The sequence below is a fragment of the Panicum virgatum genome, chromosome 3N (genome assembly GCF_016808335.1).
Source record: "Panicum virgatum strain AP13 chromosome 3N, P.virgatum_v5, whole genome shotgun sequence".
Taxonomy (NCBI): Eukaryota; Viridiplantae; Streptophyta; class Magnoliopsida; order Poales; family Poaceae; genus Panicum; species Panicum virgatum.
The window spans coordinates 50,438,549-50,510,637 of NC_053147.1; the positions used below are offsets into that span (position 1 = coordinate 50,438,549).

The 72,089-nt window shown below is 45.8% G+C and overlaps 1 protein-coding gene and 1 pseudogene across 1 annotated transcript; one reads left to right on the forward strand and one right to left on the reverse strand.

Moving 5' to 3' along the window:
• Nucleotides 1-14,026: 14,026 nt before the first annotated feature.
• On the forward strand, nucleotides 14,027-16,291 carry LOC120666117. Its single transcript, XM_039945909.1, has 6 exons — nucleotides 14,027-14,177; nucleotides 14,464-14,782; nucleotides 14,876-15,088; nucleotides 15,177-15,788; nucleotides 15,861-15,935; nucleotides 16,054-16,291. Exons 2-6 carry the CDS (start codon nucleotides 14,482-14,484, stop codon nucleotides 16,128-16,130), a joined length of 1,278 nt encoding a protein of 425 aa, XP_039801843.1. The 5' UTR covers nucleotides 14,027-14,177; nucleotides 14,464-14,481; the 3' UTR covers nucleotides 16,131-16,291.
• Nucleotides 16,292-16,383: 92 nt separating this feature from the next.
• Nucleotides 16,384-37,853, reverse strand: LOC120667859 (annotated as a pseudogene).
• Nucleotides 37,854-72,089: the final 34,236 nt, after the last annotated feature.

The window sequence follows — 72,089 nt, forward strand, 5'->3', positions numbered from 1 at the left end:
GCTGAATTCCACTTTATCCAAAACCCATCAAAAATCAAATAAAAACCAAAGCCCTTTAGTGCAAATTTGAAAATTTAAAATAGTTCAAAATGTGGGCTTCAAATGAAAATTTGCCTAAAACAAAAGTTGTAGATCTCGAAATGTAACACAAGTTTGGTATTCAACACTTTTTCATTTAAGCCCTGGAAAATAGAGAAAATTTTAGATTACCGAGAGGCCCCTGGGATTTCAGAAATTGCAAATAAGTCCTTACCTTCATCTCCCTCTCTGTTTCCACCGCCGCTCGCCGTATGCCGCCAGTGGACCTCGTCCACAGTGTGTCCGCGACCATCTGGGCCCAGGAAGGTCTCAGGGGACACTTGGATGTCTGCTTGGCCTCTCCTCACGCCTACACACGTCCCTGACCCCCTTGACAAGGCGCCACGCCGCCCGCCCTGCACCGCGCCACCTCCTCCGGTCGCCACCTCGCCGTCGAGTGCGCCCAGGCCAGTTCAACCCCCCTGGAGCCTCAAACCTTCACCCTTAAGCGTCCTCGCCAATAAATCGAAGCCCCAGGCCGAGCCGCGCGCGTTCTCCCCCTCCTTCCCACTCCGCCCCCACCATTAGCTCCGGCCCGCTAGAGCTCACCATGGAGCCGCCTCCCCCGACCCACATTGGCCCCTCTGCCCGCACCAGCAGCCTCACCAGACCCCAGTGAAGCTCACACGCGCTGTATCCCACTAGAACCCACTCAATCGCCGCTGCCCAATCGCGCCGCCGCCGGTGAGCTCAAGGCTCACCATGGACCGGCCGATTCCGGCGAAGACCGAGCATGACAACCACCCCAGAAGCTTCCTCACGCTCTCGCAGTGCTCGTGTACTCGATGTTCGACCACCCCGAGCTCTTCTTCCTCCACACCACCGGCTACCCGAGCTCCGCCGCCGCCTTCGACGCCGGCGACCTCGATTCCGGCCACCACCGACCCGAACACCGGCATTGGTAGGTAGCTCTCGAACTCCTCTACCCAACGTGCCTCCCTGTTGCAGCCCCAATAAGCCCTGCCTAGCAGAAAACTACCGGCAAGATGCAACGGCGGAGAAGGCCGGTGAAGGACCCAGTTGTAATTTTTCTTTTTCGTTTAAGGGCCTGGCTGCAAGTTTTATAGAGGTTGACAGTGAACTTCAAAAATGCATAATAAATTACAAAAAAATTGTAAAAATACAAACTCAACTGATCTGGAATCCTTATAATAAAATCTACAAGTTTGGTTACACCCAAATCTGCAGAAACTCTATCTATTTTAATCTATGAAAAAGAATAGGAAAACCACCTAATGTTTGTTTTGGAAGTTCTGCTCACGGAATGACCTTGATACTTGGATATGTTGATTTTGGTAGAATGTTAGGCTTATGATAAAAAGATGACACCCAGCTGAATCTGTTAACTTGCTTGAACAATCAAGATTTTCGAATCTATTAAAACACTTCATGATTTAATACTGGAAAACATAGACCTAATCTATCTCTAGAATTTTTCCGAGATGCATATGTAACTAAAATCTTGCTGTTCTTTAATTTTCAGACATGTTAGAGTTAGTTAGCTATATACCATGTTTAATGCTTGTTTAATCAACATAATTCATCTTATATAATTAATATGCCTAGAAAAATTTATATTTATTTCTGGAGTGTTACTTTAGCTCTGTGATCATTCCTGCAAAGTTTGAGTCATAGTTACTGAGTTTTGTTTCAGTTATAAATCATGCTTAGAATATCATGGCTAGGTTTGATATTTTTGTTCTGAATAAAATAGACCAGATCTGATCATGTATTTTGGACATGTTCTTAGTCAGACTAGATTCTTACTAGGATAAAAAGTTCATCTGCAGTACTGATTATGTTGAACCTTGAATTAATATACTAGCCCATGTAGAGTTAAATGCATAATTAATTTTTCTTGTAGAAATAATGCTTTATAATTTTTCTGGAACATGTTTAGGTCATATCTAGGTTCTGGTAAAATTTTGAGATGTATAGCCCAGGTAAAACTTTCTGTGGAAATAATCATGATCAATAGCTTGATGATTTTGTTAATTTTATAACCCCTAATGCTTAAAGAAATAAAACCTGAAAATTTTACAGTACTGAGTAGATGATATGTAGATGCTTATGTAAATTTCATAGCATTAGAACCCATGTCAATCATTCCGTGCAAATTTGTGAAGTAATTAGAGTAATCTGTTTGCATGAATTTTTATGACTAAATGCTCTATGGTTAGATGCTGAAATTTACATAGTAAATACCAGATTATCTGAACTATTCTACATTAAATTTTCATCACTAGCTTATGAGTAGAATTGCTGTTATGAAATTGTGAAAACATGCCATGCTCTATTGCTAAAAATGAAAACCAACACACCTACTCATTCATGAAGAAACATAGTGATAAATACTACTCCATAAATGACTGCCCAGTAAAGAAATTCACAAAGATCATTATTAAGTTAATTTGTTGGGCTACAACTTCATCGTGAAGGAAAGAATCACTTATCATTTTGTAACCATGTTAATCTTGCATTGTATATAGAAACGGTAAATCTTGATGACGGATAATACGAGCTGGTTCCCGCGGACTCATGTGTTGCTCATGAGGTTAATTTGAATTGCACTAACTTAGCTCAAGACCTGGGTCAGTGCCCAAGAAGGCAAGCCCCGGTGCATAATCCCGTTATTTTCAGAGTTATTATTCATCTAACTATTCATAATGTGTTGTAATATTTTTTATTTGTGCTTTTAAGTTTTCTAGGCGTTGATCGAAAAACCTTAGATGCATGATCCCTAGGTACTATTTTTGATATCCAGATCTTTTTATCAACTAGTTGCCCTGCTAACTAGGAACGGTAGAAGTCGAGTGGTTTTCTGCCTCTCGCGAGCATATAAGAATTGACTGACTTTAAATTCCTGCTGAAATATAAGGACAACGGGTGGGGTTGTGTAGTTGTGATACCCCGCTGGTGTAGTCAAAATGGCTAAGGTCGCAGTGTGTGGCTCATTTCATTAAGCATTTGAAAGTACTAGCCACATACCGAGAAATATGGTAATCGTTAAGCTTAAGTAATTGATTGGACTAGCAAGTGAAACGATGTAGCACCCTCTTGGTAGAAGTAGGTTTTATTTTTATCCGGACGTACGGGTGTAGGGTGGTCGGACTCTGTAGTCGGGGAGGGTGTCCCGGATCCACGACCTGGAAAGAAAGGGGAACAGTAGCATGGGCGGGAGCGAAGTCGATCCCCATGCGTGTGGTTCTGGTTCCCCTGGCCAGGTTGAAATTCGATTCAGAATCATCCGCCTCTCACGGAATGAGATTGCTTAATATTTTCGGCCACATAGAGTAACAAGTGGAACAAATGTTGATAATACTACTGGATGATTAAATGGTTGCTCTATCATGTTTGAGTAGAGATAGTTGCAAACTTAGAATGGTTAATCCAACTAGAAAGTGGCTAAAATAAAATTTGAAAGTAAGGATCAACTGTTAGTGGCATTTTTGGCAAGACAAACCCCACAAACCAAAAAGCCTTGCATGTCTAGTTATCGGACTATGTTATATCCGGTGACGGATAAGTCTTGCTGAGTATTAGTATACTCAGCCTTGCTTGTGGCACTGTTTTCAGGTACTAACTTTGAAGATATGATTACGAGTCTGACTTGGCCTTGTACTCTGCCTCCGGGCTGGTCTATCGAGTGGGATGGTCCTTCAGCTGGTGCTGACCACCCTCCCGCTGAGTGACGTGTTTCGTATGGGCTTTATCGATGCGTCACATCCTTTCGCTAGTTGTCTTTTACTGCTTTCGCTGAAATAATGAGACTTGAATAATTTGAGTAGTTGAACACTGTAGTACTTTACTACTCTGAACTTGGTTTGTAATAAATTTATCTTCTGCTGCAATCACTCTGAGATGTATGAGATGTTCTGTGTTGTAATCTCTGGGCTCACCTTCGTGTGGGTGTTGTCTGTGTGATCTTGGAATAGCGTGGCTTTTATCGAGGCTTCACTCGAGGAACTACCGGTGCGTGCCGATTTGGGTCCGAGTTGATGGTAAGCCTGTTACAAAGATGCTTGTAGATGGAGGAGCAGCAGTGAACATAATGTCGTATGCCATGTTACGCAAGCTTGGGAGAAGTAATGAAGATCTGACTAAGACAGACATGATGCTCAAAGATTTCGAAGGGGTCGTATCTCCAGCGGTTGGAGCACTGTGTGTGGATTTGACCATCGGTAGTAAGACTCTACCTACTACTTTCTTTGTTATTAACGGGAAAGGGTCATACAGTTTGCTGTTAGGGAGAGATTGGATTTATGCCAATTGCTGCATACCATCCACCATGCATCAATGTCTTATACAGTGGATCGGTGATGTTGTTGAAGTCGTTGCTGCCGATTCATCATATAGTATTGCATCGGCAGAAGCCTGTGAAGAAAGCTATAAGAGTGTAAAATGTTTTTTGCCCAAGCATGGGAGACAGAATTCTTAAAGATTGCCGATTATGAGATATCATCAGATCAAAGAGTTGGATCTGTAGATGAGTCTTGAGTGGCATTGTAAAAGCTGATGATTTGAGCATCGGCTGAGTTTGAGCATCGGCTGAGTTTTGTATAGCGGACATGATATATGTCGCCTTTAGGGTAAAAAATATAAAAGAAAGCCAATGATGTTTTGATGACATTGGCTACTGATGGCCGATATAATTTTGTATCGACCTTAAGGCAATAAAATCCAAAAGGAAAAGGATGTATTGGTTGAAGGCAGAAGTTATGAATTAAACATTGTTTGCAACATATCAGTTGAAGTTTTTCCACCACGACAAGGACAAGTAGCAGTTTACAAAGATCCAAGAACATTCTGGATCACAGAGATTGCACATAGGCGAATATCATCAGCATCTTGAATCTCCTTGATGTCAGCCTCGGCAGAACCTAGTACTGCTTTGATGCTTTTATGGAGTTGGTAGGACTGGCGAGCTTGTTCTTGTATTTTTGCCTCAAGTTGCTGAAGAGCCGATGGAAGCTGGGATAGTCTGTTGTCCACATCGGCAATTTCTTGATTTACTTGCTCCAGTTCTTTGATGAGGCGCTCTCGCTTGATTTCCAAGTCTCTTTTGAACTGTTCCATGTCTGCTTTAGACTGAGTTAAGGAGACAATCTTCCCGCGAGTTATTTCCACAAGATTCTTCAGATCATCTCTCTGTTTGATCGCTTGCTCTTGGTGGAGCCGATCAGAAAGATGTTTCTAAGCTTTGAGGACTGAGATCTAATGGCTCTCAATGTAAGCAGCAGGATGCAGTGCTTCCTCAAGAGGTTCGAGAAGAATGCCCTTCAGAGACTTCAAGATGGTGCGAATCGGCTCAGCATCTCGAACCATTTGGCCAATATCTTAGTTCAACAACTACAGAATTTCCTGGAGTTTGGCCTTGGTTTCTTCAGATAGTGGAGCCGATTCTGCTGATGACATAGCTTCATCTTCTGCACTAATTGTCCCAAGTTGAAAAGAGAACAAACTGTTGTCTGGACTATCCTGTGCCTGATTAAGAAGAAGGGAATGTTAATTGAGTGTTGCCCTTCTGGATTTTTAGAAAGATGAAATGTCTTACTTGTATCAGAGGGACTTCATCAGCAACCAGTGCAGAAGAAGATGCAGGTAGCGATGCTGGAACATCAGAAACAGGGAGAGCATCTTGTGAGATGATTGGTGGTTCTTGTACGACCACTGATGTTTGCTGAATGATGAAATTGATGTCAAATGCAAGATCGGATCAAAAGGAAAAGATGGTTATGTTACCTGAACTGGCGAAACAGTTGTTCTGGCCCTTTTGGAGGGTAAGCGTTGGATCTGGTTCAAAATACAAAGTATCAGATAAATACTGGAAAAAGGTAAATAGACAAGTGAAATATCTGAACTATTGGAGATGTTTGGGGAACAATTTCTTGGACGTCCTCTTCATCTGTGTCTTCGGCAGCTGTTGTTTTGAGAGAAAAATCACACAAGATTTTCTCTATGTGGAAAATAAAGAAAATACAGTGTATATAAAAAATACACAACAAACAAAAGATAGGGAACACAAGCTTTATTCATATTTTTATAAAATACAAATACAGGTTCCCATACACGTGTGCGCTCCATGGTCTGCCGTTGGGCAGATCTGACTTGGGCGATGTGGTCTTCTGGATCCCGGGGCCTCGGAAAGTTCCCGGTTAATTATCTCCGCAAGTCTAGCTTGCTAGAGTACCTCCGATTAAGCTGTTGTGGTCGTCGTCTTCAGTGTTTGCTTTGCGTTCTCCATGCATGATGGTGGTGGTGGTGTAGAGGTGGACGTTGGTGTCATCCATGGCCTCATCGGTGTCCACGAGCCGGTGTAGCGCAGCTGGAGCATCAGCAGCGCCCGCCCGCGTCGTTCGGCCTTGTTGGTCTCGAACGGCGTTGTAGTCGTAGGAGTAGGATGTCGATGCTTGGAGAAGACTTGAAGCTGGACCAAGTCGATGTCGCAACAGCTAGCTTGATCGTGGTCGAGGTAGTCGCTATTGTCTTGTTGGAGAAGGGGGTGTCGAGTTGCAGAGGCGTAGCCGCGAGGAAGACTCCATGGAAGCCTTCAACTAGCTTAGCTGGCTAGCTTGTTTGGGCTCGTAACAGCAGTGCACGGCCGTGTGCATGGCTTCACATCTTGTACTCGGCGCATACATAGTGACACCCAGCACACACTTGCATGTTGACGTGGATCAGTTTAGCGCCTTCTGCCGGCCAGCATCATGGCGGTGGCGTCTCCTCGCCTCTGCGGCAGCTTGGAACAGCACGTCGTGGTCGTTGGCGTCTCCGTAGCCCTATGGCAGCCTCGCTGTTGCGCCGTCGGCGGTAGCATCCCCGTTGGCGTCTCTGTGCCTCTCCGGCAGCTTGCAACAGTAGTAGTGTAGTTGTCGTTGTTGCCTCTCCAACAGCCTCACAATTAGGCTGTCAGTGGTGGCGGCGAGGTGTGTCGGTGATGCATGGCAGCGAGTCGGATCGATGAGACGTCACGGTAGCTGCTTGTAGATGGACGAAGTGAAGGCAAGGCATCCGCATGCATATAAGTACAACTTGCTTCTCTGGTGGCGCACGTATACGTGCATGCCCCTGTAGCTAGCTAGCTTGCTAGCCATCAACAGCACACGTGCACTTGGCAAAGCACGTATGGATTTTACATGCAAGCAAATGCTCAGGCGCTGGCCGGCGAACAGACCTCCAGGTCGGCGCAGCTCGGCGCAGCTCTTTGACGTCGGTGTGACGGCGTCTTGCGGCAGTCTGTCTTCACAGCATCAGCGCCGGCTTGGATGCGCTGTGCCACCTCGGCGTGCTCGTGCCTCAACATCGGCGTCGGTGCGGCGCCGGACTTCAGCAACTTCATGGCGGCGCCGTTGTCGCCGGACCTCGACGTGCAGCGCGGGTCTCGTCGCCGGCGTGGTGCAGCGCCGTCGTCGTCGGCCGGCAGCCAGGCTCGATGGTGCAGCGGGATGTCGTCACGGCGCCGTCGTCGTCGGCAGGCAGCCAGGCTCTATGGTGCAGCGGGGTGTCGTCGCGGGCCGATGATGCCTCCATCCAGTCATCCACCATCAACGTGCATGCATACAGTACCACGGCGACATGGGTGGGCGACGGATCGACGAGCGCCAGTGGTCGTGTACATGCAATCTGTAGATGAAGATTAAGAGAAGAGAACTCAACCTGTTGCACCCCCAAAGACGAACAGGGGCGCCATGGCTTGGTTCTCCGCTCCTTCGACTTGTTCCTCTCGGCCTCTGTTCAACGCCGAGACTCTGGCTCCGCGACGAAGAAGGCCAAGATGGTGGCAAGGTCGCCGCCGGCGTGGTGCAGGCGAGCGGGCCTGATGAGGGAGCGGACGGAGGCGATGTCGAGGTCGTCGCCGGCGTGGTGCAGGCGAGTGAACTTGACGAGGAAGCAGACGGAGTCGCAGGCGAGGTCGTCGTCGTTGGCGCCGGCTCTCCTTGTCTCTCTCTGCTTTGCCACTCGGCCGATCGAAAAAACTGAACCTTTTGCACTGAGGCGTACAGGGCTTTATATAGACTGGGTTAGGGTAGCACTCTGTTGCTGGCTCTCCTCCTCGACGCCGCCGGGCTGTAGTTTTTGTTGAGAAAAACAAGGAAGGCTTATCCCCCAGCTCCCGCCGTGCAAGTCGCAACAACAAGGGCATCTGGTGCGTTTTTTTTATATTTTTCAAAATCGTTTTTTACAAAAATATATTTTCGGTTTCATAATTTACAGTTTTGTACCCCAACCGCCCTGCTGCGGGGCGGCCGGCCCCCTGCCGCCCTGCTGCCGGGCGGTAGGGACCTGAATGTAAATAAAATTTATTTTTATTCGCATTTTGGGCTTTGGGGGAGGCTGCCGCCCGGCAGCCGGGCAGCCGGTACCCGCCGCCCCGGTGGCGGGGCGGTAGGCCTACCCGCCGACCGGCAGGGGGGGTGGCAGGCCCCCCCTCTACGTAAAAGGCTGAGCTCCCCCCTCCTCCCTCATTTGCTTCCCACGACATCCAGAGAGGGGGAGGGAGAGAGGAGGGGTGAGGGAGGGAGTTGCAGCGGCGAAGTCCTGCCGGATTTTGGATACGTACCGCAAGTAATAAATATTTCTCTACTTTCTTATTCTAAATTTTTTGTATATTTAATTCTATAATTAGTGTATGCAGCAGTAATGGTATTTTAGCGATTCAGGTACTGTTTTTATTATAATTTATGTAGAATTAGGATTAGTTTTTAGAAAAACCATTTAGGTTTATTGATTAGTTGTTTAATTAGGATCGGTCATGATTTGGTGCCGATCAGGCGTCTCAGCGTTTATAAGCAAGTTTTGGTACGAGACGGTCTCGGTTTGGAAGGTGGTGTTTTTTTATTAAAATAGGTTTCTTAAGATAGGATCGTGCTTTGCCGTAATTGGCTAGGATTGTGTTAGCGTGGGGTATAAATATGAGCCCCCGGCTATTGTAAAGATTGATACACATCCAAACAAACAAACTTTACTACTTGCAATTTACTTTCTCATCGGCGACTTCGCCACCCCTTTTCTTTTCTGCGAGTTCTTTCAAGCTGATCAAGGACGCCTCACATTCGAGCAACTTAGTTTGCTGGTAAGTGTTCGTTTTACCGAGTAAATCTGAGCTTTAGCTTCCGGACGTATCGCTGTGGCTTCATTCAGATCTATTCAAATTTTACTGAATTTATCTAAGCTTTGATCTCGGGCGTATCGCTGTTTTCTCGTTTAGATATATTCACAATTTACCCAGCTTAGCGATCTGTCTAATCGGCTGTAAGCTTCTTGTTTATCATGATAAACCTTGTAAAGCTGATTAGATCGATTGTAAGCTTGCTTTGTCCAGATCCACACATTCGTGGGTTTGTACACTGTTACCTGGCATGTGTCGGCTCTAGATCTAGCCGTCTAGTTGCATATTGGTATCGGCAGCTCATTACCGATTCTCTGTAGATCGCCTTTATTACACGCTCTTCATACCCGATCTGTTGTCGCTTTCTGTATCGGCAGGGCTTTGTCGATACGCTGCGTAAGAGTGATTCGATAATCCAGCCGATACACTTTTGAATTTGACTATTTGCTGTTTCTTTGTCAATTTATAGGTTAAATTGACTGGCACGCCTTGATTTGAATCAAGTGCAGTCCGACCTTGGCGTACGGGGCGCTCGGGCTTGGTGTGTGATTGTTTCGCATCAACAGATACCAAATAGAGCCTTAGGCACCAGTTCTTTTACCCGGTGCCGATGATCGAGACTTTTAGTCTCGATTTCCGGGTATCGGTTATAGAACCGATGCCTATATCCCTTTTTGTAGTAGTGATTGTTAGGATTAGACTGACTCCAACAACACAACACAAAATGGGAGAGGCATTCGACGTTTTGCCTCGTATATAGTGTTTGCATCGCGCGATAAAAAAATCTTGTCTCCAACAGAGCAGATGCAAATCCAGCTGCCGCCGGCGCCGCCCCTTCCCTCTCCTGCAGCTAACACCGGCGTAGCCCTTCCCCTCCTCTTCCGCCGCTGCCCTTCCCTCCAATCCATCTGCTGCTGGCTCCAACCCCTCCCCTCCTCCCGTCGGTGGCCACGGCCGCGCATCCGAGCTCGCCGTGGAGCCCCTACCCTGGAGCTCGCGGCCGCCCGGCCCCCTGGAGCTCGCGGCTGCCGGCCCTGGAGCAGTGGCGTGGCGTGCGGTGGCCCGGAGGCGCGGACGGTGGCGGATAAGTGGCCCTCGCCGGCTGCGGTGGAGCTCTACTCCAGCTCGCGCCAGCCCTCCGCCCCTCCATCGCGGCGGCCATGGCGCGCATGCGGGCTCGGAGCCGCAGCGAGCTCCGCCTCGCCCCTTCTCCCCTTCCTGCTCCGCCCCGCCCCCTTCCTCTCCCTTTCCCCTTCCTGCTCTAGCCCGCCACTTCCTCCCCCACCGCGCTGCCCTCCTCCTGCGTCGCTCTGTCGGCGCCGGCGGCCGGCTCCGCGGTCCTCCTCCCTCGCGGTGGCGGCGGCGAAGAAGGCCTGCGCGGCCACTGCGAGCCACGGCGTGCACGGTGGCGGAGGCACGCGCGGCGCGGCGTCGGAGGCGGAGGGGCGGCCGCGGGCACGGTGTTCGGCGGCCGGCGTGAGGCTGCAGCTGCGGCGTTCGGCGGCGGTGGTGGCGCACGGCAGTAGCTGCGGCACTCGGAACGCCGCAGCCATCGCCCGCCGGCGACTGGAGCGAGCTCGGCCGCCGCTCTTGGCGCGCGGCGGAGGCCATGGCCTAGCTCGGCCTCAGATCTGCGAGGGGCGTCGGCGGAGGGAGGAGCGAGGAGGAAGGAGCTCCTACGCGCCGTCCCCTCCCCTCCTCCCGCCGGTGGCCGCGAGGACGAGGGGCATCGGCAGAGGGAGGAGCGAGGAGGAGGAGCTCCTACACGCCACCAGCCCGGGGAGGGGTGCCGAACCGTGGGGGGGGGGGTGGGCAGGCACCAGTGCGTGGGCTAGCACGAGGAGGGGAACTGGAGGCCTGGAGCTCGTCGTCGGCATGGGAGAGCAAGGGAGGGACGAGGGAGAAGGGGCGGCGGCGCTGGATCGTCGCCTCCTCCGCCGGCTGGCCGTGCCCCGCGCTGGCCTCGCGCCGCGCCGCCGCCATCGCCAAATGCATTCGAGGAGAGAGGGGATGTATTTTTGCATCCCCTCTCTCCTCCATTGGCAAAGTGCATCGCGCGGTGCCTCTTCTGTTGGAGGAGGTACCGAGCGTGCAAAGTGGCGAGCACGAGGCAAAAATGCTTTTGCCTCGCACTGTTGGGGTCCGTCTTAGCTTGAACTGAATTAATTTATGGAGTGTGAGCCTCAACATTGTTTGTGTTGTCATCGTTATTAGCATCATTGTCTGCCTGAGGAGTTTGATCTTGTGTACTTGTTTGAAATTCTTTAACAACATATCTATCAAGAGCACCCTCTGAGTCTGAGCAAACTGTTCAAGTCTTATTTTCCTCTTGCACTTTTCATTACAGCATTTATATTTTCTACTTCTAGAAGACATGACAAATTGATAGACCCCCTATTTCATGAATTACAAACAGAATAAATCTAAATTAGAAACAGCCTAAACTCTCTGATCGGATCATCTGATCAGTATTCAGTAGGAAAAATTGACAACACAAAGTGCAGACGTACAGTTTAGTATTGTAGATAAATAGAATTAAATCATCAATCATATTGATGTGTACTGCTACAAGCCAATCATGGAGCAAACTGCAAACTCGCCCACGTATACCTGGTAACCTGCACTAGCTAGCGTCCGGCGTGGCGGCGTCCCTGCAAACCTGAGACCTGCTTTGGTGCTCCCTGGCTCCCTGCGATATTGCAGTGAGCCGGCGGCCGGCACTCAACGGCGGCGCCTCGGCCTGCTCCGCTGCTTGGCAAGTCAACGACGGTGTGCTTCAAGACGGCATATTCGCGTATATTTTTGGCGTATCGGCTAGCCAGGCGGCGTATGGAGCTAGCATCAGTTCGACTTCACAATTCAGATTCATCAGGAAGGAAATCAATAGGCAGCTAGCAGCTCCAATCAGTTTTGGGCCATTTGGGCCTGTAGTGGACCTTATATTTGGGGGTCCCAAAATTTTGGGGGCCTGGTGCGGTCGGCCTAGTTGCGCTGGGCCTTATACGGCGTATTCTACTTAGGATAGGGTCTCCAGTAGCAATTAAAATTTAGATCTTTTGTGTAGGATCACTCCTGCTCTTTCGTAACTACTACCTTTTATGGTAATAAATTATTTTACAAAAATTAAATGATTAGACAGACCTTACATGTGTATGAAAGATAGCTTTATGGAAAATGAAACCGGCGGCAAGGTGCATAGGTAGCCGCGGCAGCGCTGGGACGGGTGAGACCGGCGGCGCACGGCCTGGAAGCACGGCAAGCTGATTTTTTTAAAAAAATTATCTGGACTGGTTCCTAGGGAAACTTTTCCTAGAGTCTTCCATCAAAACCGTAGACCAATCCTTATTTTTGTTTTCGCAGGATTTTTTTATTATTTTCCTAGGGTTTTGGCTCTAAGGAGGTACGTTCCACTAGTGTTGATCCAGAAGCACTACTACAGAATTGGCTTGTTGTCCTGGTTCCCAACCTCTGGATTATTAGTCCTGGTTCCCACATCAGGGTTTGTGCAAGTTATAGTATTTTTACCACTCAATATACACAGCACATATGGCTTCAAATGAGATGTTTTTCTCTTAAACTAACTCATTAATGACCCTTTAATCTTGGTATGCTGTACAACCCGAGACTAAATGTTCAAAACTTTTAGTCCTAGTTTGAACCACCAACCAGAACTAAAAAGCGACTTTAATTTTAGTCCCCATTGGTGCCTCTAACAGGACTAAAACTTCCTGCTGCCCCTAGTCGTTGGACCAGGGACTAAAGCTTTCATTAGTCCCGGATCCAACAACAGCGAGGACTAATGTAAAAAATTAAAGACCATTTCTGTACTATTGGAGAGGTTCACTTAACGCTTTGCACCAAAATCATATGGAGCGAATTATGAACTTATATATCAGAAGTGTATCACACGAGCAGCAAAGAACATCACAACTTATATTGACGCGGCGGCAGCCGGGGAGTCGATCTTCCCTCCTCGCCGCCAGAAGAGCAGCTCGTGCACCACCGCGTTCGCCGCGTGCATCGTCTCCCTGGTCGACGCGAAGCCGTCCTTCTCCCTGCACGTCTTGTGGGCAACCTTGCAAACGTTCCAGAACTGCTGCCGCACCAGCCGGGGCACCATGCCGCCATCCCTAACCACCAGCCTCAGCCATGGTTTTTTTTCTCGGCGATAAATTTCCGATAAAACCGAAATTCACGTTTTTCGGTTGGGCCCGGTTTTTTTTTACCGGTCAAAATTTTTGTTTGTTTTGAATATGGCCCGGCCCAAAACCAAAAGCAGGCCGCTCCCCGCTTTGCTCCTGCGGTCCTTCCTGCCAAGCGCCCAAGCCCCCCCCCCCAACCCTAGCGAAGAGCCGAAGACTGCGAAGTGGCGGCGCAGAAGCGAACCAGCGATTCCCTCGACTGCGCCGGACCGGCGGCCGCCCGGCGCCCGCTCGAGTTCCCTCGCCGGCCTCGCCTAGCTCCAGCCTCCAGGAGCTCTGGTCCCTCGCCCTCACCGGCCTCCAGGAGAAATCGAGCTCCTGCCTCCTGGGCCACTGCCGGCACCGCGCCACCAGGCCATTTGGCGCTGGAGGGAGGCGCCGCCGCTGGCGGGAGTCCGGGACCCGATTCCCCAACGCCGCACCGGCGCTGCGCCTTCCCCGACGCATCTCGGAGTTCAGCAGTGCTTGCCGATTGTAGCAAGGTAAGCTGAGCCTTCCCCGACGCATCTCGGAGTTCAGCAGTGCCTTCCCCGGCGCTGGAGAAGGTGAGCCTCTTAAATTTCAGCAGTGCTTGCCGATTGTAGCAAGGTAAGCTGAGCCTTTTCAATTTCAGCATCTCGGAGTGGTGATGGCAATGGATGGGGGAAGGGAAGATGATGCGCCTGCGCATCCCACGCGAGGCATCGCTGGTGCATCCTCCAGTGGTGCCGCCGGCGCATCATACAGTGATGCCATTCCTAGGGGAACAACGGACAATAACGGTGGAGTGGAGGTGACTGCAAAAGATGGTAAATCAGCAAACTAGTTGCTTATTAGACTGTCATTGTGAAATGTTGGTTATTTATCTTGTTTTGAAGTGCTGATTTGAGTAGCTCCCTTAGTAGTATTGTGAGATTTATATTTTAGAGTTTAGATTGGCAAGTGTGTAGCATAAATTTAATTGGCAAGTGTTGATCTGTACTATTGAACAATTCTTGATCTGTACTATTGAACAAGTTCAATCCGTGGTATACAATGATTTAATTGTCAAGTGTGCTGCATAAATTAATGTTGAGTTTATATGTGTTCCTGCAGGGAGAGTGGTGAAGTTAAATGGACCAATTGAGGTCACATGGAGCCATGGCGAGCCTTACCCCAAACCTAATGGGGCTGGATTTCTGTGCTACTATTGTTTTAAAAGCTGTCTCCCCAATCTATTCTGTACTTCGTTTAGCTGATCAGCAACAGAAGTTCTATTCTCTATCTGCATTCGTTCCAAAAATGATGGAATCTATGGCAGAAATACGTGGCAATTTAAGTGATAATACCATCCAAAAAAATCTACAGAATAGGGTGTTGGAAAAAGTCCAAGGAAGACTTGATTATCTTGTCAATGATACACTTATGCTTGCAGGTGAGGGCTTAATTGATAAATTGTTCAATTCATGTTATTGTTTCATGCATCACTAATTATTAAGATTGCTGATTTTATTTTATTTTTTGTTAGCTGCCGCACTTGATCCTAAAGCACTGTACACTTCCAAGCTTGCAAGGAAACCAAACTGCAGACATGCTGTCACATTGGCCATCAAGAAGCTTGCAGGCTCATCTTCAAAGGCTTCTGCTGCAATCGATCAATTTACTTTCTTCTCAAAACAGGGAGGGTTATTTGGAGGAGCGGAGGCTCGAAAATCGGCTATTAATGGCCGGTGTAGTGCAGGTAATTGCATGTTTAATTTTTTTAATGTGCATTATTTTGTTGCTTTCTTATGTTTGAATTCTTATTTCATTTACCATCATTTTCCTAGCTGATTGGTGGGATCAATATGGTGGAGACTGTAGTGAACTACAAGCGGTTGCAAGGCGTATTGTCTCACAATGCATGTCCTCTAGTGGGTGTGAGCGAAATTGGAGCACATTTGCCTTGGTGCACACCAAATTGAGGAACCGGTTAAGTTACGATAAGCTTCACAAGTTGGTTTTTGTACATTATAATTTGAAGTTGCGTATCCAACATTTCGTAACTGACATGCAAAACCTTCAAGAAATGCAAACCAACAAGGAGCATGAAAGAGATTCTGATCCTTGTAGCATCCTAATAGATGTGACTATGTATGATGAAAGGAACCCGATCATGGATTGGTTGTGCACCTCTAGGAGTGAGTCTGCGCCGACTCTAGATGAACGTGATGACCAGATGCCCGAATCCCCTAATCCTAGCAGACTTGTTATAGATGAGTTAGGGATGAGTGATGAAGAGGTGGCTGCATTTAAAAAGAAGATTGGTGGGAAACGGGGTAAGAAAAGGAAGGAAGAATTTGAAGATATTTTCTCTGATTATGAATCAGAATCAGGTCAGCAAGGTAGCCCTGTTTATGCTGAGTCAGGGGAGAGTAGTTCTGATGACAGTGAAGGCAATGGTAAGTTTAATTTTTTATGGGATTCTGCATATTATATACTGTAGCTTTGCTGAAATATTAATCTTTTTAAAGGTGATAGTGATGCTGTTCATGCTTCTGGTGATGCAAATGAACTTGGAGAGGGAGGCTCGACAACTCAGGAAGGAGGTAATGTTCCTTGTACTAGTACTTGAACAACTTGCTATGGAAAATCTTGGTCCACTATTGATCAACTTGCTATGGAAAATTTTGGTCCACTATTGATTAATTTGTATTCTCTTATCAGCTGGTAAGGATAAGGGAATCCCTCTCCGTCCGAGCTCAAAAAGGTTGAAGAAACGTTCTGTCAAGACCTTGTACTGAAGCCTGAAAGTCAGATTCGAGGGTCCATGCAAAATGAATTGCTATTTGCCTGGGTTTGAACTTGTCTTTTCATGTGCTTCTAATATTTAGGACCATGGACTATTCTATGTACTAACTGTTGGTACTTGGAATTGGAACTATGGATCGAGACTGTAATATTTGGGATTGAGCATCTTCGTGTGCAATATTTGAAACTCCATGTTGAACAGACTATCTGTTGCTTCGTGATAGCCATATTTCTCATTTCTATGCATTGTTATATCTTGTTTTTGCTTTTAGATTGTTTGAAAATAATCTATATTATTCTCCATACAAAATAAGGTATTTTTTGAAATTTCGTCCGAAAACAAAACGTCGAATCCGAGAATTTTCCGATAAATCCGATAAACGTGTTTATCGGTGACCTCCGGTTTTTTTTTTACCGGTAAAGAAAACCTTGGCCTCAGCAGCTCCCTCCTGGACGCCGCGACGACGCTCTGCACCTCTGCCCTGGCCGCCTCGATGGAGCCACCGTGGCGACGAGCCAGCAGCAGGACGCTGTTCGTCTTCCCTTGATCCTCCTGCCTCTCGTACGTCTGGAGGTCGTTCAGGAGGCGGGTGCGGGTGGCAACGTGCCAGAACATCTCGCCGTACTTCCGGCTCCGGACCACCTCCTCGGTGAGCTCCGGCTCGACGAGGTAGAGGGGCGTGAGGGCGATCGGGCCCAGCCCAGTGGATGGCACTCCGACCGCCATGTACTCCTCCATGGACGGCACGAGCCGTGTCCTCGTCCACTCCTCCTCGGCCATCACGGCCCTCGCCAAGTCTGCCCACTGCAAGCGTCGCCAGGCATCAGCTAGGTCGATCGACTACCATTAATCGCTCACTATAACAGTTGAACTGATCGATCGATAGAGACTTACGAGCTCGGCAATGTGATGGATGATGCTGCGGTTCTGCACCGCCGCGGCCTTGGCGCCGAGCAGGTTGCTCGTGTGGTAGATGGCGCGGAAAACAATCTCCACTCTCGGAGCAGAAGCCAACTTCTTCGTGCGCGTCCCACCTGCGACCACAGATCGATTTGTATATATAAATAATGTATATATATATATATAAATATAAATACGGTAATGCAGGAAATGGAACATCAAGTGCAGGTATGTTCTGAGGTGAGTTTAGGTACTTCTCGATCAGCGTGACAAGGTTCTCCATCTCTTCCTTTGATCCCCCGACGTCGAACAGGTCATCGACTGTGGTCACCAGGATGATCTCCATGGCGTACGCAAGGCGAGCATCGGATAGCTCAGCAGCGTACATGGTGGAAGCAGGTACCAATAGGCAGACCAGCGGCATCATCGCTCTCGCGAACTCCAGCTCATCCAGCCTCATCTCTTTCACCCAGTTGTTGACACGTTAAAGAGAGATAGATATGTAGAGGAAAAAAAAGATAAGTTTTAATTAGTTCTCTTCATAGTTTGGACGAATTAACGATGTTTTAAGGAGATTGTGTTACGGACCTCTTGAGCTTCTGAAGCTCTTGTTGGTACAAAGCCTGGGAGGAATGGAACCCATCAGCTGCCAGCGCGACCATTCCTTCATCTACCTGACAAGCGCTGATCGGACGGACGGATCAAAAAGTTCAGAGTTTTGATAGATCTAGCTACTGATCATGAAAAGCCGGGACATGTAGCATCTCTAAGGACCTCACCGGTATGCTGATTTTAGCATCTGGAAGCCCCCTATCTTAGACTGTTCAATGTTCCTCCTGTGTTCCAGTCAGTCCACGGTACCGTAGGAGGGAAATTTGAGCACGTGTTTCACCTGGAAGAGCTCAATTAATTATTGATTAAAAACAGAAAGGATTATGTTTTGTATAACAGACTATATCTACCTCTCCGGGGTCTACAGATCTTGAAAACTTGTTGGAACACAGCTGTTCGTCCAGAAGTTTAGCTGACCAAGAGCCAATGTTTTCCAGGATTGGCTCCTCCTCAAAGATCTGAACCTGTGATGCTTTGTACAGTTCTAGTAATGCTTCGCTATCATTTAGGTGCCCTTGGACCGAATCGTAAAAGCTGGATTCTTCGCTGAATTGGGTCAACCCATCTGCATCACAACACTAGCTTCAGGCTGCTGTTAAGTAAAAATGCTCCAAGTTTGTTGTGATCAACCACGCCGCCGCTTACCAGACGCGACATCGTATCCGTGCAAAGGCAGGAGGCGGAACGCCATGGCGCACGTCGCCATGTCCTGTGTTATCTCCTCATCGTTGGCCAGCCAGGAGCTGCAAGTTTTGATTGTATTGGAGCCAAAATATAACTAACAAGTACTTCTCCGTAGCAAATTAAACATGAATATACTCTTTATTGACCCCTCCATCGCTGCACCTCGACCTCGCGCAGCTAACCCACCCCTCCTCCTCGCCTAGAACTCACCGGAGCGCCGCCTCCGCCGTTCTCCTCCGCCGACGACCCGCCTGCTCTCGTCGCGCCGCCGCTACAGGCCACCCCGACCTCAATCCCGGGCATCTACAGGTGCGCACGGACTTAGTGAAGCTCCCACGCCCCTCCACCCTCGCCGCCGGCGATCACCGTCGCCGGATTTGGCCGGTCCAACCCGCGCCCTTCCTCTGACCACGGCCAGGGACCTCGGGTTGAAAGAAACAAAAACCCAGGGGGCTGTCTGCGAAGCCCGTGACTCAAGTGAATAGTGTCTTCAGGGACTTCTTTGTTATTTTTGTTGCAAACTTTGAAATTCCTTAGAAATTCATAGAAAAATCAGAAAAATGTAAATCTTAATGTTTTGTAATCCTCTTGAATAGATCTTTGCAGTAGAATCATAATATGTTGGGTGTTAGTTGAATGTTTTTTCTGTAAAAATAGATTTGTCTTACTAGTGTTTAAATGCTAGTTGTTTTTATCTTTTCCTTAACTGATAATTGAAACCATGTATTACTGTGAAATTTTTATGGTGAGATGTTCATGTGATCCTAGTGTTGCTATAAAAATTTCGTGGTCATTCCTTCTGTTTAGCTATTTCTTTGATTTAATACTTATTAAGTGAGCTTTAATCATTTTAAACAGTTTAATTGCTTAGAAAATCCTGGTAATTTTTGTAGAGTCTTTTTTTAGTCATATGTTACTGTCTGTAAAATTTGAGCACCAGTTCATGACTAGAACAGAAGCTACAATTGAATCTTGTTAGTTTGATGTCAGTTTTGTTTATTTTCTCAGAATAAATTCTGTGTAGATTAAATATTGAAACATTTACAGTAGCTAAGATAGCTTCGTGACGATCTCCTGTTAAATTTGTAGATTTTAGGTTGCTCTGGTCTAATCTGTATAATTCAATCTTGTTCTAGGAGTTGTCTGAATAAATGTTTTGTCCTGAATAAATGGCTACATGTTTTGGTATGAAATTTGCAGGGTAGATCACTCTGGTCACCTTCTATTTGATGTAATTTTTACTGATTTTACTACTGAATGTGTGCTGAGTGGTTGATTTATTAGCAAACCATATTTTACTTGCTATAGGAAACAACTACCACTTGTTTATGAAGTTAGTGAGCTTCTTTTGTGCTGTTGATCATGATGCCTTGTGTAGTTAGAAAAGTTAGTTATCTACTCTATAAACGGTTGTCCTTATACTAAGTTGTGTTGCTATTTGTAGACTACGAGTTTACCATGAAATGAGCGTGTTTGTCATTTCATCTATTGCATTACATATAGATACGACTGCTCTATCGGACGGAACATACGATCTGATCCCGGAGTCCGAAGGAGGTGATCACGAAGCTCAAGCGAACGCCGCCGTACTGACTGAAGACCCGGACCAAAGTCCAAAAGAGCCCAAGGCTAACCTAGCTAGCGACTACCGAGAAGGCAAGCCCCGGACATAACCTATATTTCAAATTAATACCATTTATTGTTATTACTTACTTGTGCATTTACATTTCTTAGGATTTGAATTGAAACTTTAGATGCATGATCCTAGGAACCTATGTACTGAACACTAGACCTAAGTTCGAATAATTGCTAAGCTTATAGGACCGGTAAAAGTCGAGTGATTGCCTGTTACTCGCGAACTCTATAGGAATTGCTTGTTTACTTTCTGTTATCAATATAAGGACGACGGACGGGGTTGTGTTCGATATAATGACCTTGTGTGAGACCCCGTCTGTGTTGATGAACTTGCTAAGGTCGCGGTGTGTGATAGTGCTGGTTAAGTTTTTGAACATACTAGCCACATGCCGTAAATATGGTACGTGGTAAGCCTAGTAGCCGATTGGACCGTTGAGTGGATATACCTTTCACTCTCTCTTAGGGATAGGTTTTATTTTTATGTTGCGCAACACTACGGCTACAAGGGACGAGGTTGGACCTTGGTGCCCTATATTCGGGGAGAGTGACCCTATCCACAAGCTGGAAAGAAAGGTAAACGGTTGTTTGGGAACGACCCGACGGTGTTCCAAATGTGTGTGTTAGGTTTGCCTGACCAGGTTAACAAATTCGATTTGAATCGTCCGCTTCTCACGGTGTGGGACTGCTTGATCTCTTTGCCACACAGAGTAATAAGAGCAATTTTATTATGATCAATCTTGATGTTTGCTTAAAGTTCTACCATGGTTGAATAGTAGTTGCTTACATAGAATGGTTAATCAACTAGAATCTTGGAAGCTAAAATTTAAAAGTAAGGACCTACTCTTTATTGCTTTTCAACAAAAGGAAAACCAGAGCCTCACAGAACCCTGCATAGTCTAGTTAGGTGGGCTACGTATACCCGTTGACGGTTAAGTTTTGCTGAGTATTAGAATACTCAGCCTTGCTGTTGAAACCCTTTTTCAGGTATGAGTCTTGTGGATCAGATCGCTAGTTTATCTTGGCCCTGCTCTTTGCCTCCTGGCTGGTCCGTAGAGTGGGATCCGTCTTCGGCCGGCAATGACCCTGACGTGTGATACCTTGCTTGGGCTAGCTTGGTATACTTTTGCGACGTGTTGTAGCCGTCGTGTTCTATTTCCGCTGCTTTTCAAACTCTGAACTTACAGTTATGGTTTGTACAACTATTTTACTAAGGTTGGTTTTGTAATAATGTCTTGAGCTGGTTTGTAATAACTTTTATACTTGTGTTGTAAAATATGTGGTTGTAATATCTCTGGACTCGCCTTCGTGCGGGGTATGCTTGTTCGATCCGAGAACCGGTCGTTGTATCGGGACGCTACCCGACAGACCAAGAATTGTTCCATTTGAAGTGCGTTTGTGTCGGTGTTGCCTTATTGGTGATGGCCAGCGCACTTGAGCCGGGATAATTCAGGTGGTTCTGCCAAAGCTGGCATCAGAGCTGCAAGCGTACACCAGAGGTGTTGGAATCTTAAAAATCGCTTTCCGTATAAAATTTGACCAACAAGGTATTTCTGAAACCAACGTAGTTTCGTTAAGGGTTATGCATAGAACGTAAAGTCCTAGGGAATTTACGGGAGTTGCTAGGTGGCTATCTATGTATGGTTTATTTTATCTGACTTCCAGCACTTTACATTTTTGTTAAACCATACTCACAAACAACCCTTGATTTTTGTAACGACGCATCTACGTTAAGGTAAGAAGGTAAGGATCCTCAGTCAGCTGAGGGATTCTGACCTTCCCGTCGGTGATGCGAGCCGAACGCTGCCCTCAAGCAGTGGCTTACTTGAGGTACACCCAATATACCAACTATTAGTTGACTATATTGGAAGTAAAGTGTACTCAGTCAGCTGAGGGAGTCTGAACTTCCCGTCGGCGATGCGAACCGAACGCTGCACTCAAGCAGTGGCCTACTTGAGCTACTGCCAATATACCGACCTCGGTCGACTATATTGGGAGTAAAGGAACTTGTGAATACGCTATCTCGGTGGCGTATGTTAACGTTGGCCATACGACGGAAATTGTATGGTTGCCGCTTCTATAGTGAGTGGTAATGTATGGGAATGCTTTCATGAGTGCTGGCATGAAAGGTTCAATGGATATATATGTTCTGTCAATTTTCTGCAGGTACACTAACCACGATTCGATAAGTTAAGAACGGTTAGAATTTATCGACTAGCTATATAGGGAGAGCCGTATCTATGTTATGCCACCATGCTAACCACGTAAGCCCAACCATAGTTGGCAATTGTTTATCTTGTGAGGAACGAACAGGACGTGCATGCATATTTGGTTGATGTTTGCTTTGATTCCTAGAATTGGAAAATGTTACATGAGTCTTCTTAAGGAATCTCTAGAGTTTGTTTTCATGAATATGTTTTAGTGTGGTTAAACAACGAGTTGAAAGAAAACTTGGTTTGGGGAGCATGTTATTAGAACCCTTAGATTAAACCCAAGAAAGTCTATGGTTTGAGAGAGGGAGTTTGAGTCATGTCTTTATCCATAGTTCCATCTTGATGTCTTGATGATCTTTTCGTTCCATAGAATCTCAAATGATGAACCAGTACCAATTGTGGTTTGTTTACTTCCTAAGCCTTGTAAACTTTTGAGTTAGAATCACATTTTTTTCCCGCAGTCTTCTTAAAGTTATATTTGAGAAGTCTTGAGATAATCAAATTGCTCACATTTGAATCCTTTTTGATTCAAATGGCGGACTGTCACAATGTCTTTGGGGATGAGGAGGGATGTGCTCATACTGATTGCTTATACTGGGAGGGCTTTCCGAGGATTTTGTGGGATACACTCCGTATTTTTCACTACCCAGACCCACCCCGGTACAAGGGACACCAGTTTTCTGAGGATGGAGTTCAGAAGAGTAGAGTTACCATGACCATTCCTCAGCACCCCACTTTGGAGTGGCCACCTATTGAGATTGAGGTGATTGGGTATCGTCTTGTGGATGCTTTTGAGACAGCAGCTCTCAAAGCTATCACTACTTTTTGTGAGCACCATCCCGAGGAAGTAGCTGCGTATCCTATTGGTTTGTTTCCAGCAGTCAATGCTGGCAACGCAGAGTAGCATTTCAGGACCACCCACTTCGGGCACTTAGTTGGAGATGTAGTGGAGGAGACTATTCAGGCTGTGACCGGTATATGAATGCTCAGTCCCACTATCAGATTCTCCAGCAGAGGCACATGGAGCAGGTGATGGACTTGGCCCAGACTTTTCAGCGAGGTCTTCGTTTGAGAGACACTCAGATTCAGGGGCTTAATGTGGCCGTTGCTGGGAGAGATCACGCCATTGCACAGTTTGAGCTTCAGGTTCTGGAGCATGGTGCTGAGATAGTGCAGCGTAATATAGTGATTGGTTTTCTTCAGGGGCAGGTGCATGATCTTCAAGCAGATCTGGATAATGCTATGGCCCATATTGGTATGCTCCATGAGCAGCCAATACCTCCAGTTGTTCCAGCCGAGCCTGCAGCAGTAGAAGACCCAAAGGAGATTGAGGGAGTTTTTGATATAGATTCAGAGCACGCGCTTGCCGAGCCTAACCCTCAGCCGGATGACTCTTCCTCCAGTAGTGCTTCCTCTGTGGGCAACCTCGACGACTTCTAGGCACCTTAGGCTTGTCCTAGATAGCATGTGCTTTTCTTGTTGTAGTATATGTACATAGGGAAGAAGATGTTGTAAAATAGCCCTAGGAAGGAGTACCACTTGTTATAGTATATGTGGTAAGGAGGCTTGATGCTAGGTGTGTACTATAAAGATTACCTTGGTTGTAATATGAATAATAGCTATCAGTTTGGAAATCTGGATCTTCTACTTGCCACATTCTTATCTCTTCATCGGTGCATTTTTTTAGTTGTTTGATGCATATCAAAATGAAAGAGTGTGAAGGCATCTAACAGCTGACCAATTCTGAGTTATGTTGGTTGAACAAATATGTGTTATGCATATTGTGTTACACCGCATCTAGCTAAATTCTGCTGATTTTGTTTTAATATCCAATGTATGATCATTGCACGTACCATTGATTTTGGGAGCAAGAAAAATGTATCTAATGGATGTCTTCCATAATTACATATGGTTGGTCATACTCGTGGATCGCCTGAAGGCTTTGGCCGTGAGACTGGCAGTGGATCTCAGCAGCCACCGCCACCACCGCCGAATCTGGTCGAGTTAATGGCCATGCAAACAGAATTACTTTGCCAGCTGGTCCAAGGGCAGCAGAATCAGCCACACCAGCAGCACGGAGGACGTGATGCACAGCCCGCGGGTTACCAGGAATTCTTTGGTACCCAACCTCTGTTGTTCAACCGAATTGATGAATCTTTGGACGCTGATGCTTGGCTCCGTACGATTGAATCCAAGTTTGCCTTGCTAGCAGTACCTTGTGCTGATGCGAACAAGGCACAATTTGCCGCCCAATAGCTTCGTGGAACCGGTCGTATTTGGTGGGATCACTATTGTGCTATGCAGCCTGTTGGACATGTTATCTCTTGGGAGGAATTCTGGAATGCTTTTCGGACACATCATATTCCAGAGGAATTGATTGAAAGAAAGTTAAATGAGTTCTTGGCTTTGAATCAAGGAACCCACACTGTTCTTCAGTATGCACAGGCCTTCAATCATCTGTGCCAGTATGCAGGCCATCATGCAGATACTGACGCCAAGAAGCGTGACCGTTTTTGTCGTGGCCTTAACACCAAGCTCAAGGAACGCCTGAACCTGGTTCAGCCAAATACTTATAATGAGCTGGTCAATAGGGCCATTACTCAAGAAGACTGTATTACAGCACATCGCGCCGAAAAGAAGCGAAAGGCACCAACAGGACCCTCGAGTGCTCAGCCACCGAGGTATCGTCTGGTGCAGAACACTCCATCCAGACCTCCACAGAGAAATGCCCCAACGGGCAGGTTTGTTTTTAGGCCGCCTCAGCAGCAAGGAGGATTCAGACCTCTAGTCATTCAGCAGCCACAGCAATTTGGTCCAAGGCCAAATGCCCCACAGTTCAATCGTGGGAATGGCAACAATCGGTGCTTTAACTGCGACAGTACTGATCATTTCGCCAGAAATTGCCCGCAACCCAAGAGGTCTGATCCAGGGCAGAACTCCAACCAAAGCAACAACAAGGGCAAGGGCAAAAGGCAAATGGTGCAAGTTCGGCAGGGGTGAGTTAACTTCACTACTCTTGCAGAGCTTCCCGAAGGAGCACCAGTCATGACGAGTACTTTCTCTATTCACAATAAACCCACAGTCATATTATTTGATTCTAGTGCAACTCATAGTTTTATAAGTGCCAAATTTGGAGCAAGAATAGGATTGGACTTTTGTCATACTAAGGGATCTTTTATGATAGCAACCCCTGGTGGGAAGATAGCTTCCAATCAAGTCATTAGACATGTGCCAATTAAGCTGGGTAGCAATTTGATAAAGACAGATTTGATCTTGTTGAATTTAGAAGGCATGGATGTTATTTTGGGCATGGATTGGATGACTAAATATAAAGTACTGTTAGATATCTCTTCCCGAGCTATCGAGATAGATTCACCATATCAAGGAGCCACCATACTCTATCTACCACAACGAGAGTGCTTCAACTCTTGTGCCTATGCTATAAACGAAGTTAAGATTGAAGATATTTCTGTTGTGTGTGAGTATGTGGATGTATTTCCAGATGATTTACCTGGAATGCCCCCTGATAGAGATATCGAGTTCGTTATCGAGCTTCAACCCGGTACCGCCCCTATTTCTAAGAGGTCATACCGAATGCCTCTAAATGAGTTGGCAGAATTGAAACTCCACTTCAAGACCTTCTTGACAAAGGTTTTATTCATCCAAATGCTTCACCATGGGGATGTCCAGCCCTGTTTGTGAAGAAGAAGGACAACAGTTTGAGGCTATGTGTAGATTATCGACCACTCAATGCGGTTACTATTAAAAATAAGTATCCTCTTCCCCGCATTGATATCCTGTTTGATCAGTTAGCTGGAGCCAAGGTTTTCTCTAAGATTGATCTTCGTTCTGGCTACCATCAAATAAAAATCAATCCCTGTGATATTCCAAAAATAGCTTTCTCGACCAAATATGGACTCTATGAGTATCTGGTTATGTCTTTTGGTCTTACCAACGCCCCAGCATATTTTATGTACTTGATGAATTCAGTGTTCATGCCAGAGCTGGATAAATTCGTCATGGTATTCATTGACGATATTTTGATCTACTCCAAGAATGAAGAAGAGCACGAGCAGCATTTACATATCGTTCTTCAGCGATTACGAGATCATCATCTTTATGCCAAATTCTCCAAGTGTGAATTTTGGCTGGATAGTGTGAAATTCTTAGGTCATACTATCTCCAGTGATGGTATATTAGTTGATCCAACCAAAGTAGAAGAAGTGATCGATTGGGAATCTCCTACTTCAGTTCATCAAATTCGCAGTTTTCTTGGTTTAGCTAGATACTATCGTCGATTCATTCCTGATCTCTCCAGAATAGCCAAGCCTATGACGGAGTTATTAAAGAAGGGAGTGAAGTTTGTTTGGAATGATAAATATGAACAAGCCTTTCAAACTCTCAAAGCACGATTGACTACTGCTCCAGTGTTGGCTACACCGGACAGTACCAAACCTTTTGATGTCTATTGTGATGTTTCTAGTACGGGACTTGGTTGTGTGCTTATGCAAGACAACCGGGTGATCGCGTATGCATCAAGAGCTCTCCGGAATCATGAGAAGAATTATCCAACACATGATCTGGAGTTAGCAGCTGTTATACACGCTCTTAAGCCTTGGAGACATCATCTTATGGGAACTCACTGTAACATTTACACTGACCATAAGAGTCTCAAATATATCTTCACCCAAACTGATCTCAACATGAGGCAGAGACGCTGGCTAGAGTTAATAAAGGATTATGATCTAGAAGTGCATTATCATCCAAGAAAGGCTAATGTGGTTGTGGATGCACTCAGCCGCAAATCACAATGCCATTGCCTATTTGTAGAGCCATTCAGCGAAACTCTATGCCAGGAAATGACGAAACTAAATCTAGAAATGGTACCTCAAGGAAGTCTGAACCATATAGCTGTCGTGCCTACACTTTATGATAGCATCATCATGTCACAATTACATGATGAAGGTATCAAAATTATCAAGGAAAGATTATCCTAAGGAGAAGCAAAATACAAGTGTTTCCATGTGGATCATAGAGGAGTTTTATGGTTTGAATCTCGACTTGTTGTACCCAAGGATCATCAGCTTAGAAAACAAATCCTTGACGAAGCACATCTATCGAAGTTTTCGATTCATCCGAGTAGTACAAAGATGTACCAAGATCTTAAACAAAATTTCTAGTGGACTCGAATGAAAAGAGAGATCGCCAGATATGTTTCTGAGTGTGATGTCTGTCAAAGAGTTAAAGCTAGTCACTTGAAAGTAGCTGGTACTCTCCAACCTTTACCCATTCCATCCTGGAAATGGGAGGACATCAGTATGGATTTTATTGTCGGTTTACCCAACACTTCGCAGAAGCATGATTCTATTTGGGTAATTGTTGATAGACTCACCAAGACCGCTCATTTTATTCCGGTGAATACAACTTATTCGGCCAAGAGGTATGCAGAGATATATCTCGATCAGATTATCCGTTTGCATGGAGTTCCAAAGACGATCATTTCTGATCGTGGGGCTCAGTTTATTGCACGTTTCTTGGAACAACTGCAAGAATCCCTTGGAACCAAATTGATTCGTAGTTCAGCTTATCATCCACAAACTGATGGGCAAATTGAATGAATCAATCAAATCCTTGAAGACATGTTGAGGGCATGTGCTATTCAATATGGCAAGAACTGGGATAAGTGCCTAGCACTGGCAGAGTTCTCATATAATAACAATTATCAATCCAGCTTGAAAATGGCACCATTTGTCGAAGGTGTCGAACTCCTTTGAATTGGTCACAATCTGGAGAACGCAAAGTATTTGGGCCAAATCTAGTTACTGAGGCAGAAGAGAAAGTCAAGGTTATCCAGGCTAATCTTAAAGTAGCCCAATCAAGACAGAAAAGTTATGCAGACAAAAAAAGAGATCCTTTACAGTTCATGGTAGGGGATTTCGTATATTTGCGAGTATCTCCTACTAGAGGTGTTCAACGCTTCGACATCAAAGGGAAATTAGCACCCCGATACATCGGACCTTTTGAAATCATCGAAACTTGTGGACCAGTTGCTTACCGGATTCGTCTTCCTTCTCAGTTGGCCGCCATTCATGATGTCTTTCATGTATCACAACTCAAGAAGTGCATCAAGGTACCCACTGAGATTCTTGAACCACAAGATATCGAGGTTGAATCCGATTTATCTTACACTGAGTACCCAATCAAAATTCTTGACACCAAGGAAAGAAGTACTAGAAGGGAGAAAGTTAAAATGTACAAAATCCAATGGAATCATCATACTGAGGAAGAAGCCACTTGGGAGACTGCAAATTTTCTCCAAAGAAACTTTCCCGACTTTCTTAGAACAAATTCAGGTATCAAACCTTTCCATTCCTTAGTCTTCCTGTAATCTCGGGGCGAGATTTCTTTTAGGGGGGAAGACTGTGACACCCTAGGTGTCTGCACAAGAAAACTACATTTATTTCCTATGCTCCATGTGTGAAATTGTTTGAGCAAGGGCCTATTTTAAAATTTTAAGGACCTTTGTGTAATTATGAATTGTTCCAAAGTCAACTTTATAGTTTTATTTGAATAGGATGTGAGTTTATAGCTTTTGTGGAGGGTTTATTTGCAAAATGTAGTGTAATCATTGCTTGGCAGGAAATCTTTTATTTCAACCAAGATTTAAAGTGATTTTGCATTGAAAAAGACAAAAGTCCTTTGAATTCAAATCCTCCTTATGTTTTCAAAAATAACTCTTTAACCTTTGATCAAATAAATTTTTGCACAACATCAAAGTTGTAGATCATGAAAAATTGAACAACTTTCATGTTGGGCACATTTTCATTTGAGCCCTAGATTAAAAGTTATTACTGGTTTACAGTTGGGTCCCTGAAATTTCTGAAATTGCAAATCAGTCCGTTTTCCCCTTCCTCCAGTCTGCCTGCCTGCTTCCTCTGCTCCACGCCGCCGGCAGAAAGCGGCGCTGCCGCCCGCCGCTGTGGAACGGCCGGGAGGCCACCTCCTGCCTGCTAGTTGCTCCACGCGTCGCGCCCAAGCTTCCACCGCCCTCTACCCTTCGCGCTGGAGTCCTTAAGCCATGCCACGCGCCCAGAAAACCCCCGCCGGCCGCCACCTCGCCGTCGCCGTGGCCCGGCCAAGACAGAGCTACAGAGCTCGTTTTCTCGCGCGCAGCAGCACTACAAGAACCCCCGCAACCCGTTCCCCTCGTCCTTTCGCCATTTCCCCAACCCCAGACCCCAGAACGCCGCCGCCGCTCCGCCCGAATGCCGGCGAGCTTGACGCCGCCGTCGACCCGCCTCTCCGCAGCCCATCCTCTCGCGCTGACCCCTCCATCAGCTGTGCCTCGACCTCGCGCAGCTCACCCACCCCTCCTCGCCCAGAACTCACCGGAGTGCCGCCTCCGCCGTTCTCCTCCGCCGCCGACCCGCCTGCTCTCATCGTGCCGCCGCTACAGGCCACCCTGACCTCAATCCCGGGCATCTACAGGTGCGCACGGACTTGGTGAAGCACCCACGCCCCTCCACCCTCGCCGCTGACGATCACCGTCGCCGGATTTCTTTGTTATTTTTGTTGCAAACTTTGAAATTCCATAGAAATTCATAGAAAAATCAGAAAAATGTAAATCTTGATGTTTTGGAATCCTCTTGAAGAGATATTTCCAGTAGAATCATAATATGTTGGGTGTTAGTTGAAAGTTTTTGCTGTAAAAATAAATTTGTGTTACTAGTGTTTAAATGCTAGTTGTTTTTATCTTTTCCTTAACTGATGATTGAAACCATGTATTGCTGTGAAATTTTTATGGTGAAATTTTCATATGACCCTAGTGTTGCTATAAAAATTTCGTTGTCATTTATTCTGTTTAGCTATTTCTTTGATTTAATACCTGTTAAGTGAGCTTTAATCATGTTAAATAGTTTCCTTGCTTAGAAAATCCTAGTAGTTTTTGTAGAGCCTTATTTTAGTCATATGTTACTCTCTGTAAAATTTGAGCACCATTTAATGAATAGAACAGAAGCTAAAAATGAATCTTCTTAGTTTTCTGTCAGTTTTGTTTATTTTCTCAGAATCAATTCTTTGTATATTAAATCTTGAAAAATTTATAGTAGCTAAGTTATCTCTGTGTAGACCTTCTTTTAAATTTATAGCTTCTAGGTTGCTCTGGTATAATCTGTATAATTCAATCTTGTTCTAGGAGTTGTCTGAATAAATGTTTTGTCCTGAATAAATGGCTGCATGTTTTAGTATGAAATTTGCAGGGTAGATCACTCTCGTTACCTTCTGTTTGATGTAATTTTTACTGATTTTACTACTAAATGTGTGCTGAGTGGTTGATTTATTAGCAAACCATGTTTTACTTGCTATTGGGAACAACTACCACTTGTTTATGAAGTTAGTGAGCTTCTTTTGTGCTGTTGATCATGATGCCTTGTGTAATTAGAAAAGTTAGTTATCTACTCTATAAATGATTGCCCATATACTAAGTTGTGTTGCTATTTGTAGACTACGACTTTACCATGAAATGAGCGTGTTTGTAATTTCATCTATTGCAATATATATAGATACGACTGCTCTATCGGACGGAAAATATGAGCTGATCCCGGAGTCCGAAGGAGGTGATCACGAAGCTCAAGTGAACGCCGCCGTACTGACTGAAGACCCGGACCAAAGTCCGGAAGAGCCCAAGGCTAACCTAGCTAGCGACTACCGAGAAGGCAAGCCCCGGACATAACCTATATTTCAAATTAATACCATTTATTGTTATTACTTATGCATTTACAGCTCTTAGGATTTGAATTGAAACCTTAGATGCATGATCCTAGGAACCTATGTACTGAACACTAGACCTGAGTTCGAATAATTGCTAAGCTTATAGGACTGGTAAAAGTTGAGTGATTGCCTGTCACTCGCGAGCTCTATAGGAATTGCTTGTTTACTTTCTGTTATCAATATAAGGACGACGGACGGGGTTGTGTTCGATATCATGACCTTGTGTAAGACCCCGTCTGTGTTGATGAACTTGCTAAGGTCGCTGTGTGTGGTAGTGCTGATTAAGTTTTTGAACGTACTAGCCACATGCCGTAAATATGGTACGCGGTAAGCCTAGTAGCCGATTGGACCGGGGAGTGGATATACCTTTCACTCTCTCTTAGGGATATGTTTTATTTTTATGTTGCGCAACACTGCGGCTACAAGGGACGAGGTTGGACCTTGGTGCCCTGTAGTCGGGGAGAGTGACCCTATCCACAAGCCGGAAAGAAAGGTAAACGGTTGTTTGGGAACGACCCGACGGTGTTCCAAATGTGTGTGTTAGGTCTGCCTGGCCAGGTTAACAAATTCGATTCGAATCGTCCGCTTCTCACGGTGTGGGACTGCATGATCTCTTTGCCACACAGAGTAATAAGAGCAACATTATTATGATCAATCTTGATGTTTGCTTAAAGTTCTACCATGTTTGAATAGTAGTTGCTTACATAGAATGGTTAATCCACTAGAATCTTGGAAGCTAAACTTTAAAAGTAAGGACCTACTCTTTATTGCTTTTCAAGAAAAGGAAAACTAGAGCCTCACAGAACCCTGCATAGTCTAGTTAGGTGGGCTACGTATACCCTTTGACGGTTAAATCTTGCTGAGTATTAGAATACTCAGCCTTACTGTTGAAACCCTTTTTTAGGTATGAGTCTTGAGGACCAGATTGCTAGTTTATCTTGGCCCTGCTCTTTGCCTCCTGGCTGGTCCGTAGAGTGGGATCCGTCTTCGGCCAGCAATGACCCTGATGAGTGATACCTTGCTTGGGCTAGCTTGGTATACTTTTGCGACGTGTTGTAGCCATCGTGTTCTATTTCCGCTGCTTTTCAAACTCTAAACTTACAGTTATGATTTGTACAACTGTTTTACTAAGGTTGGTTTTGTAATAATGTCTTGAGCTGGTTTGTAATAACTTTTATATTTGTGTTGTAAAATATGTGGTTGTAATATCTCTGGACTCGCCTTCGTGCGGGGTGTGATTGTTCGATCCGAGAACCGGTGGTTGTATCGGGACGTTACCCGACAGACCAAGAATTGTTCCGTTTGAAGTGCGTTTGTGTCGGTGTTGCCATATTGGTGATGGCCAGCGCACTTGAGCCGAGATAATTCAGGTGGTTCTGCCATAGACACCGAGGCACGATATTTTTTAACGAGGTTCGACGATGTGCCTGCATCGCCAGGGCATGACTACGGGCGCTCCTCCCCATAAACAGCAGCTACACCGGTATCCGGGCACCACCACGGCCACGACATCGCCCACACCAGCCACCATGTCGTCTCACGGTTGCACGTTAGTGCCCTCAAATTTATGGACCCAAGGGATACAAAGTACGACCCAAACTCTATCCCTAACCTACCAAACTTACAACTCAACTCTAGTTGTAACCGAACTGTACACATATTCAACACATATCTAACATTTCTCGGGCACACAGCAAAACATCTTGTTACCGAGTGTGCTAAAGAATACACACGGCGTGGGATGTATTTGCCGTGTGCTGCATGTTATGCATATGGCAAGAATGTGTTTGCCGTGTGCTGATGTATTTGTCGTGTGCCGCACATGGCAAATGGAGGCACACGACAAATATGACATTGCCGAGTGCTTTGTTGGGCACTTGGTAAATAAAATGTTTGCCGCGTGTATTATATTTTTGCCATTTGCCTCCTGTTATGCACATGGCTAAATATTTTTTTGCTTCTACCCTCCTAATTTTTTCTACTATTCACATACTGTATATGGTATTTCATATTAAGTTTTGGTATTTTTCTTGATCTTTTAGCTATATTTATTTCTTTTATTTCATTAAACGTATTTATTCCGGATCAGTCAAATTAGAACTGCAAGTGTTTTAAATAATGAAATATAATGAATCAAACAATGATATTTATGTTAATAAGTCCAATTTGAATCCGTATCCATGAAATGAAAGAAATTCCAAACATCCCGTTCATGAACCATGATCACGAACGTGTGGTCGAATCATTTTATAATTTTGTAAAAAGCAAATGAAGTCTGAAAATCATAAGATTTGTTATGATATCATGATTTCATACGCGGAGCTAAGGTAAACAAATGAGAAGATTTTGCACAAGTTATCACATATGCTCCTTACAAATCGAAACATCTCCAAAAAAGATCCATAATTGAGAAGAAATCGTTCAGATTTCAAGTCAAAGTGACGGTCAAATTGACGTTTTTGTGCAAAACTTTTTGTATATGCAAGACAACTTAGATTGTTTAATGACAAATGTTGGTTATTTTTTCGGAGCCAGTTGGTAATTTTATTTTTTTGTAATTAAACAATATCTTTTGATATACATTGAATCTTTACGGGATCAAGTTGTTAGCGAATGGTTCGCTATACACAGGCGGACCGTCCACCCTTCAAGATGTTCAGACATCCGAACACCTGCATACATGCAGGTGTTCGGATGTCTGAAGATCCGAACATCAAGGGCGGACGGTCCGCCCCCAAAAACCACGACTAGAACCGCAAGCGGACAGACTGTCTGCTCAACTAGGGTGAACAGTCAGCTCTTCAAAATGTTCGGACATCTGAACATCTTGAAGAGCTGACGGTTTGCTCGAGTCATTCTAGACACAGAAAAAGGAGAAGAAGGGAACAAAAAAATAAAAAAGGTTTTTCGTGTGCTCTTGCCTTGTGCTCTTGATCCGGCACACGGCAAAGTAAAATACAAATTTGTAAACGACCTCGGATGGGGAAACAGCCAAAACGAAAGTTGTAGATCTCGAAAAGTTACGAAACTTTATAGTTGACAACTTTTTAATTTGAATTCGTTTAGGGTCTCAAACAACTAATTTACACTCGGTTTAGTATAATATGTGCGAAAGAAAACGAAGTATAGATACAAGTGAGAGTATGCTGCAGTGGTAGAGCAGGGGCCGCGTAGCGCGCAGAAAATACTGCAACTTGAGACTTTGATGGAGATGGGCGGGCCGATGGTTCCCTTCCCTAAATAATTTCTTTTTGTGCCATTTGTTTCTGGTTTTTTTCGATTCAAATTTTGCTGAGTGTTATTTTTTACTGTGGGCCAAGACAGCTACAGCAAAGGCTTTGTTGTGTGCTCGAGAACGTGAAAACGCACACGACAAAATCGGCTTTGCGGGCTTATGTTTGCCGTGTAGCCTTTGTCGTGTGCAACGCACGGCAAACACTTTGCCCTGTACTTTTGGGGCTTCGCCGTGTATTAGAGCCACACGGCAAACTGCCTGAATACCGTACTGAGCTCAGCTGGTTTCAACATAAATCACAACACAACTAGCAAGTAACTTCTACCTGTATATGGTGTCAAGTATGCTGTCTATTTCACCGGAAAAGCCCGGAGAGATCCCCATCTTCTCCAACGTGTCCACCATGCGAAGCTGGGAGTACGCGTTCCGTGGATGCACAGTGGGCACTGCAAATTAAATGGCCATTAGCACATGTTAGAAACTAACCTCGGTCTCTGTGTCCTTAATTCTGCCATCCTTTCTTGGCTGGCAGGACACGTTCTGCACTGCACCTGAGCTGCCGAATTTGCTGATGAGGGAATCCAGGTAGTCGAGTGCTCTCCCGTTGTAACTGTGGATCGCAGCTGCGGCCGTTGTTGCCGGTGAGTTGAAGAACGATCCGTTCTTCCTCTGGTACACCATGGCCTGATCCCAGTCTAGCAGGTTCCCCAAGCCTTCTGCTACGTAGGCCATGAAAGCTTTACTTGCAGAACCCATTCTGTTGATCAGTTGGAGAACACAGTTGATGACGTTAGCGCGATTCCATGATTCCATCCATCAATGACAGAGATCGATAACTAATGGGCAAATGAGAATTCAGAATAAACGAACGGTGGATGGTGAGGGAGAAAGAGAAACCACTTCATCTCCGTGTCGCGCAGCCGGAGGATGGCGTCGACGTCAGGAGGGGCCAGTGGGATCTCCAGCCCCATGCCGATGCCGTGCGCGAGCATGCCGGGGAAGATGACGTTGAACCCTGCCGGCGTGTTGCTCCTGTCGTCCGTCACCAATTATGGTGCGGCTCCGATCGCCGCCACGCCGCGAAACAGAGCTCCGCCGAGGGGTCGACGGTGAACTCACCCCTCCAGCGAAGCTCCGCCCAGAATTGGGCGCGCAATCGACGCACCTCCTCTCACTCAAGCTCACCGACCCGCTCTCCTCACGAATTCGCTATCACATAGAGAGAATTTCGCTCGGCGAGAGGAAGAAGATGAACAGTGGACACAGGAGGATTTCGCGCTCAAACGCTCAGCGCCGAATGCCGTTTTTCCAATTCCTCGCGGTGGCATGATCACGGGGTTACAAGGAGGCTATATAGCCGGGCGGACGCGCCCCACGACCACGCGCTGCCCTATCTCGCCGCCATGACCTCCTCTGCTCTGCCGCGACGTTCTCCTACGCGCTCGACATGCTCCGGAGATGCCGCAGCCAATGCGGGCGCTCTAACGACCCTAACGGCCTCCGTTCTGCTCGCTCGGACGAGCTCGATCACCCCCCTGATCTTGACTCCACTCACGCCACGATGATCGCCACACACGATCGCGTTCTACTTGTCCCGGCGAGCACACACGGCTGGACCCGAGCTCACACCCGCGCGCACACACGCACCCTCCAGCCGTGAACACGATCGCGCTGGGTTTATTCCAACAATCACCCCCTAAACCCAATGCCTCCTACGCCAGATCTTCAGAGCAGCGCTGTCTCGTCATCAACGTCTGCCATGGCAGCCATCATGACCTCCTTCTTCGGCTTGCGACAGTCCCTGGCGAAATGGCCACGGATGCCACAGTTGAAGCACCGCCCAATCCCGGACTTGCCTTTGCGCCGCGCCCTCCACTCCTCCACCGTGAGCAGGAGCCTATCGCCGCCGGCTTGGCCATCGGACGGTCCCTGTCCGCCGGTGATCTGCGCGTGCCGCCGCGAGCGCTCGTCGAACGCCTTCAAACGCCCGAGCGCCTCCTCGAACGCCATCGTGTCGACGTCGCAGAATTGTTCGATCCCCGCCACCACCGGGTACAGCCGATCGGGGACTGTGTCGAGCAGCTTCTTTACCATGGCGACGTCGTCGAGCGTGGACCCGAGGCCGGCGTACTTCGCGGCCATGCCACTGATATTGCCGGTGTAGTCGTCCAACGACTCTCCGTCCGCCATGCACAGTCGATCGAAGTCCCCCTTGAGCGTGGCGAGGCGCGCCGTCTTGACTCGATTCGCGCCCACGAACCACGTCTTGAGGCTCTCCCAAACCTCCTTCGCCGTCTTCTTCGTGGACACCTGCATGAGGATATCCTCGGGCAGTGCTTGAAGAAGCTGCGCACGCGCCGTTTTGTTCTTCCTTGCGTCGACCTCAGCGTCTGCCACCGGAGCCACGGCATCCCAGAGGCCCTGCGCATCGAGGATGGCCTCCACATTGATCGCCCACGCCTTGTAGATCGCTGGCGACAGCACCGGGTAAGTCATCGACACCGAGCTCCCCCCGGCGCCTTGCAGAACCAACGCCATGTCTTCTTGCTCGAGGTAGTAGCGCAGGATCTTGGGCATCCAAGCTCTGATGCCAATTGATGGTGCGGCTCCGATCGCCGCCGCGCCGCGAAACAGAGCTCCGCCGAGGGGTCGACGGTGAACTCACCCCTCCAGCGAAGCTCCGCCCAGAATTGGGTGCGCAATCGACGCACCTCCTCTCACTCAAGCTCACCGACCCGCTCTCCTCACGAATTCGCTATCACTCAGAGAGAATTTCGCTCGGCGAGAGGAAGAAGATGAACAGTGGACACGGGAGGATTTCGCGCTCAAACGCTCGGCGCCGAACGCCGTTTTTCCAAGTCCTCGCGGTGGCATGATCACGGGGTTACAAGGAGGCTATATAGCCGGGCGGACGCACCCCACGACCACGCGCTGCCCTATCTCGCCGCCACGACCTCATCTGCTCCGCCGCGACGTGCTCCTACGCACTCGACGTGCTCCGGAGATGCCGCGGCCAATGCGGGCGCTCTAACAACCCTAACGGCCTCCCTTCTGCTCGCTCGGACGAGCTCGATCACCCCCGATCTTGACTCGACTCACGCCACGACGATCGCCACACACGATCGCGTTCTGCTTGTGTCGGCGCGCACACACGGCCGGACCCGAGCTCACACCCGCGCGCACACACGCGTACACACGCACCCTCCAGCCGCGAACACGATCGCGCTGGGTTTATTCCAACAACCAAGGACGCGTTGTGCCCGATGAAGCGGAGCCCTTCGTGCCAAGGCATCGGGGCATGACATGAGCACGACGCAATTAAAGCACCGACGATGGCCGGCAGCAGGAATGGACGAACTAACCTTTGCCGACGTGCTCGTCTCCAACGCCCCACATCTGAAGCGCGAGGACGCACGCCATCGTCGACGAGAGCATGTCCTTGCCCAGCGACCAAGAGCCGTCAACAGAGCCAGCCTGCAGCCCCCACGAGCCGTCGCTGCGCTGGTTCCGCAGGATCCAGTCCACGCACTGCGGGAAGCCTGAGGGGACCCCGGCGCCGGCACCATGGCGACCCATGCCGTGTTGTATGCCAACGGAGGCGGCGGCGGCGGCTCGGCCCTCACGAGCTGCTCCCTTATCCTGTCCTCCAGCTCTCTAACATCCATGCTGCCGCTGCCGTTGCGCGCGCACTGCCACGGAGGCGCCAATCGTGTCCCAAACCTCATTTCGTGCACGGCACGTCGCGTTCGTGGTTGCGCGAACGGTAGTTCATGAGGTTTGGGACACGATTGGCGCCTCCGTGGCAGTGGCAGTGGCAGTGGCACTACCCGCTCTACTCCCAGTCGATTGGCAGGGGAGGGTTGGTAGAAGCCAAAGAGGGACAGACATGGCGAGGCAGACCCCAACCACGTCATAGCAACAGCTATCAATTCAATTACGGGGCAGCGCAATGGCTGCAGGCAAGAACGACGAAGCGATCGATATTCCGGGACAAGAACGCCAGAGTTTATAAAGCTACCAACCCACTAACACCATACAAAATAAATGAAAAAATCACCAAGAAAACGCCCAAGATTTTTGTATGGTGTTAGTTCAGTGGTTTGGTCAGAAACAACAAGTCATCGGGATCGAGTACGAAGCTACCAGTATCAGCCAGTCTTTCTTTAGTCGCAGAACACGTGAGTTTACTTCTACACAGGATGGATGTCGATGTATCTGTGTGCTCCTTGGACAGTGCCGTGTCATGTAGGTAGACTGGCCCAACCGTGGTGTGGAAAGCCCCGTAAATAACCACAAATGGACGAACCCTACATCGGACCAAGAAACTAACAATCTTATCGTTTTCCCATGTCATTATTATTGGTATTATTATGGTGGACCGTTCTACGCAGAGCTGGCTTGTGGCCAAGAAAAATGGACGACTGGTGGCCACAACAATCCACAGCGACTTTCGCTAGCTACGAGTTTGGCAGACTAATTAAAGACCTGCTGCTCCGGCAATAAACTTTGCTATCAAATGAGGTCAAACAGTCACATCAAGCCACGACTGTCAGATCGCGTGCCATCTACAAGTCTTCTGTGACGGCATGTGTGATTGGAATGGCATCCCTACCACGTTATGGAGGGCATAATAGTTAGCTGTAAGGGATAAATTAAATCAACAACTCGTCAAAGGTTATATTTCAATCCAATCCAAAAAAGAAAAGTACATATTATTTGCTATGTTTATTTATTAGGAGCATAAGTACGTGGGTTTACGTAACACTAACTAGTAGAGTGTATGTGCATCACGCATGTGTTATAGAAAAACATATATAGTAGAAAAATACTTTTATATTTATAGAGCCAATAATTTACTAATCTATGTTGTATAAGTTGAAAGATTTGAAACTCTTTCTCAAAAAGATTCGGCCTACCATACTCCTTATGGACGCCAACTTGTCAGGTCTATAGATTTGACGAAAGGGCTGAAAATCTTTTTTTTATAGAAGGAAAATGTTTCGACCCAAAAGCTAAAATATTTTTCACCAAAGCCATCTACATACCCAGTGTACCCGCCACACGGAGCACACTCACGCGCACAATTAAGTGAGAAAATTGATCCCATATATTTATTTCCTTATGTACAAATAGGAAATAAAGTAGTATATTCCTTATGCACAAATAGGAAATAGAGTAGTATATTTCTTCCTTATGCACAAATAGGAAATAGAGTAGTATAAATGATGGGGCATAAATTAAATAGAATAAATCTGTCCAATCTAAGTAAATCAAGATATCCTATCCATCAATCAATGGGCTAATTGTAGGTGCCCTGATTGCTGCAGGAAGCATTTCTAAAAGCATGGTATCTCCTTGCCTTCCATCACCGCAACTATGAGGACCAACAGTGGTCACTTGTGGATGATGAGTGATTGACAATATTGTATCGATTTGTTGTTTCTCTTGGCTCGGGATGTGTAGGTGTAGGATGCAATGTGATGGTCAACGGCACTATGGTGAAGGGCGAGTTCCAGCTTGGGTGCGATGTACCATGCAGTATGATGGGCAAGCAAGAGGTTTGGTGCCGATGCATCATGCTGTAGCGAAGGGCAAGTGGAGGCTTGGCGCCCAGTGACCCGAGGAGTTCGGGCGGAGTCATGGGCAATCCACATGGTGCACGATCAGAACAAGAGTACATGAAGAGCATAATGGTGATGAAGCGGCATCGGTCAAGTCAAGGAGGAAGGTGATGGCAAGCTCGAGTAGGCTACACCTGCAGCAGAAGTGCGAAAAACTTGAAGGCGTAGAAGCTTGGCATAGGCCAGACACCCGTCGACATCGGAGGTGGCAGGTTTGCTCGGGACAATTTCCCTGATAAAAAATCCAGTGCATCACGATCGGAGCAAACACATTGATACAAGGTTTCACTTGATCCGAGGGTATGCACACAATGGGCAGATTGACGTGGAATTCATCAGAACTGATGAGCAGCCAGGGGATGTTCTCACGAAACCCCTCTGCAAAATCAAGTTTCAAGAGCTCTACGCCAAGGTCGGCCTTCATATGTGTAAGTAGTGGTGGGCCACAAAATTTAGGAGGAGATTATTGAATAATTCTTGTGCTTTACTAGTATGTTAGTTGTTTCTTTTGGTTAGTCAGTTAGCGTGCACATGGCTGTTAGTTGAGCTCTGCGCATTTTGTGCTCTGACGAGTGTTGTGTTCGCGGGGCACCGCGTCGTGTGCCACGTTCCAGGTGTTTGGGATGGCACTCGTCCATGACGTGCATCGTCTTGTATTTTTTACCACCGAATCTACACAGCACATGTGATTTTAAATGGAATATTTTTAAAATCTATTCGAATAACCGTATTCATGGTCTTGGACGAGTTATGGATTGGTCATTTTAACTTGTTCAAAGAAATTAGGTGTGGGTAAAGCACGTGTTGTGTTGACGCTAAATTTGGTCACACACTCGAATGCGCTAGAACGCACAGCAAGATCGTCTAAACGATCAACACCAGCAGCCGCTCTGCCCAGACCGGTCAGACCGGGTATGCGGACCGGTCAGACCGGTGCTCCAGGGAGACGGCGAAAACCTAGGACCTCGAGCACGGGAGGGACCCCGTCGGAGTTCGTGGATCTAGGGTTGTTCTGAGGTCGGCAGGCCACTCAGGACATCCTCGAACGCCGTAGAGACGAGTGAAGAACAACAGATAGGATTGGAAAAGCTAGGGTTAGAGATAAAAAGTAATGTATGAGTTGTTGAATCGATTGGGATTACCCTCAATCGGCTGTGGCCCTTCATATATATAGGGTGGGGAGGTCTATACCCGTTAGGAGTCGGAACCCTATCAAATCCCGTGTCAAAATACAACTCCTAACTCGGACTGGGCGTTTCGGACCGGTCTGACCGGTCTTTGGATCGGTCTGACCGCTCTAGACCGGTCTAACCGGTCAGACCGGGGTGCAAGTCTTCCAGGAGGAATAACGCCCTCATCCGGACTCCGAATTGGACGTTCTATATATGTATTTCAATCGTCTCGACGAGATCTATGCAATGGTGCAGTCCAATTTGCAATTTGACAAAATTGTCTAGACCGGTCTGACCGGTTTAAGGGACAGGTCTGACCGGTCTGCCCAGATTGTCCAGAAAACCTTCATCGTGCCAATTTTGAGTGTCAACATATGCCCCCCTGTTTCTTGGTAAAGCTTGCGTACCAAGAAACATATCTCCAAGTCCAAAATGCACTTGAACAACGAGAAGCACCTACGCGCCAATCATGTCTTGCTTTGAAGGACGATATCATATATCGGCCATGTCAACTTGTGTAAGTGAGACAGACCTGAGTATATGCAATTTCGGTTATGAATCATGTCCTTCAAAGGAACTGTTTCGGTCCATTTAGTATAATAATCTGTAACCACTAACACGAAGCAATGCCTCTTTGAAGATGGAGGATTATTTTAAACATTGAAATCCAATCCTCAACCTCGGAACGACCATGATTTGATAATAGGATGTATCATCACAGCGGGCACCAAACTGCTGACATTCTTCACACCCTTTTATACTGCTTGAAACAATCAGACATTGTGGTAAACTAACACAAACCGGCTCTTTTAAACAATCACTTCAACTTGGGAGCCGATTGATATGTTCCACAAATGTTTTCATGAACTTTGCTCATGGCAACCCTGGCCTGATAAGAGCTCAAACATTTAAGAAATAAATCTTCGGCTGTTCAACGATAGAGCTTAGTGTTATCCGCCGAATATCCCTTTCTGCACCACGACCAGAATCTTTAGATAGGAGATTATATGAACTCTCCAGTCCTAATCTTTGGCTTTAGTGATGAATCACCTTTCATAGCCGAATTGGTGTTTCCAGTAGTATGGGCGGTCAGACCGGTCTCATGACCGGTCGAACCGGTTCGTCCAGAACCTGCAACTTGGCTTTTGCTTGCATCGGCTTTCGAATATGAAAATATTTCTTCACAACTGCTTAGCCAGATGCTTGCTTAGCTAGAGCAATAGCCTGTCCATTCTCTTCCCTTGGTATATATCTTATAACAAATTCATCAAAGGAAGAAATAATATCGAGGCACTTGTCAAGATATGCATTTAAATATTTATTGTATCATTAGCATACCTTGAATACTTGCTGTAACACCAGAAGTGAATCACCAAAGGCTTCAACACGTTTCATGCCCATAGATTGCAGAAATCACAAGCCAAATAAGAGCGCTTCATACTCAACTTGATTATTTGTGCAATCTTCTTTTGATCGGTTTGAGAACTCAAAAATAGCACCATTTAGAGAAATAAGAGCAGCACCAATTCCTTGACCATCGTCACAAACCGATCCATCAAAATATAATTTCCATGGTGTGCAAGTAACATAGCCGACTTCCAAACCATACTTATCATTAACCCGATGCTCAACAATGAAATCCACTATGATTTGGCCTTTCATAGATATCAAAGGTGCACAAGTCAAATCATGTTCATCTAAAGCATAAGCCCACTCGCCGATTCTACCCCTTAAAATCAGATTTTGTAACATATGCTTGAGAACATCGGTTTAACATACCACTATGCGAGTACTAGATAGTAGATAATGCCTCAAATTGGTACAAGCATAATAGAGAGACAAAAATAACTTCTTAGTAAAAGTATACCTTGTATCCGCATCAATAAGTCGTCGGCTTATATAAGTGATGACATACTCCTTGTCTTCGGTTTCTTGAGTCAAAACAATCACAATGACCTTGTCTTCAGCAGCCACATAATGCCTGAAAGGAACCCCTCTCCTAGACGCATTGAGCACAGGTGGTGAACACAAATAAATCTTGATCTTTTCAAAGGCCTCTTGCTGTTTTGCGCCCCAAGCAAGTTCAGTTTCATTCTTTAACCGAAGAATAGAAGTAAGAGCATCAATATGCCTCATTTCAAACTGTTGGCCAATTTTCTAGCTCGAATTGAAAAACTTCCAATTCGGCTTTTATTTGCTGATGTTACAATTTTCAACCAACTCAAGACCTCAAATATATAATCAAAGTCTTGAGAGCGCCTTGTAAACTGATTTGTTGCATAGAAACTTCATGAGGTAAATTATCACTTGCCAATATTTTGCCCTTCGAGCACTTAAATGTCGTTGAGATTCATATCGCTATGTTTTTTGTGTAGCCTCATAATCCACTAGCTCCTCATTGCCTTGTACCAAGAATGCTAGCGGTGTTTCTCCAACGCAAGGAACCAAAACAGGCGTTGCCAATTCGGCTTTCTGTCCTGCCGCAACCTCAACTGGTCTGACCGGTCGCTCTGGGCGGTCAGACCGGTCGCCTGAGGTGGTTCGACCGGTCATGCAGGCTAGTCAACTGCTTTGACCCTCCTGTTGTCGGTCGAAACCCACCGGCGAGCAGCGACGGGCAACACGAAGAGCCGGGAGGTCGCTAGGGCGCTAGAGGCACTGCTCCCTCGTCGACGGCCCGCAATTCTTGTCACGCGCCCGGAGGTTTTGTGGAAGACCGGGCGTGCCACCTGACCTATACCCGATCAGGAGGGTACAGACGTGCTCCGAACAGTTTCCTGCATACAAAGACACGTATAAATGTAAGTCCGAGCCGTGGTTGGCTCCCCGGGACGACTCTTGCATCGGCTTTAAAGAGCCAATCGAGTCCCGGTGTCAGATGGGATCTGATTGTATCCAGATATGGTGAATAAAGCAAATAACTATAAAGCTGCTTCAATTAAACCTAACCAATCTAATCCACGATGGTAAAAGCTTCACTGCTAGATCGGAACATCCTACACGTGACTAGGCCTAATGAACGTAACAGATAACTAAACCATAACCCAAAACAGAGGCCTAAGAACTAGCAAGAGCCGATTCCCGGAACAATCCCTATCAAGGCTAAGATAAAGGATCTACTACACCACCGGATCATCCAATCCGTTTGCAAGGCCTAACCTAGCAGATATTATGCAAACTCTTAAGATAAGAGCAAACCAGAACGGATCAGATCTACTAGATATAAAAGAAGCAGGGTGTCACCTCTGTGCAACTAATTCTATGCGACAAGAACTAGCATGAGATTGGAACGTGACTGCACAGAGACAACATGATATTTGTAGATGATAAGCAATGAAAGCATGATGAATCTACTAAAAGACATGCTACAAACATCAAGATAACTAGTACTACTCGCCATAAAAAATGCTTCAGTACGAGTAATACCAAGGTAAAAGCAACAACAATACTGCCCTGATCACAAGAAGCGATCAGGGCAGCATGGCACTTACTTGGACGAAACCCTAGGATTAGGGGTGGCGATGCGCCGAGAGTTGTTGTTTGCAAGTCGTGATGACGCTCTCTTCATGAATAACAAAGGATACATATTTATAGTTCGGAGACTTGGGAAACAATCTAAACTAATCTTGTCCCGATTGGACTCTATCTCTAATCTTAAACTAAATCTAAGGATACACGGCCAATGTGGCCCAGACGCTCACGCAGGAGCCGATTTACAAGCCTTCCTCATCTTTTGCTTTAGGCCCATCTTGATTTCGGCTCATAAATTAACCCTGTTAATTTATGGCGATAACACATGCCCCCCTGGTTTTGGCAATGATAGTTCCAAAACCAATCCGTCGCTTCAGCTTTCCGTTAATGTTCATTAATCATACTGCAACCACCAAGGAAGACGCAACGTCTCTGCAACTGGCTCCTCGTAGAACGTGAAAACTGCCAATCCGTCTTCCATCTTTTCACTATTTAATCTCACCCGAATCGGCTCTTTTCCACAGCAAAGTCCTTCTTCCTCCTATAGCCAGTAGCGCAGAAACCCCAATCCTTCACCGGCCATGGCCATCTCCTCTTCCTCCGGCTCCAACTCTTTTGGAGATTCCTCCTCTTCCTCCTCTTCTCCTCTTTGTTCTTCTTCCCTCTCGGCCTCCTCCATCGACTCTATCTCAGAAAGCCGAGAGCCGACCCCCGAGTGGGACCCGATAGTAGCCTACGAGGCGCTGGCTCCTCTGCACTGGGATGCAGAGGAGTTCGACTTCGGGGTCGCCTCCGAGGAGGACGAGCCCATGACTGAAGGAGAGGAAGACCTGATGACGCCTTCTCCTGGGAAGGAGCCGACTCCTCCGAAGGGATCGACTCTTCTTCCAGCGATGATACGGCGGCAGGGGGAAACCCCCATCAGTTCCTCAAAGCCCCCGTGGAGGGAAGCGAAGAGGGAAGCAGCAGCAGCGCCGAGGACGATGGCAGCAGTAGCGGCGACGACGGCGATGATGACGACGATGATGGTGGAGACGCACCATCGCGAAGCCCGAAGCGCCGTAGGTGTTCAGACACCTACGACTGGTAGATGTAGGTAGCATCATAAGAATAGGACCTCAAAGCCGAAGGATTGATTCCTTTGTAAAATCGGCTTTCCTTGTAATAAACTTTCTTTTTAATGAAATCGAGTTTCCCCAATTTCGTGTGTCTTCATTCACTTCCCAAAAAGCCGATGGCAACGCATCAGGCTTCCATAAATATCCAAGAGCCGATGAAATTCAAACTAGAAGTAACCCGTACAAGAGTAGAATATCGCCTCCAGCTTGAACCGAACTCGACGTACCCTCAAATTCGAGTGTAATTCGAAAACCAAGCTCTACAAATCCGAGCAAGAACTCTCCAAGCAACCGGAATTCAAATCAGAACCTCTAGCAAACAAATCCTAAGTCAACAGATCTGTGACCATGGCGGATTCTGCAGTTCAGACAACAAGCTCTAATGATGCGGCAACCCACGGCCTGAAGGTAATATTCGGCCTAATCTTTTAGTTTTCTTCAGCTCACTAAGCTTCTGAAACTGCAACTTTGAAATATGTCACCATACACATACTTCTGAATTTCTGAACTTCAGGTGTCAGACATCCTTCTGCCGCATCCCTCCAATCCAAAATCTTTCTGTCTTGGCCCACAAATCCATGAAAACCCCATAGATTTGATCTCTTGTGAAGCAAATAGGGTCCCTTTTGTGAGTCAAAACATCTATTTGAACCTCTGGGCCGACTGCTTAAGAGCCTGGCCTAATCCACCTGAGAGCTGGATTACATGGTACAACAGAGTAGCAAAAGCTCACATGCCCTTGTGGCAAGATTTAAACATAGCCGATGCACTTAGCTTATCACTGTCACCCCTTGACAAAGATGAAAATCTTCTGAAAACCATCGGCTATTTCTGGTCTGATGCTCTGAATTGTTTCCTCTTTGGTCATGGACCCATGACTCCCACTCTGCTAGATGTTGTCATGATCACTGGACTAGACATTAGCTCTCCCAATCCTGCTGCTCACAAAATGGCAGAAGTCCCCTTTAAACTCTCTTCCAAAGTCAACTGCACAAATTGGGGTACTTACATGAGTCAGCACATGAAAACAAATGGTCCAGTGACCGAGAAGGAACACACAGCCTTCTTAAATCTTTGGCTAGAGCACTTCATCTTCTGTGGCCCTTCTTTAGCTCCAACTAAGAACTATCTCCCCTTGGCCTACCACCTGGCCCATGGTAATCACACCGGCCTAGGCAAACTTTTTCTTGGAGAAACATACAGATATCTCCATTTAATGACATCTAACTTGCTCAACCACAAGAAACTGAGAACTGGAGGCCCTTGGTGGTTTATTCAGTTGTGGACACAACTGTACTTCCAGCATCATATCCCCAACTTCCAAAGCCTGACCAAGAACTCCTTCCCTGATGAGAATGGAAAACCAATTAGATGTACTAGCTACGGCCAAGCTTTGTTCAGCCTCCCTGGCAGTAAACTGAATTCAACAGATGCAGCAAACTGGTTTAGAGTCTTCTACAAATGACTAGATAATCCTCTCTACTTCCCGTTTACTGAATCTGAATCCTTTGAGAACCCAACTGCCTTCAGATTAGATAGCTTTACCGATGACGACAGCACTCGGCATCTGTATTCTTTGATGATTCGACCTAGCTTCCTTCCTGTTGGCATCAGCACTTCTAATAGAATTATCAAGCCAGGCTATGAATCTTACCAGCCAGTCATAGCAGCTCGGCAATTTGGCCTAGGACAGGTCCCTCCCCACTTCCATATTCACCACTTGGTGGAGAGCGGAGCCGATCTGCCTGACGGTCTTACCAGTTCAAGATGCTACAGCATGTTTGACAATCTCCACATTCCAATACCAGCCGATTTGTTCTTCACTTCTTCATCAATCGGCTTTGATACCTGGTGGAAGATGTGAACAACACATGTATTCAGGAAAGCTCTAGGCCCTCAACTGCAGCAAATTGATCCTGAATACGTAATCCCCGAGGAAGAGGTACTGGTTTTATGCATTCATCCTTTTAAATCCTCTATTCCTTTCTCTTGGCTTAACCTGCTCATCCTGTCAGCAGCAACAAGATGGTCCAGAACCCATGACCAGTACTGGGGAGCCATTTCACTTTCTTCCAACTGCTCCTGATGTACTCCTCTGCAAAGGATCACCACCAATGAAGAAAGTGATAATGTCTATTCAGCCAGACTTACTTCAGTCGGCTTCCAAGCGAAGACAAACTTCTGCAAGTGTTGCCCCCCGAGTCTTGACCAAGAAAAGGAAGATGATCACGAGGCGAGTGATCAAGAAACCAGCACCAACTTCTTCGAGTCCATCAGAGTCTAATACCAACCAAGTAACTTATTTCTCTGAAACTTCTTCTTTATCTCATATATGTGTACTCTGGTTGACTGCAGTTCTATGTTCAGGATGCAGCTGAAGAAATCCCTAGTGTGGAAACCCTGGATCAACATGAGACAGCTGCAACTCCTGATGCACTGATGAATACAAGCGAGTAACAAGCCGATGCAGCAGATGCTCTTGATGTCAACACCAGCTTTGATAGGACGATTGCTCCTGAACCGTCCAACACTTCTTCTTCAAAATAGGTAACATTACAAAAACCAATTCTGAACCAGCCGATAACTCCAGATGTGCCCATAGAGTTTTGATATTTCAGGTTTGCTTTCCTTTGACCCTGCATCAATGGGCCTAAATGTCCCTAGAGTAGAAACACCTTCCTTACAGCAATCGGCTAACTTGGCACATCAGCTTCAACTCATCAAAGACCTCCTATCTGCTCCGATCAATGCTCTAGTTGATGATTCCAGCAAGATAAAGAACATCTTCGAGCAAATAGAATCCCAACTCCCGGAGCCGTTGCAAATCAAACTTTGGTCAGCCAGCAACCTTCCATTCTTTCGGATAGAAGTCAGTAAAGCACAAGAAAGGATGAAAGCACGTCGCTCTCAAGCTTCTCTAAAAGCTGATATTACCCAAAAGTGCAAGGCTCTTAACCAGAAGAAGGCAACTCTAGATATCAAAGCTGACGTGTCTGCCAACACGAATCGACTCGACCTCCTGAAGAAAGAACTGGCGGAACTCGAAGAAAAGGTCCGCATTACCAAGGAACTCATCCAAGCCGAGGAAGCTTCCATTGCAAACTCCAAACAAGAAGCCCAGGAAATATCCAAGCAGATACAAGCAGAGTTTGCAGAGATCAGCACCTTGAGTCGGCAGATAGTTACAGGCGATGACAAGGATGACGAAGCAATCATAGCACGAGCAGACGCCGTCCGTACTGAAGCCATCCATGCCATAGAGGAATTCCTGAACCAGTAGATAGGCTCAAGAAAGAATTAGTACTGCATGTAAACTTGAAAGTTGCACTTGTTTAAAAACATCTCAAGTCGATGGTAATTCATCGGCTATCTTTCTTTACCAGCCAACTCAATGTGTTGGCCTATCATCATCATTTTTTTTACCGGCCAACTCAACGTGTTGGCCTGTCATCATCATAATTTTTTTTTTGCGGCCAACTCAACGTGTTGGCCCATTACACTGCAGCCAGATGGATCTCATCGGCTTTCCATCACACGCCTTTCCACATGCTCGGGAAATACTTCTTCAGATGCTGTCCATTGACAGCGACAGGAAACTTGACGCCGTCCTATTCCTCGAGCATGTACGCATTCCCAGGCAAAACCTGATCAACCTTGTACGGACCATGCCAAGTTGGAGACCATTTACCAAACTTTTTATCTTTAGTTCCCAACGGCAATACTGCCTCCCAAACCAAATCTCCCACCTGGAAATCCTTAGGCTTGACCTTTTTGTTGTATGCACGGGCAACTTTGGCTTTGTTCTCTTTGATTTTTTCCAGCGACCAAAGCCTTAGCTCTGTCAGGTCCTCCACATTATCATTCATCAAAGCTGCATACTGTTCAGCAGATAGATCATTCTGAAACTCAACACGCCTTGATCCAGCCGTGATCTCCCATGGTAGCACAGCATCCTGGCCGTAGACTAGATGGTACGGCGATGTCTTGGTGGACCCATGACACGAAATACGATATGCCCACAAAGCTCCTGACAACACCTGATGCCAGCGCCTAGGATATTCATCGATCTTTCTTTTTATGAGCTTGATGAGGCTCTGGTTGGATGCTTCAGCCTGTCCATTAGCTTGGGCATAATATGGAGATGATCTGATCAGCTTAATCCCCATGTCATCGGCAAACTTTCTGAACTCCTCCGATATAAAGACCGACCCTCCATCGGTCGTAATGGTCTGAGGGACCCCAAATCTGTGAATGATGTGTTCTTTGACAAAGCTGATCACATCTCTTGACGCCACTGACCTCATGGGTACAGCCTCTACCCACTTTGTGAAATAATCTGTGGCAGCTAAGACCCATTGGTGACCCTTGTTAGATGACGGGTTGATCTGTCCAATCATGTCCATGCCCAACCTCTGTATGACCAGGGTTTGATGATAGGATTCATCACTGATGCTGGCACTATTTGAATTTTACCAAACCTCTGACATGCTTGACATCCCTTGTAATATTTGAAACAATCTTCAAGCATAGTGGGCCAGTAATAACCCGATCGCCTAATCAGCCACTTCATCTTGTGAGCCGATTGTTGAGTACCGCAGGCTCCTTCATGAACCTCATTCAAGAGCCGATTTGACTCTGAAGGTCCCAGACATTTGAGCAGTAGTCCTTCCAAGGTCCTGTAGAACATGTCATCCCCTATCAGAACGTACTTCATGGCCTTGAGTCTTATCCTTCTGGGTGCCCCCGAGCCGAATCCTTCAAGTAATTGAAGATATCGGCTCTCCAGTCTCCAGGTTCTAGAAACTGAACCTCCACCTCGACTCCATTGGCTGTCTCCTTGTAACCAGAAGCCATCTGTGCCAAATCATTGGCTTCATTATTCAGAGTCCTGCGTATCCAGTGGAAATTGATGTACCTGAATCGTGACATCAACTCACGGCACTGCATCCATATGGGGAAAAGAGCCTCGCTCTCACACCTATATTCCTTCGTGAGCTGAGAAATCACCAGCTTCGAATCTCCAAAAATTTCCACTGCTTCTGCACCGGCTTCGAGAAGCAATTCCATCCCTTTGCGAATGGCTTCATATTCCACCAGATTATTGGTGCACGGGGCAGTCATTCTGATGGAGAAAGAATAAGTCGCCCCTCGAGGCGACACCAACAGAATTCCCACACCGCACCCATCATCACAAGCCGATCCGTTAAAGAACATAGCCCAAGCACGAATAAATAATGCAGCAATATCAGTGCTGATCCTATCCGCAACAAGATCTGCCAGTGCTTGTCCCTTGACTGCTTTTGCAGGCTGGTATCGGATATCGAACTCTGACAATGCAAATATCCATTTCCCAAGTCGGCCTTTAAGGACAGGGGCCGACAGCATATGCTTTATGACATCCGATTTGCATATGACAATTGTTTCCGCCGAGAGCAAAATATGGCGAAGCTTCGTACATGTAAAGTATAAGCAAAGACAAAGCTTCTCAATTTCAGGATACCTGGTCTCGGCGTCTAACATGCGTCTGCTGAGGTAGAAAACCACCCTCTCTTGGCCGTCATGCTTCTGGATTAGAACCGAAGCAATGGAAGTGTCACCCACGAATAGGTACACATAAAACGGCCTATCATGCTGAGGAGGAACCAACACTGGAGGCTTTGACAAATACTCTTTGATTTCATCGAAAGCTTGATGCTGTTCTGCCCCCCAGCGAAACTCATCATCGGATTTGATCTTCACTAAACCCATAAACGGCTCAATGCGCCCAGACAGATTAGAAATGAATCGCCTGACAAAGTTAATTTTACCGATGAGTTTCTGCAACTCTTTCTTTGTAGTAGGTGGCTTCATCATCTTCACAGCTTCTTGACTCTTTAGGCCGATCTCGATTCCCCGTTCATGCACCAGGAATCCCAGAAACTGACCGGCCGACACACCGAAAGCGCACTTCTTCGGGTTCATTTTGAGCCCAAACCTCCGAGTCCGCTCCAAAACTTGACGCAGATCTTCTAAATGCCCCGTGGCTGATCTGGACTTGACCACGACATCATCAATATAAATCTCTACCAGCTTGCCGATGAGATCATGAAAAATGTAATTCATAGCACGTTGGTGCATTGCACCGGCATTTTTCAGTCCGAAGGTCATAACCAAGTACTCGAACAAGCCAACTGCACCTGGTACTCTGAACGCAGTCTTGTTCACGTCCTCTGGGGCCATGAAGATCTGGTTGTAACCGGCATTGCCATCCATAAAACTCATCATTTTGTGGCCAGCAGCTGCGTTGATCAATGTTTCTGCAACAGGCATCGGGTATTCATCCTTTGGTGTTGCTCTGTTGAGGTCTCTAAAATCGACGCAGACACGCCATCGGCCATCTTTCTTTTGTACCGGTACCACACTGGAGATCCATTCTGCATACTGGCATGGTCTGATGAACCCAGCATCCAGCATCTTTTCCACCTCCTTCTTAACTTCTTCTAAGACTTCGGCCTTCATCTGACGTGCTCGTTGCTGAAACGGCCGAAACCCTTTCTTGAGCGGGAGCCGATGCTCGACTATGCTCCTATCCAGTCCGGGCATCTCGGTGTAGTCCCATGCAAAGCAATCCCGGTATTATTTTAGCAGTGCGATCATCTCCTCTCACAAAGCCGGATCCAACTTCTTGCTGATAAATGTCGGCCGTGGCTTATCTCCAAGACCGATGTCAATCTCCTCCAAATCATCAGCTGATGTGAACCCGTATCCGAGTTTGCCGTCGTCTGAAAAATCAGCTGCGAATGCAAGCGAGTCTTCATCATATGCAAGATCAGCGGCAAACACAGGGAGATGACAAGAAAAATTATTTGGCCAACCGCATGGGCAGGCCGCCTCTACGCTTCCATTGTCATTCGAAATCAAATAGTCGATGAGTGGCCAACTGCCAGAGCAGGCCATCATGTGTACATGATGTAACAATTCCGACCAAAAACAGAATTTTTCTATTTTTTGGGGCCGATCGCCAGGACCGGCCTCTCTATTTTTATTACACCCCGTGGCTAGCCAGGGTGCATCTACTCTGTGAGGCCAGTGGATAAGACCAGCCTCAGTCCATTTTTTGTCGCCTCGATCCGATCACAGTCTTCCAGGGCGATCCCTGAGATCGGCTCTTGTCCTTCTGCATCCCAGGCGTTCATATCTGCGACCGAGACCTCACTGGAATCATCTGCATTGACCACTTCTACTTCATCGCCATCCCATTGGACGAGGTACTGGTGCATTGTGGAAGGGATACAACAGTTGGCATGAATCCAGTCCCTTCCAAGCAGCACCGTGTATGTACTCTTGCTGTTAACGATGAAGAACGATGTCGGTACAGTCTTGCGGCCCACTGTCAGTTCCACATTAAGAACTCCCATCGCCTCTGATGGCTGTCCATTAAAGTCATTAAGCATCACATTGGTCTTGATCAGATCAGCAGAAGAACGACCCAATTGGCGCAGCACAGAGTATGGCATCAGGTTGACTGCGACACCAGTGTCGACCAACATCCTGTTCACAGGCTTGCCGTCGATGAAGCCCTTGAGATATAACCCCTTCAAGTGTTTGTAGCTCTTCTCCTTGGGCTTCTCGAAAATGATTGGCCGTGGGCCGAGATCCAGCTGCGCGATGGCCAATTCCTCCGGTTGGGGTGCTCGAAACTCCGACGGGAGCACGAACACCATGTTCACATCAGCCGATGGCTTCTCATCGGCTTTTGTCTACTTGGGGCGCCACTCCATCCTCGGGGGGCGCCTCTCTTCCCTCTGCGGTCGTCTGACTTGCTCCGCGAGATCCGGACGCGCTTTCCTTAGCACGTCAAGATACTTTGCTTCTGCCTCTTCCAGCTTGTGCAAGCACTGTACTATGCGCTTCTGCGACCGATTGAGGCCGTCAGGACACCACCGTGGGCGATGGTACCTGTCTTCTTCCTCTAGCTCTGAATCACTCCCGGATGGGCGCCTCACATGGTCATCCTGACGTGTTCTGGGCCCCAAACGCCGGAACACTGATGTCTTGTCCTGTTGGTGTCCTCGAGGCCTGTACTCCAAGCAATCATCTATAGTAGGTAATCGGCTCATGCCGGAATTCCAACAGTACCTGAAGAACGGGTAATGCCAGTGGTCGCGTATAGCCTGGCACCTCCCCAATGTCCTTCCTGAGCGGTGCTCGTACTCATCTTCCTCCGATTCGTATCGGCGGCGTAGCTGGTACTGATACTGGTATTTTTCCAGAAGCCGATTAGAAGCTGGAAGCTGATTGCGGATGTGGCGCACCTGCTCTTCAGTCACATGCTGCTGTTCCAACTCATGTTCATCTTGCGGCCGTTTGCCAGAAACGGCCTCTCTCCTCTGCTTGTCATGGCGGCGCATAGGTCCCACCATGTTGATCTGGAATGCCAAGTCCTGGCCCTCGGACCTGAAGTCTAACAGTTCCACCACGTTAGCTTGTGGGAAGGGCTTCGTATCAACCTTCATAGTGTGCTGAGCCAGGATTAATCGGCCTTGCTCGATAGCCGATTGGATCTGGTGACGCAGCTGCTTGCATTCACCCGTGGCATGAGTAAACAAGTGGTGCCACTTGCAGTATAGCGTTCCCTGCAGCTCTTGTGCCATCGGCAGCTTGTGATTTTCTGGGAGCTTCAGCTATTTTTCTTTGAGGAGCAGGTCGAATATCTGCTCTGTTTTGGTCACGTCGAAGTCGAAGCCCTTCACAAGCCCCTGCTGCTTGATCCACTTGCATGGGACAGGATTTGCCCCCCGAGTCCACTCTGCCACGGCTACCTCTTGCTCCTCGCCAGAGTCGTCAGATTCTTCCGCTTGTGCCATGTTTACATGGTGCTTGAACTTGTCCTGGTACAGCTCAGGATGGTAATGCTCGTATGCTGTAAGCTTCTGCACCAGGTGCGCCAGAGATGTGAACTCCAACTAAAAAGCCGCATCTTTGATCGGCTTAGCAAGTCCCAGGACAGCTAGATCGACTGCCTCTTTCTCTGTGATGCGTGACGAGTAGCATCGGTTCTTGACCTCCCTGAAGCGCTGTATGTATTCTGACACAGTCTCTCCTCGCTTCTGCCTGACTTGGGCGAGGTCGGCAATTCCAGCTTCTGCAGCTTCCGAGTGGTACTGGGTATGGAATTGATCTTCAAGCTGCCTCCAAGTCCGAATCGAATCCGGAGCTAGTGACGCATACCATCCAAAAGCTGGGCCTGTAAGGGATTGGCCGAAGAACCGGACCCTCAATGGATCCGAAACTGAGATCATCCCAAGCTGCGTTAAGTATCGGCTCACATGCTCGATGGAGCTGGCTCCCTTTGACCCGTTGAACTTGGTGAATTCAGGAAGCCGATACTTGGGTGGCAGTGGGATCAAGTCATAGTCGCTTGGATACGGCTTGGAATAGCCGATCGCTTGCTATGCAACACTGTACAACAAGACGAAGTTCCGCTAGCTTGGTTTAGATGGAATCTTTTCCCATACTCACTTGCGGAAGAAGCGAGAAGATGGTTTGCACTTGCATCCTTCGAGGTAAAAGGAAATTTGGATGACTTGATGAAGAAATTTTGTGAGCGGTTCTTTCCGTTAAGCAAGGTTCAACATATTCAGAAGCAAGTGATCAACTTCGCGTAAGGAGAAGAAGAAGGGATAGATCAAGCATGGGATAGATTCAATGGATTGATTGAACAAGGACCGAAGCTCGGATTTTCCGGTGATGTACTCTTGCATACCTTTTATTTTTCCCTAACCCCCGAGTGCATGCAGTTTGTTCAAATGTGTGTAGGAGGAGATCTCATGGAGAAAACAATCACGGAAGCCGCCCAACTCCTACAAAAAATCGGCAAGGGTGCGGCCATGCGAAGAGATTGGGAAAAATGATGTTCGGCAAGCTCCGAGGAAGAATCTCAAGTGCGGGTGCTTGCTAGAATTTTCAGAAAAGAGACATCGGAAGTCAGGGAAGAACAACTGAAGCATGGGAAAGTCATAGAGACAAACCACGATGAAGAAGCATCGATCCGGAGTGCAACGAAAGACGACCCGGAAAAGAAAGGAAGAACCTTGGGCACCGCCAAATCGCTAAGGGAATTCGAGCAAATGGATTGGATACCAATTGACTTCGGAAGATTGTTCGACAAAGCAAGACCGCATCCAAATCAGCGAGGAATGGCGAAGGTGATAGCGGAAGACTTTCCACCGGATAATCACACGGGATATACATTTGGCAAGGAATTGGCCGGTGATATTATTCGGAAACTTTTTGAAGAAAAAGAGGAAGAGATTGACTTGGACGAAGTGCTGGAGGTCAAAAGGATCATGGGAGTGAAATCGGAATCATCACCCTATGCGCACATAGCCCAAGTATATACGATTGGAAGCGATCAAGGTGAAGGTAATCCATCACCCACACCTCGTGTTGATTGCATGATAGACGGAATAAAATGTTGCAATGTTTTATGTGACATTGGCGCCCATGTTAGTGTGATGAGTTCCAAGGTTTATGCTATGCTTTTTAATGAAACACCGAACCTAGATGCCACAATCATTAAATTGATCATGGGAGATGGTAGATTAATCAAACCGCTAGGAGTGCTTAGAAATTTAAAAGTTACTTTAGCGGGTAAAGATATTCCTACCGACTTTTTTGTGATTAATGCTAGTGATGATGAACATGAAAGCATAATCCTTGGAAAACCCTTTCTCAAATTAGTAAATGCTATTCTAGATGTTGGAAAAGGGACTGTCACTTTTGATCTAGATGGAGAGAAGCGCAGTTTGGAATTTCATTCAAAATTGCCTCGTGCTTCAACTCTACCTCTTGATAACGAAGGGGTAGAGACCATTCGTTTCATTGATTCTTTCAGGGATCCTCTCCAACGCGCTTTGGAGAATGGGGACGCTCAAGATGATCAAGATGGAGAACTAGTGGAAACAATGGAAGAGTTGAAGCCGCAACACGGGAATTTGGAAGAAGAAAAATTTGAAGACATTGGAGAATTAGATCAAGAAGAGGATGGTGCGCCTGATGTTGAGATGAAGCCGCTCCCCAAGGGATTGACATATGAATTCTTGGGAGATGGCAAGACTTTCCTAGTGATTGTTAGCAACGAATTTAGCCCGGAAGAGACGGAGAAGTTGCCGAATTTATTAAAGAAGCACAAAAAGGTGATCGGCTACTCGATTAATAACTTGAAAGGTATTAGCCCCGCTTTTTGCACACATCTTATACAACTCGAGGAGTACAAGCCGGTCGTAGAGCATCAAAGAAGGTTGAGCCATGCTATGCGTGATGTGGTGAAGAAGGAGGTTATCAAATTGTTGAATGCTGGAATAATATACCCCGTGCCACATAGTGAATGGGTAAGCCTCGTGCATTGCGTTCCGAAGAAAGGAGGACTCACGGTTGTGAAAAATGAGAAGGAGCAATTGATACCACAAAGAACCATCACGGGATGGAGGATGTGCATCGATTATAGAAAATTGAATAAGGCAACGAGAAAGGATCATTTTCTACTACCATTCATTGACGAGATGCTAGAAAGGTTGGCAAAGCATTCACACTTTTGTTACCTTGATGGATACTCGGGATTCTTCCAAATACCTATTCATCCGGATGATCAACATAAGACCACATTTACTTGCCCGTATGGAACTTTTGCATATCGGAGGATGCCTTTTGGATTGTGCAATGCGCCCGCTTCTTTTCAAAGGTGCATGATGGCTATATTTTTAGATTTCATAGAAGATGTGGTACTAGCTTTGATAATTGCATGGTACTAGCTTTGATAATTGCTTGGCAAATTTGGAGAAAGTTCTTAAAAGATGTGGAGAGGTTGATCTTGTGCTCAATTGGGAGAAGTGTCATTTCATGGTGAAAGATGGAATTGTTCTCGGTCATGTTATCTCCGAGAGAGGGATAGAGGTGGACAAAGCAAAGATAGAAACCGTGGAGAAATTTCCACCACCTACGGACATCAAATCTTTGAGGAGCTTCCTCGGTCATGCCGGATTCTATAGGAGGTTCATAAAGGATTTTTCAAAAATCACCAAGCCATTGACACAACTTCTCCAAAAAGATGTGGAATGCACCTTCGATAGTGAGTGTCTTCACGCCTTTCGAACACTCAAGCAATCTCTCATAAGTGCTCCTATCATGCAACCTCCGGATTGGAATCTACCTTTTGAAATCATGTGTGATGCAAGCGACTACGCCGTAGGAGCCGTTCTTGGACAAAGGAAAGAGGGGAAGGTAAATGCTATCTACTATGCAAGCAAGACTCTCAATGAAGCCCAAGTTAATTATGCAACAACAGAGAAAGAATTGCTTGCCGTGGTATTCGCCTTTGAAAAATTCAGATCATACATAGTAAATTCAAAGGTGATAGTTTATACCGACCATGCGGCAATCAAGTATCTCTTGTCCAAGAAAGATGCTAAGCCACACTTGATTCGATGGATCCTATTGGTACAAGAATTCGATGTGGAGATAAGGGACAAGAAAGGGGCAGAGAACGTTGTGGCCGACCACCTATCAAGGATGAACCATGGAGATGATGGAAAAGAACCTATCGAGGACCAAATGAGAGATGATCACCTATATAGAATTCTCGACCAAGATAGTTGGATGAATGATATAATAGGGGCAATAAAAGAGATGCCCTTGGATCACTTGGACAAGAATGCAAAGAAAAGAGTGAGTGCGGAAAGAAGAAAATACTATTGGGATCCACCATACTTATATAGATATGGAGAAGATGGAGTCCTAAGAAGATGCATACCGAGGGAGGAACGTGAAGAAGTTCTAAGAAAGTGTCACACGTCGGGATATGGAGGACATTATGTACACTTTAGAACTCAAGCTAAGGTATGGGCTAGTGGATTCTATTGGCCCGAGATGCATGAAGACGCGAAAAGATTTGTTTCGACTTGTCTGGAATGCCAAAGGACGGGGAATATCTCGCAAAGGAATGCCATGCCGTTGAACTACAACTTCCAAATAGATCTATTTGATGTCTGGGGAATCGATTTCATGGGACCATTCGTGAACTCACATGGGTTTGAGCATATATTGGTGATGGTGGACTATATTTCAAAGTGGGTTGAAGCTATGCCATGTCGGAAGGCATCAACGGAGGAGTCCACACACATGATTAAATCGGTTATCTTCCCTCGATATGGCGTCTCGAGAATCTTGATAAGCGATGGAGGAACACACTTCACGGGCAAAGACTTTGGTAAATGCTTGAAGAAATTGGGAATTGAACATAGAGTGTCCACGGCTTATCACCCCCAAACAAACGGAAAAGTGGAAACTTCGAACAAGCAATTGAAGGATATTTTAAAGAAGACCGTGATAAAAGGAGGAAAAGATTGGTCGAAGAGACTAGATGATGCACTATGGGCATATCGTACGGCACACAAAACCCCGATTGGTATGACTCCTTATCAATTTGTTTGTGGAAAAACATGCCACTTGCCGGTTGAGCTAGAACATAAGGCGTATTGGGCGATGAAGGAGATGAACTTTGATGCAGAAGCCGCTGAAATTAAAAGGAGAATCCAAATAAGCGAATTGGAGGAGTTAAGATTGAAAGCGTACAATAGTGCAACAATTTACAAAGAAAGGATGAAGAGATGGTATGACAAGCGATTACAAAACAAGAAATTCAAAGAAGGAGACAAGGTCCTACTCTACAATTCAAGATTCAAACTCTTTGGCAAAGGAAAATTGCAAAGCAAATGGGATGGACCATACGTCGTACACTCGGTTTCACCCACGGGAGCGGTGACAATCATGGATGTGAAAGGCGACCAATATGTGGTGAACGGACAGCGACTAAAGGTATTCTTGGAGCCCGACGTCGTGCCCCTTCATTACATCGACATATATACCATGGATGAGGAACCGGAACGTCAAGCCTAACGACGTTAAGAAAGGTAAGTTTGTAAATATTCTCTTTTAGATTTTATTTTCATAGTTTTATTTTTATTCTGGACGAACTTTGAGTAAAACATAGGCTCATAATTTGTTGGTGGGCACCTTGGAAAAAGTTGGAGTCCAGAGGGCCAAAAAAACCCCCTGGGCCGGCCGGCCCAACACCCCTAGGCCGGCCGGCCTGAGCCTCCTCGTGCGCGTCTCGGTCTCGATTTTTGGTAGGTACGAGATAAGGAAATTTTAAACCCGTGTCTTATAGATTTCGCATGCCAAAGACGCAGAGATATTGGACTTCTCGTCCAAGTCTTTTCAGGACTTAAATAGAGGCGCGGTTTAGATCTATTCTCGCATACTTTTCAATCTACACCACCACCTCGTGAGAGACATCAACAATGGCCGTTCCAGCAAGCACAAGAGCCATGATTGCAGCAATGGAGATCAAGGAGAGGGGCATGGCACCCGACACTCCCACGCCAAACCAGCGGATGCCTAGCCCCATCTCGGCAATCGGTGCGCTGCCCCTCCTTGTCGAAGCAAAGCGATGTGAAGAGAAGGCCCCTCCGAAGAAATTTAATACCCAAGCACGGATGAGCGTCGGAGGGAAGGGCCCTCTGTGGTGCAAGGAGAAGCTAGCTCAAGCCCAAAGGGTGGTCGTCGTCATCAGCGACGAAGATGAGGGCGAGAAGCGACAAGACAAAGAGCCACCCGCACCTAGGCGTTCCTTGCGCCTTCTCAGAGTTAAAAGGAAAAACTACATCGAGCACACCCCGGAGCCAAAGGACTATGTGGGAGATACCGATTGGGAGAGTTACATGAGCCCCGGTTCATGGGGCGCCACCGGTCGTGACTACGATGATGATTGGCCGGGGTGGGCCGAAGAGGAGAGAAGGGAGGATGACGACCCTTCCGGAGGTGACCGTGGCAAGGAGAAGAAGAAGGACGACGACGAGCCCGAGGACGACGACCCCAACTGCGGCGGCCATCACTTCGGGTGCTGTTTCAAGTGCCGCAATGAAATCGCGGATCTCCACGCCACCATCGATAGGTGTCACAATCAAATTGTGGCAATGGATCGAAGGATGGACGACATCGAGCGCTTGGTCGAAAGAGATTACAACTTCCTTCTCCGCAACATAAGGAAGTTATTCGAGATGGTTGGAAATCTACAAAAGCAAGGAGGAGGTGGGCGCCCTAGATGCAATTGCCCTAGGTGCCGTTGAGAACACCAACGAGCATCACACCCGTCTTTTATATCATTGCGACGAGGACGCCGCATAATCTAAGCATGGGGGGAGAGGTGTGACGCCTCATAGATTGAATTTTGTTAGTCTTTGTTTAGTCGAAAGTTCGTCGTGTGCATGTCTTTAATTTTTTTTGTGTGAGAGTCATAATCTAGCGTTGTGTGCTTTATTTTTCGCATGTGTGAGAGTGAGTCTTAAATTAGTGTTGAGTCATGAAAACGAAATAAAAAGAGTCTTTGTTTTTTGTTGGATCGTGCAATTTTATTTATGCATTCAGTTTTACTTTATTTTCATTAAAGCAATTGTTCACGAGCGTTGTCATGAAAATTAATTCTTATTTGTGGAGCTTAGTAAATTATTCGTCCATGTTAATACCCACACTTGAGCTTTGATCTAGCGCTTGGTTTTGATTACGCTTGCGAGTAAGGCATGATTTGGAGGACTTTAATTTCATAAAAATAATAAAACCCCTACAAACATAAGGTTGATCAAGTTCTTGGCAAGTTGAGACTAAAAATCCTATCATCCACAAGCTATATTCGTTCCACCATAAGTATTGGATGTACATTGAGTTGAGTTAGGATTTCTTTCTCTTGGGAGTTTTAATTTCGAGCAATGATCATGTTCGTATTTTTCATCTCTGAATTGCTAGCCCCGTCAATATTCGGTAATGAGAATTCCTCATTGGAACAACTCATGAAATCTACCGGATTCCAAAACCCGAACCTGAGATTATCTTGTTTATTATCCTCTTTCTTGACGACGACCCAATTATGAGGATACGTTCTGTTCCTGCGCATGAGTTGTATAAAAAATAAGTTTGGGATGAAGAAAGGAAGGAGTACTGGAAAGACGGACCGAATCCGACCTGGGAAAGCCCCAGGCCGGCCGGCCTACACCCCTCTGGCCTCGGCTCGGGCTCCAAAAATTCAGGGAGCCACTTTGGAGATTTGTGTATCTATGTTTTATAGAATGTGTCCTATGAAAAGGTTCGGAAAAGAGAAGGAAAATTCGGGAGAAAGAAAGAAAAGAAAAAAAATAAGAAGAGAAGAAAAGAATAAATGAAGGGATTCTATGGTTAGAGAAGTGCAAAGAGATATCGCCTTGTTGTTTGAACAATATCCTCAATTCCAACCATGTGCAATCCGACAACGAGGACGACGCTTGTGCCTTGAAGTCAATCTTTTTGTATTCCTTTGCACATGTCCACCATTCTAAATCTTCTTACCATTGAACCCTTTACATTATGGAGAAACTCTCATGATCATTGGCTCGGAAGGTAAGCAATCATTAGAAGGTTTTCTTAACTTGACAATATATGTATATACTTTGCTAGCCTCACCTATAGCCCCACTTTATACTTGAGAGACTTTTGGGAGATGAGAGTTTGCAAATAATATTAGGATAGCCACTTATATCGAGAAACATGAAAGGACTTGTGCAAGAATTTTTGGTCTAACCTTTGTTGCAGGGTATTTTGCTTCTAAAAACTAAAAAAAAGAAAGAAAAAACCTCCAAGGATGGCAAGAAAAGCAAGTGTTGTCGATATTCAAGTTGCCGGTTAAAGCTAAGAGTCGTGGAGTAATATTGGATGTGTTTTTAAACGCCCATGATATGATTATCCTCGCTGCTCCTCTGACCTTTGTTTGAAGAAATATTGTTAGACTTGTTTGCATAAGTAAATTTTGCAGTTTGAGAACTCTCGAGCAACCCATGGAAGGACTTGATGATTTGATTTGCTCGAGGACGAGCAAAAGCTAAGCATGGGGGGAACGTTGGTGCTCCTTAAGTACCCATTTTGTTATACAATTAGGAGAGGTTTTGGTAAATTCTTCGGGATGATTCATGTACTAATCCACTTGGCACCCGAACTTGACCGTTTTCGATTTTGTCCTGGATTTTGGAGCATGTTGTATTTTGGCAGGAAATTGGACATTTTCGGAGATGTTTCGACGCATGGTCACAACTGGGCTAAGATGAGGAATAAGGAGAAGAACCCGCACGCGAAAGATGGAGCCGAGAGGGGCCAAAAAGAGCCCAGGCCGGCCGGCCTGGAGCCCTTTAGGCCGGCCGGCCTAGCCCGTTCCGAGGCCCAATTGGCCTCAATTTTCTTTAGCGCGAAGTATTCGTCAACCCTAGCCTGTGTTTTACCAAAGCCACCGACCATATCCGCCTATAAATACTCCGAAGCCATCGTCAAAGAGGAGAATCAAGAGGGGGATCAGAGAGGAAGCATCCAGAGACGATTTCCAGAGATCCATTCGAGTTAGACACAAGAGAAAGGCGACATCGGAGGCCTCATCGTCCCTCGGCGCCGCTGCAAGTTGGAGGACAGCAAGGGATCCATCCCTTGCTGGAGATATCGTCACCATGATCGACTACGCTTCGCCTAGCTTCATGGGGTAAAGTCCTCGTTTGTTCATGGGGTTGTAAGGAGATCTTGAGTTGTAATTGCCGAATCCTTTATGAGATTGATCTATCACTATTCTTGTTGATGATGCTTTGATGCTTAATAGTTCGCAACTTGGCTTTGGGTATACTTTGCTCTTGCATGGTTTACTTAGATTACATCAACTATCGTGTTCTTGTTGATTCGTTACCGATTATCCTCGTGTAGTGACAGTATGCGGGAGGGAAAGGTTTTGATCTTGGAACACACCATTGGTAGATTAGATCCGTTCTTCGTTGCTTGGTGGTTACATCTCTAGTGATCCTAGACCCTATGGACATATTCTCTTCATATCTTGTGCACACACCTATCATTGCTCACTAGTCTAGATTAGATTAGATTGGTTAGATTAGATCTATTTCACACTCAATCACTCAATATAGATCTTTTACCAACATCATTAGTGCTTAGTTAAGCATAGTAAAACACTTGTTCCGTGGATTGATAAACCTTGGGGGAATACTCTAAGGGAAAAGCTACACGATCTGTGCGCTTGCGGTACGTAAATTGGCGCTCTAAGAAGCGTCAACATACATCCCGGGTTTTATTCCTGAAGTTATTTCGGATGCAATCAGTGTGGCGGATCCAATTGTATCATTTTTCTGGGATTTTACCCGAAAAAGAGGTCTTTTCGGATTCCGGATCTAATGAATCCTGCAAATAATTTGAAGGATAAGATCTGATGCCACGTCTTAAATCCTTAATTCCAAATCTACGCTTAGGGGCTACTCGCAGCAAAAGGGATTTTGATTTAAGGCTCGGGGGCTGCGGGATATAGGCACCAGAGATTTATTTTTCAAATTTTTTGGAAAATAAAGAAGAAAAGTCTGAAGTGACCCTCAACCTGATTCTGCGATTCAACCTAAGGCTCGGGGGCTACTCCATATGGAGCGCGAGTACTTCACGCACCATATATGATCAAAATTTCAGGGCTTGAGCACCTCACAGCCTCGGAGCAAACGGAAGTACTTGGAGGACTACTCGACGTATTTGAAGGAAGGACCAGAAGCAATCAGAAGGCTGCGCTGACTACTGGAAGTACTCGAAGACACCCGGCCAAGTACTCGACGCCTGCAGAACTCGGCTACGAAGAGCTCGGGGGCTTGTCAGACCCGGGGTAGGGGCAGCGGGACTGCTAATAAGCATAGAATGTTTTAGAGGCAGCGGGACTGCTTATAGGCATAGAATGTTTTAGAGTAAGGGATAGCTCATAGATGTACCTTATCTCTTTTGTAACTACTTGCATAGGCGTAGAACTAGCTGCAGTACAAAGGAAACTACCCGGTTGTGTTGTAGTAGGACTCCAACTGTACTCGGCTAGGACTTTCCATGTAACCCTGTCCCCCCTGATATATAAGGGCGGGCAGAGACCCCCCCCCAAACGATCATCAACACCTAAGGCAATACAAACCACACAGGACGTAGGGTATTACGCAAACTCACGGCCCGAACCTGTCTAAATCTTTGTGTTCCTTGTACCATTGAGTTCTAGAGCAGTCGATCCCTACCTACAAACCCTACTGCTAAGGGTATCCCTGAGCAAGCTTGGCGGTAAACACCGACAGAGACCAATTCATAGAGCAAGATAGTCGAAAAATTCAATTACTACTCCTCTAGTTTTCCTGTTTTTCAGAAAACAAAGGCTCTGTATTTTGCGCATAACTCCTGCTGTTCAGATCCAATGGAGCTGCAACTTTGTGAGCATTTAGATTAGGAACTTTGGCACAACTTTGGTATTCAACTCGTAGTCCAAATCTGAGTAGAATTAAGGATAAAAATTCAAACTAGCTTCTGAGTTCAGATTTTGTTACTGCCATCAATATTTACACACATTCTAGAAGTTCCTAGGATTAGCTCACTATTTCTACTTCTTCTTGCTACCATTTTACAACTAACATCAGGGGTCTACTCAACTCTAAGTTAGCCTAGCAGCCCAACATTCAAAATTTAGGCTACACTAAGAGAAGTCTAAGCAAAAAGCTATCGAACATGAGTCGGGGAGTCTAGTTGTTGACCAACGCCTCGCTCGAAACCGGGGAGTAGGGCTCGATCTGTGCGGGCTGTGGCACCTACTCCTTGAATTCAACTTCCGAGACGCCCTCAATCACCTGAGGCTCATCCTCACCATCCACCTGCATCACGTCGGGTGGAGCGTGGAGCATAGCCTGGTCGTGTTGCTGCTGGTGGAGCTGCCCTGAGCGTCGTCGAGGTCGAGCAGGAGGTCGTGAAGCTGATCCCCCAAAAAGACGAGCATCACATCACGCTCACCAATAGTGGCCTGAAACTCCTGGATCTTGCCCTCAAGTGTGCCAATACGAGCTCCCTTGTCAGCTAGCTCGTCGCAGGCCTCGTGCACCTACTCATCCCTCAGCTGCAAAGCCATCTGTAGGGACTGGGCCTGATCGACCAGCTGTGCGGTCGCCTAACTCAGGAATACCTGAAGTCGGTACAGTGCATTCATGCACCGCGCCGCTATCCTCAAAGCTCCGACAGGGTCCAAGTCAGCTACAACATGGACATTATCCATCCTGTTCTACCAAAGCTGATCGCCCCCGTCATGGGGCGGAAATAGCACAAACGGTGTCAGCACAATCTCTACCGGGTGTTGAACACAGAAAGTGGCGAGAGCCTTCATGGCGGCTTTCTCCCATGCGTCAAGTAGGCGGTGTCCAACCACCAGAGTCACGATCTGTGCCCACTCAACATTGAGCTGGTGTTGCGGGATAGTCACCGTAACACTGCAGCGGCGCACACCACCCTCCATGAAGTCGTAGCCCTCATAGAGTGGTGGGTAGGGGTAGGGCCGCGCTCAGCATCTCACACGGTAGACGAGGAAGTCCATCCCAGTGCAGGCACATGGAATGCACGTGTCCCTGCACGTCCACCATCACCAAGTTCTCCATCTATCCAATTAAAGACAGACAGATCAGCGGAAAGTTAGGCAGGAAAATAGGCTGATTCTGAACAGTTGGATAAACTAAGCATAACTGATGATATTATGAGCCAAAAGTTCTCAAATTTTTACAGGAGGTGTCTAAGATGATTGTGAACAATTTCTCTAGTCAAATCCTAGTCCAAATCATAGCATAAGATGACCAAAACCTTATATGTTTGACTGTTGGTCGACTCATAAATTGCAACATCTAGAAAGCTAGTATTTCAACTTCCAAAACCAAACCACTTGAACAAAAAATTTTAAATTTTTATAGGAGGTTCTTGGTTCAGTTATATACAACTTTCATATTTAACTTTTTTCCAGGAAATGCTTTTAAGTTGGTCAAAAAATTTTAATGGCCAGACAGCTACATTTTGACAGAAAGACAGAGGTTTACAAACTGACCATATTTCCTAATGTAGAGTTCTCCAAAAATTTCCAAATTTTTGCAGCAGGAAGTATACTTGTTTATAACATTTCATTTCACAGGCTCAACTTGATTTTAGATAGTTTACTAATTACAAAAATTCGAGTTCTTCAGATTTCAGCAGATTAGGACAGATTTGCCTAGATAATCTTTATGGAGTCTTTCCGTTTCTTATGTTCGCATAGGTGCGTCATTACAGAATTTTAGTACTGAATTAAAAGTACTAAAAGTAATGTGCTGGAAGTCAGTCATATTTATAAGCCACCTCAAAACATACCCATAAATCCCTAGGGCTTTATGTTCTAGACTTTTCCTTAATAATCCAATGCCTTTTCGAAAACTTAACATTTTGAAGTCAAGTTTTACAGGTTTGTTTTTAGAAAAATCTTGGTCGTAGTCTCTAGTACGCTGCCTGTTCAGCTCTGATACCAGCTGTGGCAAAACCACCTGTAATAAAAACTGACTTAAGTGTGCTAACCATCATTGCTAGGAAACTCGGTTCCAACTCGCACTACTACGGCAGTTCGTCAAGTAAAGTCTCGATTAAAACCACGCTAACAGGGATCGAACAAGCAACAACTCACAGGAGGCGATCCCAGAGAGTACAACATAGAATATCTCATAGATCACAGAGTTTCCGGCGGAATTCAATTATTATAAACCTGTTCTGAAATAAGACAAGTACTACAAAGTCTTATATTACAACAGTTCATCAGAGTTTCATTATTCAGTGGAAGGATAAAGCCGAGATAGCTAGCGATACTATGATGCAACAATGAAGACCGTACGAGACATCACTCAGTAGGAGGGGTATCATCACTAGCTGAGGGACCGTCCCACTCAACAGACCAACCCGGAGGTAAACTACATGGCCAAGTGAAACCAGCAATCATTTCCTCAATGTCATCACCTAAAAAATAGTGCCACAAGCATGCAAGTTTGGTAAGGATCTGGGTTTATTTTGCTGAAAAGCAACAAACAGTAGGTCCTTACTTTCAAACTTTAGCTTTCAGATTCTATGTTGATAACCAGTGTCGAGGAGCATCTGTTTCTAAACATGCATGGTAGTAAAAACATTAGTCATACAATAGTATTCCTCATCATCATGTTCCACTTGTTACTCTATGTGGCAGAAATGTTAAACAGTCCCAAACCGTGAGAAGCGGACGATTCGAATCAAGTTTCTTAACCTTGCAAGGCAAACCTAACACACAAGCATGGGTAACAACGTCATCCACATGACTTTTCCCTTTTCTTTCCAGTCCATGGATCGAGGTCACCCCCTCAACTACAGAGTTCGACCACTCTGCACCCCCATGTTGCACTCATCCTGGACCAAGTCCAAAAGAGGGAGAAAGTAAAGTCCACTCGCAGGTCCAATCAGGTACTTAAGCTTACCTATTACCATATTTCTCGGTATGTGGCTAGTACTTTCAAAAGCTTAACAAAGCATACCACATGCTACGACCTTATCATCTTTTCACTACACAGATGAGGCATCGCAAGTATCATAGCCCCACCCATCATCCTTATGTTTTGCAGTATGTATCTTTTATCTCGTGAGCTGTAGGAAACCACTCGACTTTTACCGATCCTAATTAGTAGAGCATCTAGTCGAGTTAAACCGGGTAAACAGTACATAGGAACCTAGGATCATGCATCTAAGGTTACAACCAACTTCTGGAAATGTAAATACGCAAATAAATATATTATAAAATAGTTTGAATAGATATACAAAAATAATAGGATTTAAATGCACCGGGGCTTGCCTTCTTGGGCACTGCTCGCCTTGGGCTCTTCCGAACGTTGGTCCGAGTCTTGATTCAACTCAGTTAGATTCAATTGAGACTCCTCAAGGGCGTGCTCGCTTGTAGGCACCAATTTGTACAGACCGTCAGGCAAATTTACAGACTCTATATGAATGCAAAGGTACTCTTTGTTACAACAGGACACAATTTATATTTCTTTCCTTCACTACAAATTTGTAATCCAACAAATGTGTTCTTTAGTGATGAACTTGTTTATTCCTTTATCTGGACAGTCATTTGTAGAGTAGTTACTATATTTACTTTACTTCATAAAATGAACTGGGTGGTGGTTTTTATTTTCTAGTCATTATGCACAAGTACATTTGACAATTTCATTACACAAGCTTGAAACATTTTCTTGTGCTACAAATTTTACACAGTCCAGCAAATCTAATCAAGATCTTGTAGTAAACTTTTCAGCTAAAAACAGTAAATAATGTCGGCATGAAAAATACTTAAAACGGAGCATGTTAATATCAAGATGAATTTATACAGAACAAACTACATGGAGTCTGGAGCTCAATATTTTACTGAGTAATCTAAACATAATATTCCACGTACTGTAAGTTTTCCGGAATTTAACTAGGCATTACTTAGAAGCAATAATTTCGACAACTTAAAGCATATATATATACACACATATATATCAAGGTTAATTGTTACAAAGCGTTTTATATTGTTTCTGTGCCTTAAATTTTTACTAGGGCCTAATCGAAGCATGAACAAACTTCAGTAAAAAAAATCAACCATTCTATCAAACAATAACTCTAGTATGGAATTTATTTATTTATTTAAACACATGCATAAATATTCGAGATAGATCATGCTAAGTAATTGCTATCAAGCTTTTTGTACAGCATCAAGATACATCTAAAAGGCTTATGTGCAAATTTCACAGGTATATATTCAGTATAATGACCGTAGCAAAAATAACAAGTTAATCTATGTGACAACATGAGTAAATAATATCTCTAGTTCTACTCATCATTTGATTCTCAAACTTTGTAGGCTGGTTTGTGTACTCACAAGAAAGTACTGATATAAATTTAAGATTTTTCTAACTACTAAAACTATTAACCACAATAAAGTGCTATTTTAAAAGGATTAAATCATATATATATAGCTACACAGTGCCAAAAATACTCAAACTTGCGCATTGGTACTCATTTATTACCCTAAGCTCATGTAAAAATTTTCATGCACAGTAGTACAGTAGAGCAACCAAAACATAATATGGAGTCTACTACTAGATCTAGCAAGAGGTGGGTTTTCATCTTGTTAATGGCGTCCATTAATGCTAAAACATTTACACAGTGCTAAACATTGCATGAAATAATATCTAGGGTGTCATGATCTGGACAAAGTCGTGATGCATGGCAACAGTATCAAGTTTGATCCACAAGTGCTCAAGCTAGATGCTCGATGAAATGTGCGAACGTAAGCTCGCTGCAAGGAAGGATAACGGCACGGTAAGATAACAAGCTTTACTTATAATTAGTTAATTATTGCAAGGAAAATAACAGTAACATGTCTCTACTAATGAATAACACAGCAACGTTCTAAAGAATCCAATATCTAATTAGTAGCTTTTTCTATCTACAATGCAGCAAGTGTAATCTCAGCTTCAACTAGCAAGGATGGTGGGCACGGGATAGAAGTTGGCAAGCGCCCTTGTCTTTCTAATGTATCCTTTTTCATGTGAGGGACCTTGAAGTTGCTGTTTCCTTTCTTCTTCATGGCTTCTATTAAAACAGTTTGTAGTGTCACAAAGATGCGTTTTGCTTTACGTGGACAATACTCCATGAATGCCTACAAAAATCAGTGATGAAATTAGTTGTTGGAATGATGAAAAATGTGTGAACAATTTGATCAATCATGTGTAAAAACTACCTGTTGCACGGCTGGAACTAGGTCTTGAATAGTTTTTGCATTCTTTTTGTATTGAATTGCGCGAAAAAAAACCCAAGTCCAAAATGTTGAAATCAAGAGAATTTGGTGGTTGAGAAATGAGCTGAATATCAAAACCATCTCTCTTTGCATGCTCTTAAAACAATGGATCATCCAACTTTAAATGTGAAGATGCAATGTCTTGTTGAATGAAAATAGAATTGCCCACATCATCTCTTGGCCACTTGGCTCTAATAGTGGACAAGACTTGGTTAATCTTGAATTCTCTAATGACATCTCTTGTGATACTTGTAATGGGCTTCATAACCATATCTCCACAGAGACGTCTGGTTACTGCATTACTTCTTTGAGCCGGTTCATAAGTGACAAGAGGAAATCATCCAATTCTACCATCAAAAGTGCACTCCCCATCTCTAAAACTCGGCCGAGCAGAAACACACAAAAACATGAACCTAGGGATGTAGTTTTTGTTCTTACAAGTCCTATGTGGATCGTCTTCTTTGGGGAGCAAGTAATACTTTTCAGATTTTTGGGTGAGGTAGAACCATTTTTCATCAATGAAGACAAAGTCAAAAAAAATCCTTAAACCTTGGATCACCACTCAACCCCCTCTCAATTATGTCAATACACCACTTTAACCTAGTCTTTTTATTACCTTCAGTGAGATAGGGCTTGGTGCTACTAGAATGGCGCCTTTATAAAACCACTTCTCAAATACCTTTGCACCTTCCATTTGCTAATGTTTAGTTTGGCACAAACATCTTGTATGGTCAGGAATGTCACGCAAGGCTTCCAAATCAATAGGAATTGCCTTACGACCAACTCTACCCTTTTTAAAACTAGAAACCACAACCGGGACGTTGCTTGCAAGTTGTGTTTTACCTCTCCTCCGTATGCGCTGAACTGTCCGAAGGTGCAGATCAAATCGATCAGCAATAATCTGGGTATCTTTCTTGTGGAGTATCCCGTTATTGTTTCTAGCCAACAATGCTTGATAAACTTGCTTTCTCAAATCTTCTGACATCTCTTTCCTTTGATGGTGCACTTGAACATTAGCCTCGGCAACATGCTCTATTTTTAAAAAACTCAATAGAGACAGCATGGTAGTACCAAAATTTTAGAAACTGAGCTAACTTTTACTTACCATTGATTAAGGATGGGGGTGGTGCGGTTTTGATCCATTGGATCATCGAACCGATCCATGAAAATAATCCAAACGGGCTCCTAATGTAAACTAGGAATCAGCTAATGGTTAGTGGGTCGTGACCCATAGAACCAATGGGTTGACAGGTTCGATCCACCACAGCACCACCCCAGGGGCCACGATGCCTAGTGTGAGAAGGCAGGCTGCGCCTTACTGCGGGCTATTCATCGCGCCTGTCTGCATCTTATCAAATGATTCAGGAGCCGGCAAGGGAGTAAGCGGCTACGAAGAGGAGCAAGAGTGGCCGCCTGCCGGAGGAGCTCCGGAGTACAAGCGACAGCCTATAGCCGATTAAGCACTAGTGCAACACGCTATCGCAGACTCGCGATCTGCTTTGGCAAGTGAATGACCCATGTGAAGGGGTGCTGGCCGCTGCATGACATATAGCTAAGGATCGACCCACGCGATCCAATGGAGCACCGGGTCACAGCATAAAAGTATAATGGATCGGCTGGTGCTCCATGATACGTCATTTGGATCGATGGATCGATTATGGTTCGCTCCGCGGAGCAACCATCCCCATCTTTACCAATGATGTTTTGAACGAAATCAAAATCAACCACGTCAAACTCATCTAGATGTAATTTCAAATCAAATCCTGTCCA

Excerpts from the sequence above, each read along its gene's own strand:
- LOC120666117 (XM_039945909.1), top strand. The coding sequence starts at position 14,482 with ATGGACCAATTGAGGTCACATGGAGCCATGGCGAGCCTTACCCCAAAC. Across the intron at positions 14,783-14,875 it reads TGATACACTTATGCTTGCAG|CTGCCGCACTTGATCCTAAA; the intron begins GTGAGGGCTTAA and ends ATTTTTTGTTAG. Across the intron at positions 15,089-15,176 it reads TAATGGCCGGTGTAGTGCAG|CTGATTGGTGGGATCAATAT; the intron begins GTAATTGCATGT and ends TCATTTTCCTAG.